Source organism: Amborella trichopoda, chromosome 12, assembly GCF_054954075.1.
Source record: "Amborella trichopoda isolate Santa Cruz 75 chromosome 12, AtrichopodaSantaCruz75HAP2 v2.0, whole genome shotgun sequence".
In the NCBI taxonomy this organism is placed as follows: Eukaryota; Viridiplantae; Streptophyta; class Magnoliopsida; order Amborellales; family Amborellaceae; genus Amborella; species Amborella trichopoda.
Genome location: NC_142347.1, coordinates 38,122,555 through 38,194,643, shown reverse-complemented (window position 1 = coordinate 38,194,643; position 72,089 = coordinate 38,122,555). Strand labels below are relative to the sequence as shown.

Below are 72,089 nucleotides of genomic sequence, written 5' to 3'. Positions count from 1 at the left end.
TTTTTTTTTCATATTTATTTGGGTGTTTTCCTATTTCTTGGGGAATTTGGTTCAAAATTCCTAATTATAAGGAGTGAATCCTAGGTTTTAGGGAATACTTTCAGATTTTTGTCAGTATGGGAATCCTAATCTTTAGGAATCATTATCTTACTAGTTTTGACTTATTAAAAAGAAGGATAATGATGGATTGTGTTTATCCTTGTTATAAAAAGATAAGGATGACCTTATGTGATTATCCTTTTGTATTTTATTCTTTTCTTTATAAATAGGGATAAAGAGAGATAAAGTGTTTAAGGTTGTGCAGACAATCCTTAGTTTGTGTAGAGAAAGAAAAATTGTAGAGAAAAAAAAAATTTGTTAGAGATTGAGTTTGTCTCTAGTTCTCTAAGGTAAGAGTCATCTTGTAATTTTCTTTCTATTAATTAATGAAAAGTCGTCGATTGTCTTTGCCCCTGGATGTCATTAGATTAGTGACGAACCACGTAAAATGTTGGTATTCTGTTTCAAATCTAGAACACGCCTCACATCAGCCAAGATTCTCATGACTCCATCACACATCTTGATATTTACTGTTCCAACACCAACAATCTCAAATGCTGCATCATTTCCCATCAACACTGAGCTACCATCAAGGCTCATGTGTGCAATCCCGATTAGGGTACATATTATAAGAACATCCTAAATCAAGAACCCACAGTCTTTAAAGTAATCAAAATTTGTCGAGACTAAAAATATTTATATGTTCCATTTTCCAAGTTTTCATCAATAATAATGGCTACATCCAAAATTGTTTTTTCCTTCTCTGTATTCTTGATAATCCTTCTTGACATGCCCCTTTTTCTTACAGTAAAAGCATCAAACATTACCTTTTCCTTATTAGGATTTGGATCTGGACCTACCTGGCTTTGACATTCCTTTTCATTTCTATCAACAAATCTCCTACGAGCCATTAAACCGTCTGCATGTAGCAGAGCATTATCTTTTCTCTTCGGAAAACCATTCAAGATAAGAGTCGAAGTCACATCGTGACATCATCCATCTCCATGCTATCTTTTCCATAAAGCAATGTCGTCAAAAGATGCTCATACGAATGAGGAGTGAGGAGAACAAGATTATAGTCTTATCCTCATCTTCCATCCCAACACCAATGCTCAACAATTGTTACATAATTTTATTAAGTTGATTCAGGTACTCATGGATATCTATACCTTCATTCATGCAGTGCATATAGTTGTTGCTTCAAATACGGCCAATTTGTGAGGGACTTATATAGACTCTCAAGCTTCGACTAAAGGCTTGATGCCAAATCCTCATTGAAGATGTTAGCACTTCACTTGATATGCACAATTGAATTGCACTCATAGCCCTCAATCTAAGTCTTCCCAATCCTCATCTGACATGGACTATGATTACTTTGTCAATCTGTTTAAAGCTTTATGTAGACCTTGTTGTGCTAGCAAATCCCGAACATTGATTTGCCAAATTCCAAAGATGTTTTTGTAATAAAATTTCTCCACCTCAAATTTGCATTGGAAACCTTCACCACAATCACAACAACCCCAAAACATGCTTCGATGCCACTTATTGTGTGCGGAAGCTCTAAATCGAACGGGTTGATTTTTGACAAATAAAAAGTAAGAAAAAATAAAAACTCGTAACAAGAAAAATACAACAAGAAAGAGATAATGCAAAACAAATACCAAGATTTTACATGGTTGGAGTTTCTATATGCAAGAAAGAGTAGCAAAAGGGGTATAGTGGACTTGATTTCAAGTAACCAGTTGTGACCACAGTTGCTAATGTGATTAGAGTCACAGAGCTTTTCGTGAAATTATTGAGGATAGCCGACAATGATACTAGGACTACCACGAATTTTATTTATGAGGCAAAGAATAGCACAAAGGAGGCTATTGCTGCAAGAGATCATTAGGAAATTACAGATAGAAGTACAAGGTGTCTAGTACAAGAAATATTTGGAGATTATTGATAGAAGATGGGATAAGCATTTGCATCACTCTAAAAATGTAGTTGCTCATCGGCCCGACCCAAAATCCTTATAAAAACAAGCAACATTTTTCACCCATCCAAAGATCTGAAAAGCTGCAAACCATGATTGAGATAGTGTATCCTGATAGGCATTTTCATCCAAGGATTGGGAAGTAGATGAGCTTGTATGAAAAGGGCCGTGAAGATTTTGGGCAAAAGATAGCAGTAAATACTGGTGAAGATATCCTCCCAGGTATTTCAATTTATCCTCTTCTAAGTTCAAACATCAAACTTACATTGTTTTATTTGTTTAACATTCATAGATTGGTTTTATAGTGTACGTACCTCTCATGTTGTTTTCACTATTATTCAAATAAAAAGTTCGTCATTCATATCCTCGCACAAACTTTCAGTGCAAGTGGTTGCAAGAGGAATTGGAGCATGTTCCAACTTATACAAATAGAAGATAAGAATATAAGAGGCTCAATGACTTGGCCTTTATGCAATATAACTTGAGGTTAGTTGATAACAAATTATAGTACCAGCATCTTAGATTATTTTTCTATTATGATAAAATTGTATAGTTCTTAAAGTTCTAAGCTAGTGAACTAATGTGAAATGCAGGACCATTCAAAGGACAACGTGCAGAAACCCCATTGACCTATAGACGATCAAAATCTTTGAAGGATAGTCGGCGACCAAGAGATACCAATCATCAAAGGCATGAAAGATCATCATCATCAGAGTCTTTTCCCAACAATGTGGGGTTGGCTATATGAATCTCGGTCCGCCATTTTGTCTATCGAGGACCATACCCTCAGTGAGGCCATAAGTCCCCATATATTTTCTCATTACTTCCAATCATGTTCTTTTGGGCCTATCCCTTGCCCTTTTTGAGCTTCCACTTGAACCAATTCATACCTCCTAACAGATGTTGAACTAGGTCAATGCTACACATGGCCAAACCACCTAAGTCCACTTTCTCACACCTTATCACCTATTGGAGCTACACTTAAGTTCTCCCTAATGTATCCATTTCGAATTCTATCCCTTCTTGTCTTGTCACTCATCCATCTCAACATCCCATCTCAGCTGCACTCATCTGATGGGTATGTTGTTTCTTGACCGCCCAACATTCCGCCCCATAAAGCAAAGCTGGTCTCACAATTGTTCTATAGAACTTCCCTTTCAGCTTCAATGGTATGCGGCGACCGTATAAAACTCTAGTTGCACATCTCCAATTCGTCTACCCAACTCTAAATCTATGTGCAACATCTTCCAATTTCTCCATTTTCCTGGATTGTCGACCCAAGATCTCGAAAGGGCATTCTTTTTGGTATTTCTTGGCTGTCAATCTTGACTATTTCCTCATCTCTACTCTTATTCTTACCAAACTTGCATGAAAGATATCCTAGATAATTGTATGGAGATGCAATCAGCACAAAGAAATAACTTTTAGGTTTTAATGTTGCATTTTAATTTTTAAGCTTTAAGTACTTGATTTGGAAATTTCAGGACTCATGAGCTCAACAATGTTTCAAAAAATGGCTCGGGATTACCAGTCAACTCGGGGCAAGCTAAGTGACTCGGGCAAGTCCATTCGACTCACCTGAGTGGTAAAGAGCCAAAAAATAAAAGAACATTGGGAAAAATAATAATAAAAAAAAGGGAAAAATAAGGGGGGGAAAAAAGGGAATGAAAACAATAAAAAAAGTATTTAAAAGATGTGGAAAAAGTTTCGAAGCATATAAAAAAAACACTGGCTAAATATCTCTCTCTCTGAGAAAACAAAATCGAAAATTTCATTGAAAACATAAAAAATATAAACCTCAACCCATCCTGGGGCACAATTATGACTGTGTAAGGAGACTCTCTGAACACCATCTCTTGGGCAAGAGACTTGTCCTCTCCACCATGGCAACTGTCTTCTATTTTTGATGAAATTACCCACATATGCTGGGGTATGAGCATCTCATGGAAGCATACGTGGAGGACGTCCAACGATCTCGCAGATCTTTTGGCGAAAGAGGGAGCTGGCTTCGGAATGGATAACCAGGTCAGGTCCAACTCCTTTTTTGTTCAGGACCACAGTCGCACCACTTAGCCCGCCTTCATACGAGTACGCCACAGCTCCGTTTTTCTTTTTTGTAAATCTAATTGTATACCTTGTTACTTCAGTGAATCTTATAAGCCTATCTGAACATGGACGACTAATGTTATTTTTTACTGAATGACACCCAATGAGGGTGCTTTCAGTACTACACTTCTTGTAAACTTTTACTACCTTAGTAATACAATGTTAACAGTTCTCAACAAAAAAACATAAAAAATATAAAAAGTTAAAAACTTATACAAAACAAATTAATTGATTTGGACAAAGATTGAATTAATTATAATTAATTACAAATAAAATATACATATACCCTTAGTTGGGGGTGTTGAATGACTCAAACTCCCGGTCGACTCGCCCAAGTTTTTCTTTTTTTCATAGGTGATGGAGATGAGAATTCAAAAGATTTCATTGGAGAAGAAATCAATGACATTGATGAGGAAGAGGAAGGTGGCAATGATGACAAATTAGAAGGATATGAAGATGAAGATTAGAATGACCTGGCATTTATCTGTTCTATAATTTATGCAATAGGTATCCACTCTTGTAACAATCAAATATTGGAATTTGAAATCTTAGATTGCTTTATGGTTTATGTCTCTGTGATTGTGAGAGGACATAATTGTGTCGTGCAATTGTGCAGATTTTTAATTCAAAGTCATGTGGATATGAGCACCACTTTACTAGTTTACTTGCTTAATGCCCTTCAAATTCAATGCTTAATTAGTTATTGCCTAATGAGTCAGTGCCATGGGGGAGTACTTCTCGTAAGTTGTGACATGAATTCTTAATTTGTAATTTTGGCTTCTGAATTATGATTTTATAATTACCTTATTGTTCCTAATACTTTTCTAAATATTTTAGAATTTTCAAGATTTTTCAAGTTTTTCTATTTTCTCAATTTGTTCCAACATTTTCTGAAATTTGTATTATTTTAATTTGACCAGTGAATAGATTCAGTTCGACCAGCCTAACAGAACCAGTGCCTCCATAACACATGTTTCCAACAGCCAATGATGTCGTAAAATTGACATACAATGAGAGAAAGTATAGCAATTTCAACAAAGCAGAAACTGTGCAAATTTATGGAAAAAATGTAGACAAAAGGAAAGTATATTATGAGACCATTTATGTTTGATACATGGAGGTCGCAATTATTCTTGACCATTGGATGTGAAATTGAGCAGTTGCATTTATTCCATTGACTAGACTCAAAATTCAAAAGAAATGTTTTCGAGCTTCGTGACACACCCAAGCCGTCAACTTTCACATCGGATGGTTGTAAGCAGTTGTGACCTACTTCTACCACAGGTAAATAGTCTCATACTATACAGACCCAAACAAAAAATGCAAGTGACAAAAGAACAGAAAATCACTCAACAAGTTTACAGTTCGAGTTGTTCTAATAGAGACCAAGGTATGAGGTGTAGACCATGCAATCAATGCACCACACCATAATCAGAACATAAGAGGAACGAAGCAAACCTGAAGAAAGATTTCTGAATTGAAGCACCCAAATCACCAGGTGAAGACGCCTCATTTTTAAGCACTTGAGTGTGAAGAAATTTGGCACAAAACTTTGCTACAACTTTACCTGCATATAATAAAGTATGATAAATCCCATGAGAAATGTAAAAAATGCAACAAGCACTTCCTTTTCCAGCAAAGGATCTCCGGGAAATATTCAAACAGTATAACCATCTTTTTTTTCCTTTTTTCGAAGTCAAGGGTATAATTATCACTTAGAAGGGGGAGCGCTCAGAATTGTTTGCAGGAGTTTCAAGTTAGAGCTGAAAGATGTTTTGAGTCATAGCTGCAAAACTTTAAGTATGTTTAGTTGCATAACTTGCATTTATGAAATTATTTCCGGATAAATGCAAGAGAAAAGATATACACAGATCGGTATATTTTTCTTCCAAGCACACATCATAACATGAGGTCGAGCCTTGGGGAAAGAAGAAGATGTCATTATGAAATGAACATAAAAATAAGATTGCTACAAGACAACAACAACGACTCATTAGTCAGGATGTAAGAAGTTAAAAGAAATAGTTTCCAACCTTGTCAGACATTCCCAAGAAAACTGTGAAAAAAATAAAACAGTAAACTAATACACATTTTCGTAAAGTTTTAATTTTGTAATTTTGAACGGTCCAAACAGCACGAAGCACAACCTTCTTCCAGTTTCCTATTATCGTTTTGGATGTGGGAACAAAGTGCCATACCGCAGAACACAAGAAATGCAAAAGAAAACGAAGTGACAAGAAATTATCAAAAGAAGTAAGAAGTGAAAAAGGAACCACAAAAAAAAAAGAAACAGCTAGAAACCTAATGTTTAAAGATTCATGATATATCTCAAACATATGAGCCATCTTCTACTTCTCTCACTGATAAAAACATGGACACATAAGGACGAGGACCTTGAGCAACACAGCCATGGATATGGACAGGCCTAAATCAAACTTCACCACTATGAAGAAGAAAACTAAAATAATATCTGCAACTAAGGCATATTTTGAAAGAGACAGTAATACGTTGTAATTTAGGAATGTACATAAAATAAGGCAAATGGAACTGAAGAAACAGTCTACAACTCAAAAGCTACTGAATGTCCCTTTGCAAATCATGCAGTCTCTTCCTCCATTCTTCTTTTGGCATGTTACTCATGACAGTATAATGAAGATAAGCAGACATCAAATCATTAGGTGGTCAGAAGACTGAGACCTTTATCATATGACATACTTGCCAACCTCTCTCATCTTATTTCAATATACATGTGAAAAGTACAACCTCCTCATGCTATAGTCCAAGTTTTTAATAAGTGAAATTCATGCCCTTAAGCCCTTAACTATTAATAATCGGAGACAATATGATCTATCTTAAATGAGAATACCGATACAAAATTCAACAATTCCTAGTAGAGTAAACCCACACGTATGTGGTCATTGAAGACTGCAGTTTTTCAAGAAAAAGAAAAGAAAAATTACACGGTCCCTCTCCTCCCAGTTTTACGGGCCATTTGGACCGTCGTGACCACCCAAAACACATGAACCCCTTTTGACCAAATATAGTTTGGCTTGAAGCCCTGCTCACCTCCTTTAATAGGATGAAAAAGGTCATTTTTGTCCCTATTGAATTCACAAAATCCATATTGGTATGTCCATTCTCTCTCTATTTTATTAGCACCCTCTCTCGCTCTCTCTCTCTCTCTCTCTCTCTCTGCAAAGCATTTCCCTCTTTTCCATCTCTCTTACCCATGTAAATTGTCTCTCACCCTACCATTCTCCCTCTTGCTCATTGTAGTCTCTCTCTCCCTCTACACACTCTCCCCCCCCCCCCCTTCCCCTCCCCTCCCCTCCCCTCATAGTGCAGCAGTCTCCCCGAACCAGTACTTATGAAAACCTATCTCTTTCTCTGTGGGAAATTACTACTCTTATCTATGGAAAAGTGCAACTCTTATCTCTGGAAAAGCTTTGCTGAAGTTGCAGTCATGAGAGTGTTTTAAACAGAGGTTATTTGGGTGAGCAAAGTTGATGGCCAACACAACAACAGAGGTGCCCTGCTGATAACTCATCAAACCAGCATCAATCGTTTCAAGAGATATCTACTGGCAAATTTGTAGAAGATAGGGCATGAGCTTTCTTGTCCAAGAAAGGTGGAGGGGAAAATCTTCTTGTCCTGTTTTTCGAGAAAGTAAGCTGTCCTGTTTTGCAAAGAGAATGAGGAGAAAGGGACAACAGTCTTTCTACCATGAATCAAAAATGTTATGGGTGTTGCCTTCGAGCATTGATCTTGGGCTGTGCATTCAGAAAACAGTTTCAGGTCCCTTGAGATGGTGCTGTTATTTGGGCAATTATCAATGGGGAAAGCCACTGAATCTGGATACACAAGCCTTGATTGGTTTCATGATACAGTAGCTTGGAAAACAGAAGGAATCCATAACTGAATATCCATCAATAGTCGTCCCTGTTGTTGACTAGTTAAATGAATCTCTTATGTTGAAGAAGACAATGAAGAAGCCTGTTTAACCCAATTCAAAAGATTTTCAAGTTGAGTGCACATGCTTCCAAACCAGTAAGAGTATTTGAGGAGTTTTGAGTCTTTAGCATAAGCAAAATCACCCTCTGATACTCTGCCTGGGTGCATGTCTAACAGCCCCAGCAAATGTGAAGCTGACCAAATGTGAGCACAGAATACTTTTAGAAACCACTCTACACTAACCAAGGTTGAAGCTTTTGCGAAAGACCTTTTCTGAGTAAGACAGAGGGAGATAGAGAATGCTAGAGAGAGAAAATTTTGCCATGTGTAAGAGAGAGAGAAGGGTTAAAGAAATTAGAGAGAGAGAAGGGGTGGACCAATATGGATTCTGAACACCATATATGGGTTGAAAAGACATTTTTTATGTACTAAACGAGAAGAAAAGTGTTCAGACCAAAACGTTTTGGTCAAAGGGGTTCATGGGTTTTGAGTGATTGCAAGGGTCTAAATATTCCAGAAAATTGGGAGGAGGGAGACCACATGACTAGCCCAAAAGTAAAAGATGGGAACAGGTCCTTTTTGTTGATTCATATTTTTCATAACAAACCACATAAGTACAAAAAACATAAAATCCTTGGATTAACAAACTCTAAAATAAAACCAAGTTCAGAATATTAAGCTGAACATGAATCATTACATTAGAAATATTTTTATATCCAAATAGATAAAAATACAATGAGAAAACTTTCATTAATCATTACAAACAGGCTCATCATGGTTTGAAACTTTAATCCTTCATCCAAAGTAATAGTTCTTTAATGCTTTTTTATCTTTTGCGTTTCCCTCCTTTAATTTTCCAGTAAAAATATCAGAGTAGTGGCATTGTCCAAAATGTGTCGCATATGGAAACGCTGCAGGTTTACAAATGAACAGCTAACATCCGTCTCTAACTTATTGGTCATAACAAGCAAGAATTTCCCTAAATCCCAAATGCAAGGGCCAGAGGAGTTCTGGCAGATTGTCGCACTCCTGAGTCCCGAGTACTTCAATACAATCATAACATAACTACCCACTGAAAACTCTTAAGCAAATCATGCATGATTAAAATACCATCAACCATAAGTACGGTAGATAAGGATATCTGGCAGCTATTTTCGTTTTAGTCAAATTTCATTTACAGTTAGGACTGCTACATAAATACAACTTTGAATACTCTTGCAAAGACCAGTTAAATATCTTTGACGAATCCATGGTTAAAGAAGTAAATGGAGAATGCATGTTCAAAAAGCTTAGTGAATCTGCAGGCCCTTTTGCACAAATACTAATTACACCAACTAACTAAAAAAAAAGAGGCAAAAAAGTCTTCATACACAAGTAAAGCATTTGTATATGAAGAATCCATCACATCTACAAAATCTACTATCAAGCCAAGAGCCACTCATCACAAACGTAAATCAATAAAGAAATGTCAAGGCCTAGCTATGACGTATCCAAGTTTCAAAAAAAAATTCATACTGATCGAGATGGTTCAGAATAAGAAGAATTACACACCTAATACAAAGTTAACAGATTCAAAAAAAAAAGGAAATACAGACCTCCATGGCCATCATAAACACCAAAGAATGATGTCCAGCTGTCAAGATCTGGAAATGCTGCATGCTATAGAACACAAGGATTTAAGGCTACAAGCAAAAGAAACCAACAACATAGTAAATCAATTAAGAAATTGAGTCACAGACTTCATTGAAATAAAAAAGCAATCAAGCTCAGGGTTTGCATGCAGAATATAAAAAAACACGTATGTAAGCCCATAATAGGTTATGATAGTACACATTCATTGCATGGTGAATGTATATAAAGTCCTTGCAATGGGTTTCTTAGAGATGATGTACTAACATTTACTAAAAAAAATACTTATATTTTAACCAAGCCTCCCATAGAAAAACAAGCCACTCCATGCATACGTATCTCATGAAGTCAGCTAGGATAAAATACTGAAACATATGATTCACATATTTGTCATACAAATATTTGAAGTTTTGTCATACAAATAATTAAAGTTTTGGATCAAGCTTAACATAGGCTTCTGATTACCGCGAACAAAAATTAACCATAGTCAACCTAGAAAAATGAAGAAAAAATAAAATAACTACCAAAGCTTAGTTGTAATTGACAATTACCTCAAACTATTCTTGCAGTGTAGGCAGCCAATCAAAATGCCTATTTAGGCAGGCCTTACAAATTTAGGTTGATGATTTTCAAAGAAAAAGAAAAAGAAAAATGGCAGCATAAACTACACTTTTTATTCTGGTTTAAACTGCTAAGATTCGAAAGCAAACTAAATAAAGAATAAAAAAATGGCTCGGAACCTTCAAACTACCAGTTTAGTTGAACTTAAGGCAGAAATATGGTGACTAAGTGACAAAAAAGGCACCAGTAGACAGTGACAAACCACATGGTTTCATCAAGCTTAATGAACATTGTGATATAGGAAGCATCGCAAGCTTAGAGACACATAAAATACTCACAGCATCTTCCATTGTTGCCCGCCACCCTTGCATTGAGGAAAGACCAAACTTAAGTCTATCATTTTCACCATCTTCAGAGAACTTTTCAGTCTTTGGGGTACTGAGATATATTCCCATTTTCAGTTAATAAGTCCAATCTGAAACACCAAATGCAAGAATCATCAAAATAGGAAAAAAGGCCATGAGAAATAGGTTATGAAGCAAATGCAAGTCCATTTCACTTCTAAGACTCAGCCAGACCAACAGTTGGATTCTTGAGAGTAGAATAGTAAACATGTCAGTGTACAACTAATGCATATGAAAAAACTGAACTAAGCTTAATCCTCACTCTGATTTTTTTTACACTTGTTTTCATAATTAAATCTAATTTGTATATTCTACTAAGAACCATAAGAAATCCCAGACCTTACATAGGTGAATTCAGCTCAAAAGAAACATTTGGCATATCCATTCTAGAAATAAGGGACTATAGTGGTCAAAAGTACTCTAGATTGCATAACATAAAAGACCCATTCAATCTACTTAAGTTTTTCCTGTGGATAACTCACTTAAAATATAGTCTATAAACTATTAAGCTTCTAACATATGACATTTACAGAGATGAAACCCACATTCATCTGAATTTTTCTAAAAAACTTTGAATTTTTCTTAAAAACTTTGTCAAAAATGAAAGAATGCACAGTTCAGAACACAGGATTTGAGCTAGTTTCAGGCCTTAATTCAATTGTCACTTTAGAATTTGAGCATAGGAAATGAATAAAATTCAATGACTAATGAAAACTATCACAAAAAACTCTCAAACAAATTGAAGCCAAATATCAACTAACTAAACTTCTAGATTGTACATATGTGGCATATACAAGAGAAATGAAAAAGTAACCACTTACCAATGTTATGCTATGGTTAGCACTTTCAAGTTTCAAATCGCATGCTCAATCTGCCTAGCGAAGAATACAAGAAATCTGCAGGGAGTTATCATTACGAAATAGAACAGTGAATAAACTAGTTTTCAAATGTTAAAAAGGAAAATGCAGAAAAGATTGAGGAGAATAAGGAGGCGGATGAAGCTGTTGAATTCAGTTCTAAATACTTATCAAGAAAAAAAAAAAGGGTAAAAACAATTCTAAAAATTTCAATAAATGGACCTGGAAGAGAGTAATTCAGAAATATAGAATCAGTCACATTAGGACATAATCAGCCCCATATGCTCTAACCCGAATGAGAAGCTATATCCATGAATAAACTCAATAAAGAAAATCATGAATCAATGCATTCAACAATATTCCTTCTTTTTCTTTTTCTTTTCCTTTTTTTTTTTTTTTTGCCCGATATGAATTCAAGAATCCATAATGCATTCGCGATCATTCATGCGTCGAGTAAGGAATGAAAAATTTAATTATCAAATGCACGAGACTAAACCTCCATCTCGACAAATGATGGTATGCTTGTTTTCTAAAATCAGTAATGCTATGCATTGGGCCTTGCTCAGAGTGGGCTGTTCACATTCATGAGTTCCATAAACAAAGGAGAAAAGGGAAAAAGGCAAAACACACACACATGCACACACACTGGTGAGATGAGAGATATCTGATGGATCAGACTAAAAGCTCTAAAGCCTAAAAATGTCATAATTCTCCAGCAACATCCATTAAGTGTGAATAAATATTGTCAAATAATAAGCGAAAGACACATCTCCCACCATTAAAATACTGCACTTAAATTTGTAAAATGACATTTAGTTTGTCTTATAACTAATCAGGAGCCGTCAAGACTTTGAGATCTAATTCATCCCCGAACACCAAATTCTTCAATGATTTAATGAAATCCCCAAAAATTCAAGACCATCTTCAACCAGCAGTTCATCAAGAACACCAGTATCTGGACCAGATCTAAAGTCCAACACTGATCGATAAGCAAAAATAAATAAAACTCCAACAAAATCAAGCAAATAGTATTGTACTCAGAGGAAAGAATATCTATATCCGATTGAGAAGAAGGAGATAAGATCAACATTAACAAGAGAGACCAGTAAAAATTTTAAAGATAGAGAAAGACAAGCACCCATCGGACAGATTACGCGCTGTACACTAAAATACCATACCTAATTAAAAGAAATATAATAAGAATCAGACTGGCCTATGAAACCAGTAAATTTTCACACAAGTAGAGAGAAAGAGACACGACAACAAACTCATGCAATCACGAAAATCAAGAAGAGAAAACCCCTCGTGATCAGAAGAAATGCATCAGAAAGGGGAAGAGAGAGAGAGAGTAGTAGAGAGGAAATAGAGAGAGTAGAGAGAGAGGAAATAGAGAGAGTAGAGAGAGAGGTGGCCTCTGAAAACTCACAGGATTATGATGCCTCGTGGGCTTCATTCCCAGGCCTGCACAAATGAGAGAGAAATATCTCCCGGATCAGAGACAGGGCCTGAATTGAAGAAACATCTCTGAATATATAGTGAGAGAGAGAGTTAAGAGAAAGAAAACAAGAGAGGGAGGAGAGTTAAGAGAGACAAACAAGAGAGAGTGAGTTAAGAGAGAAAAAACAAGTGAGAGAGAGAGAGAGGAAAGATAAAAGGAGTGAGGGGGTGGTATTAGAAGGGCCTAGAACCCTGAAAACAGGGGAACCCGGCTCCGATCACCATCGTCAGGCCCCCATCCGCTGCTACTCTGGGTCCGGCTTTTTTCATTCGAACAACTCTCTCTCTAAAACACCCTCTCTCTCTCTCTCTCTCTCTCTCTCTCTCTTGAATGCCACACTCACTTTTTCTCTCTTGTTTTTCTCGCTCTATTGCCGCCTGCCATCGAAAAAGTCCACTCTGGAGTCTGGAAATGGAGAGACCGAAGGGAAGGCAGCTTTCTCTCTCTAGATGTGATAATTTACCTTTATGGAAATTATTAAGGAAAATAGTTTGATATGGCTGCAGCTCTATTAAAATAACTGATAACTCATCGAAACAACCAATCAAAAACTTCTTCATCGATATCGTCATTACGGTTGGAAAGAAAACTAGGATTTCAAATTTTAAAAATACTGTATATAAATTATGTAGACATCTATACATTTTTTTTTTTTTTTTTTTGGTTTTAACTTTTATTTTTGGAGTTGAAAACTGATTTTAAAGCTATCGTAAATGTACTTTTCCGAATAAAATTTGAGGTAAAACTCGATTTTATTTTTATAAAACCTAGACCTTATAAGAACCTCATACAATTATTAACAAGGGGCCACATTTCAGGATATTTCAAATATCAACTCAAAGCACACAGGAGAGAGTGTAACATTTGGGAAGAGCGAGAAAGTTGAAGATGAGTGGTTATTGTCGTGAGGGGTAACTCAAATAAGATAAGAGAGATATAAACTATCGCGAAGAGAGAGAGGGGAGTGAAAGATCTAGAGAGAGAGGGGAGGAGAGTGTATATCTAGAGAGAGAAAGTGATTATCTAGAGAGTGGCGCGCACTTTAGGCAGGCGCGATCAGCGAGTGCCACGCTTCATCCCGAACCCGCAATAATTGGGTGGTGTTCGAACCAACGGTGCAGATCTTTACTCCATCTTAATGAGATGATCTGGTCGTTGGTTCAGGTGAATCACAATCATCCAGACCGGGAATCTTCCATCCACGATGTGAATCGGCCCGCATCGAATTGGTCTCTGAAAAGCATGGGCCCCTCACCGCTCTAAACCCACTTTCCATTTTTTAAAAAACTTATTTAAGTTTATCTAATGTGTTTTTAAGTCCCCTGCATCACCCCCTCTATAAATTCCTATTTTAAATTTTTTTATTGTTAACCTATTCAAACTGATCCGGATTGGTGATCCATGCGATGAACATAAATTTATAGGGTGGATGATCCACACCTCGGGTCATTGTTTCGAAATACTAGGTCAATCAAAGTCATTGGTTTGAAAACCAAATCTTCATTCATTTCTACAAATATATTAAAAAGACAATTGATTTGATTATTGTAATTTGTATCATAGTTAGAAAGTCTTAAAAACATGACTGTTTTGAAAGAAAAAAAAAAACAACCACGTATAATTGGTAAGTCTATTTGAAACACGTATTTATTGGTTGTTTAAAAAAAAAGCTTATGACAATTCGACCTTCATATTTTCAAGTTAATAAAAATTTTAATATACAAGAATTCATATCTTTAATTGACCTCAAAATATTTGATTTTTTGGTAATAAATTCCTAAATAGATCGGATTTGCTTACCTAAAATCAAAATCTTTGATTGTTTGGTAACAAATAAATTTCCTTATCTTAAGTTTGATTCATCACCGGTCCCAAGCTCGAAGAAATGAGGGAATTTGTGTTAGAAGGGTAGCCAGGCATATTCTTTCCTAAGAAGGTGAAGGCCCGACATGAATAAAAGTAGTGAGAAGAGATACAGTCCGACTTAGGGTATATCATTGATAGAGCAAAATGACATAATATAATTTGTATAATTGACCCTAAATAGTTAGAAACTTAGAATAAAGCTCAGATGGTGATGAATATAATTAGTGCCAACAATAAAAAATAAATAAATAAAAATTAAAAATATAATTATTTACTTGGCCCTCATTTAATTTGGGTTGAGAATTTAAATTAAGAGGGTGAAAGAAACAACCCTAGAAAATATATGAAACCATTGTGAATAAATGTTAAAAATAATTAGTTTTACCCTCAAAAAAAATTCCGTGTACATCTAGTTACTCTCAAAGTGAAAAGATTTCGTTACATGAAAAACATCTATTTTTACCCTAACTTTTCAAGATACCTTTTCTAGGTTAATAATGGAATAATGTAGAAAACTAGCAAGTATTCAAGGTCTTTCTTTGTTTCTTTTTTAGTATTAATTCAAGACAACTTTTCTTGGTCCAGAGCATAGATTTTGACCTTTCGTGCTAAAGTTAATTGCATTTATATGTGCTCTTTCATTTGATAGGACATTTTCCTGTTCTTGCTCATCGCATGCATCTTTTGATCCTATTTGTCAAAGAATTTAGGGTCCACTTTTGAATTGATTCTAGGAAGAATATTGGACTAATGAAGCTATGTGAATGAATTTAAATCACAAGCTCAAGTATATCCAAATGAAGGAAATTAGACCAATTTTTATTTTTTAAAGGATGGGATAGGCATTTTGGCTCTTATTTTTATGTTCATAGGAAGAGTGTATAATAAGATTATTTATATTTGGCACGAGAAAGTTATTACCTATTACATCCAAAGTCCAATGGTTATAGAGATTGGACTCAAAATCCAAAAATAAATAAAAAATTTCAAGTCTTATAACATCCTAAGTTGTCAAATTTTTACATAAGCCTAAATCTGTTTTTACAAAAGATATTTTCATCCTTTTTTTGGAAAGTTGTGAGAATGGATAAAGTGTTCAACTGTTTTTAACATGAAGGCTTGTACTGTACAAGTTCGTCTACTCCCATTTTTAGTACATGGTGTATTTTGTAGGGTTATTTTTGGGGATTCATAAGAGGAAAAAGTTTATATAAGATTACAGCCGTATACTATTGAAGTAAGGTGTACCTCAAAAATGATACAGAATAGTGTGACACGGCATTTGAGAACCTTCCAATTGATCATCTCAGCCTCGAGATATATAGACGTGAAGAAAAACAAGAATTCCAAGTTCAAAGAATAGTACATTTTGTAGCAAGTTATCTAAACCATCTATTTTCAAGATTCTTAAATGCTTCTTGTTCTGCTTGATCTGTATCATTTTTAAAATTTAAATTTATAGATAGGGATGAAAATAAATTTTCAAACCTTTCCAGCACCACAGTGACATTTCTAAGCAAATTTTTTAGAGGTGTGCCTTACTTCCATTGTATAAGGAAGGGACCTTAAACAAAACCGCACCCTTCTTAAAAAAATTAGGTGATCAATTTCATTAAAAAATGATTTTAATAATATTTAACCATAAATCCTATTTACCCAAAAATATCCATAAATCCAAAATGTACCAAAACAGTTGGCTAATAATCAACTTATATTCACTCTCTTCAAAATTCAATTTTTAGATTTTCTATTTTTATTTTTCTTCAAGGAGACAAGAGGATGCTTATGCCATAATTGACGCTAAAAGGAATACACTTTACACCAAAAGTAAGGGGTGGCAAAACTTGTGTAGTACCAAGCTAAAGCAATACTTTTCCACTCACACATACACATATATGTATGTTTTTGTGTGCATGTATGTGCCAAATGTTTCTATGCTCCCACAAGAGTATTTCAAATATTCATTCTTAAACCTTGTTTTGAAGAACTTCCTCTAGTATAATTTTAAGAAAAGAGCTTGGGTTTAATTGGTTAGCAATTGACAATAGGGGCCCTCTCCCGCTGACTCACCCAAAAAAAAAAAAATTTGTTTTGAAGCATTTTGAGGACCCCAAAAAACTAACTTCAAACAAAAACATAATATATAAATATATATATATATATATATATGTGTGTGTGTGTGTGTGTGTGTGTACTTATAAGTACCTACAAAAAAATAACATCCTCATATTGAATAATTACAGTCCAATTTTTTGATGTTCATATCTAAATACTTAATTGGTCAAAAATATATAATTTATTGTGTTTGGGAATACTTGTAGGTGATTCTAATATAAATCCCAAAATTTCACACCAAAAAGTCATCCTAAGGAGGTTTTTACACGAGGGAGTAAATTTAGTCATCATCATCATCCAAACCTTAACCCAATTATTTAAGGTCAGGTATATGAATCATGATCATCAATTCTTCTCTATCAATAGTCATGCCCTAAGTAAGATCAAAATTCACCATATATTTTCTCATTACTTCTGTTCATGTTCTTTTGGGCCTTCCCCTTGTCCTTTTACAACCTTCAACTCGAATCAAATTACACATCCTAGCCAGTATTGTATTAGGTCTATATTGAATATGGCTAGCTCATCTAAGTCTATATTCTCTCATCTTATTATCTATTGAAGCCACACTTGAGTTTTTTTTTATATGCATTCATTCCAAATTCTATCACTTATTGTTGTATAGAAATTTATAATAATAACACAATATCGCTCTTTGTTGTATGTGTGTGTGAGCGTGCGTGTCGAGGGAGGGAAGGGGATAATCTACAATTCACAACCTTTCAAACTATAAAAGTTGATCCTATAATAAGCTGTGAATGGTCGATTTACTATGTGGGTTTTTTTTTTTTTTTTTTTAAGTTATTTTTTATGACATCTTACTTAGGGTGTATGTATAAATATGACTAAAAGACAATAGGTATTTTGTTATTTTCATATAAATAAGTTGAAATTTTTATTAAATGACAAATGAATTTTATAAACAAAGTTCTATGACACTAAGTTTCAAAATACCATTGCACTTTTTTAAAAAATTTCAAATTTACTTATACTTAATGAGTTGATTACCTATTAAATACATACATCACAACTCATTCTAACATTAAGTTCTATATTGTAAGGGGTTATTAACTCTAAAAAATCATATATATATATAAGTTATGAAAGGTTATATATATTATTAGGGTATATATATTATGTTGGAGTGCTCACACTATAGAGCATTTTTTAATTGTACTCAACAAATTTTGGATACTTATATATTATTGTTTTGTACATAGAACATGTATTTAATATGAGTACTTTTGATCATTATGAGTGGTGTGACATGATCCACATGGAGCACACTATCCATATGGGTGATGTCATACCCCTCCTATTGAAAAAAAATACCATTATTAAAAAAGGTTGTATTATAAAATAAGAATATATAAGTGTCTAAAATTTGTTGAGTACAACTATAAAATGTTCTATGGTGTGAGCACCTTAACATATATGTATATATAAGAAAAAGTTTATATAAGTGGAGGCTCTAAACAATCAAAGTGCACCTCGAAAATTCATTAAGAAAGGTTATTTCAATGTTGAAAAACCTTCGATTCGATCATCTCATCCTCAAGGTGAAAAAAAAGCTTTCAAGTATTGAAAACAGTGCATCTTATAATAATATATTATCTAGACTGTCAATTTTTAAGATTTTCAAATGTTAATAGATCTGTTCGATTTATACTATGTTTGAACTTTAAATTTTATTATTAGAGATAAATAAATTTTAGGCCATCATAAAGATTTCTAATATTAAAACAATATATTTTGGCACTATTTAAAGGTACATCCTATTTTTTTTGTTTAGAGCCACAACCTTATCCTAACCACACCCATATATATACACACACACACACAATATTTTCTTAATGTACTCAACATTCATTCGACACTCATTACCATTGCTTTGTAATACAAATTGTTTCGAATAAAGGTATTTTTTGTCATTAGGAGCAACAAAAATATATGTCTATAACAAACAAGTGATATTCTTTTAATAGTTAAAAAATAATTTATTTATTTTTGGTGTTCCATGTGGGTGATAAACACTTCATGACAATGATATAATTCTCCGCTATAGTTAATAAATAGTTTTCTATCAAAAAATTGTATTGTACCTTTAGCCAATTACTTAAAGGGCGCGGTTTGTATAGAGTCGAGGCTCTAAACAATCAAAATAGATAGCACCTTCAAAAAGTGTCCAAAACTGTGGTTTCAATATTGTAAATCTTTGTGATAGCCTTAAAATATATGTTTATATGTAATTATAACATTTAAGCTTCGAAACTAGTATAGATCGAGTAGATCTATAAAAACTTGCAAATCTTGAAAATTGACGATTCAAAAATGCATGCAAGATGCACTATTTCTAAAACTTGAAATATATTGTTTTCTCATGTCCATGCATCTTGATGTCGAGATGATCAATTGGAAGATATTTGGGCACCAAAACAATATCTTCTAGTAAAATTTTTGAGGTGAGCTCTAGTTTGATTATTTAGAGCATCGCCTCTATATAAATTATTTTTTTACTTAAAATATTCTTAGATAAAAAAATTACTACATTGTGAAATAAATATATTAATTATTAAAAAATATTGAGTACATTAGAGAAATGCTTCATACATGCATATACCTTTAAAAAACCCCTATATAAACATACATAGGGACATGATACATGCACATATAGGAGTTAGAAAGAGAGGAGAAAAAGTACAAAGACGCGTTGAGGGACCACATAAGATGATGATGCCTGTTTCTCCAAGATAGAGAAAGTGATTTAGATAAAAAGTTAAAATAAAATAAAAGAACAGTAGAGAGAGGGAAAGATTTCACATTTTGGGGCTGCATGGAAATTTGGGAAACTATGGAAATTTGCAAAGCATGACAAAAGCCAAGAAAATGCAATTAATGCTATTCAAACTTGAAGAGTTTTCACTATTCACATGAAGACGACCTTGGCTTCATTGAAATTAGTATTAATGGACTTAAAGGGTCTTCCTAGATTCTTAAATCACATTTTCCGTTACTTTTTAAGTGTTTTTGCGTATTACATACACATCAATGTAATGAAACATTTAACCAAGGACAAAGTTTATATAAAGTTGAAATCTCAAATTATAAAATTAAGGGCAAAGTTTATATAAAGTTGAAATCTCAAATTACAAATTAAGGTACACCTGAAAAATCCATCTAAAAGAGCAAAAAGATCATGCGATTGATTATCTCGACATCGATATATATATGAACATGAAAGAAAAAACAAATTTTAAAGCTGAAAAATAGTACATCTTGCGACACATTATTTGGACCGTCAATTTTCAAGATTTTTATGTGCTTATAGATCTGCTTGATTTGAACTATTTTTAGAGTTTAAAATTTTATAATTAGAGATGAAAATAGATTGTCAGACCACTCTAAGAATTTTCGACATCAAAATTGTATTTTATGAAACCTTATGCAAAATCAATCCATTTAACCGAATCCAACATCCTCCATTTTTATTAAAAATCAAGTTTAGTCTTAATCCCCCTTTTTTTTTCTTTTAATTTTGTTTTATATTGCAATTTAAACTCTAATAAAATAGTTGAGTGCAAGTTGGGGGGCATTAGATATAGTCAAAATTTGAAACCTATTGCAAACTAAACTCTATAAAAAAAAATGATTTAGTACAAGTTAGAGGACTTTTAGTTTTGGTGATTATAGGATAATTTCAAGAAAGTTGATATTTTCAATGCTCCCATTTCGATACCCACCAAAATAAGCAAAATTCGTTGCTTGGAACGATGGGCTTTTAAATATAAAAGCATTTGTTGACTCTCCATAATAATTTGTTGGCCAAGGATCCGATTTGTTGAACAACCATTTGGGATTTGGTGGATCATATATTCTCAACTGTGGCATTATATTAGAGATGTTACCAAATGAAAAGATGCCCTTGAGTATCATTAAAGTCACTCAATCATTCTATCATATGAATAATTAATGATGTTTCCATAAGGCCTAGGTTTTATGAAAACAAAATAAAACCTCACCTCAAATCCTCGTTCGAAAAGCACTTTTGACAACAGAAATCTCCTTGATGACAATGAAATTCAAAACTAAAAAAATGATACAGATATTGCCGATCTATTAATACTTATTTTTTAGGGCGAAATGGAGTTTGGATAATTTGTTGCAATATATGCTATTTTTAGAGCTTAAAATCCTTTTTTTTTCACAATCATAATGTTCAAGCCAAGATGATCGATATAAATGTTTTATAATGCTTGATTTACAATTTTTAATGAGTTACAAAGTGAGGCTTTGCTTATTTTGATAGGGTTGCAACCCTATCAAACTATTTTTCATAATTAAATCAAGATCAAGATTTGTAGATCTCTCTCTCTCAACACTAGAATAACACAAGTTCTCTCTTGGATGGTGAGCGTAGATCCCCTCTCGCAGACAAATGAACATAAGCCACTTGATTTTTACCTTTATTTTCAATGGGAAAAAACTTCGGAGTACCAGCGAGCCGGTTCGGAAATATTGTGGGTGACCAGTTTAAACCACCAATCTAGTTTTTAATCGTGCTAAAAAAAAAAATGGTCTTCAGTTCTAGTTTTGGAACACACTAGGTGGGCAAATGCTGCAAATATCAAATGTTTTTAAGTTTGTATTGTTGGAAAAATACCTTAAATTACTGCTAAATCCATTTAAACTCTCTCCATCTCATCGTGCGAGTATCTTCTCTCACAAAGTACAAATCCTTTCTCATTGATTCCAATCAAAAGGATCATATTTTGTTTCTCTTAAAACATGGAGCGCATTTATAACCATTGCTTCTCTAGGGTTTCAAACATGATGAATATGGTTTAGGGTTGCACGCCTTAGGTTTATAAATACAGAAAAATTGGAAATATTAGAAGAAAAATAGTTTGATAGGGCTGTATCCCTAGAAAAAATAAGTAAAGCCTCATCCAATGTCTCATTCAAAAGTGAAATTCACGCTTTGGAAAATCTTTATACAATCATATGGACTTGAACATTATGATTGTGAAAAAAATTAGGATTTCAAACTCTAAAAAATAGTGTATATTTTAACAAATTATCTACACTGTCCATTTGCTCTAAAAATAAGTTTTCAGAGATCCACAAGATCTATATGATTTTTTGAGTTTCAAACTTTATTTACGATCTAGGAAATTAATTTTAAAGCCACGGAGATGTTAGTGGTCGAAAATGCTCAACGATTTTAAGGTGAGGTTTTATTTGTTTTTCATAGAGCCTACGCCTTATAGAAACATCATCCGAGAAACCACCTCACAAAATTAATAAGGTGGTGAGATTTATAATTTTAACTGATAAATAAATTTTTTTAGTCTAGTATCTCATAAAATCTGTTAAAAAAATGCCGAAATTGTTTTTGTTCTCAGTTTTTAACCCTAAACAAGTAATGACATTTTAGTAATTTGTCCCACTTAAGTAACTTGAGCTAGATAAGTTTCCAGGTTGCAAATATGGAATATGTTTCTCACTAAAAAAACTATTTTCCAGGTTTGAAACCCATAACAAGTGGGAAGGCTTCTGAAAATTGACTTCATTTTAGTCGATCGATTTTTTTTTTTTTTGTTTGACAAGAGCACAGAATTTTATTGAAGCATTACCAAATGTGTGCCTCTTAATAAATTTATTATTAAGATGGATTTTAAGACTTAATTTTTAAGGACATGTGAGCTCTAATATGAAGATCATGAATATGAATAAATAAATAAATTGTAAAAATTAAAAATATTAATTCTATTAATAAAACATTTGGACTATTAGTTTTTTTTTTTTAGATGAAACACCTACTTGCATTTATCTTTAAGATGGATGCTTTATACTTTCTAAAATGCCTATGTAGAAATACGGTCCAGCCCACGTGAAACAATTTTCCGCATGTGTAGAAATGAGGTTGGACTTTGGAGATATTATAACAAGTGTTGGAAAGAGTGACTCGGGGCGAGTACTCGGCCCAAGTCGAAGTGACTCGGTAAAATATAAAAATAAAAAAATAAAAAAAATATGTTTGAAATAAAATTAAGTTCTAAAAATATTAAAAATAAATTTTGAAAAAAGAAATTTATTTATTGCAAGCTGAACCGCATATCTACATATGCTAACCATAAATAGTAAAGCATCCATCATAAAAAATCGATACAAGTATGTGCTTCATCTAAAACCAAGGAAACGAACTATCTAAATATTTTTTTAATTAAAACAAATATTTTTTATTTTTAAAATTTTATTTATTTCTCATATTCATAACCACAAAAATTAAGTCTTAAAATCCATCAGAGTCCACACAATACGGATGGATACGCGTATAGAACACAGTTTCTATGGGACGTGTGCAGGTCAGACGTTTAGCATTATACACGTGTACACCCATGGGATACGCTTACGCAAGCATGGAATCTCCCTGTCACGCGTGTGTATAACACGCTTTGCCATGCACAAGTTCGGTCATTGATTTATCTTTGGAGCTTCTTCCTGTTTTCTTTTTTTAATATTTGTAAAATGGGGCCAGACAGAAAGGCGCTCTTTTTGGAGGTTTTGATCGCCATTTTGATCCCACCATTGGGAGTTTTTCTCAGGCATGGTTGCAGAGTAAGCTTCTCTTCGTTTCGAACCTGAAACCCTAGTCTCATTTTGAATCAATAAACCCTAATTCTGTATGTTTCAATCAGTAGCCCTAATGGTGTTCTTATTTGAATCCAAAGCTGTGTGGTTTGTTCCTTTTATTTATTCATGGTGTTTGCGTATGCTCGAAACGACAACATTCTAAAATTTGACCCTAAACCCTAATCTTGGTTTCATTTAGAAGAAAGAACGCTAATTTTTCATCAATCTCTATCCGTGGTTTTCGAACTGGAAAACCCTAATTTTGATTGATCCTGTTAATTTTGCAGGTTGAGTTCTGCATATGCTTGCTCCTCACTATTCTAGGTTATGTTCCGGGTATTATCTACGCCATTTATGCAATCATAGTGGTAGATCATGAGAGGTTCAGGCCCGAATATTGGCAACCCATCAATGCATAGTTAGTAATATTCTTTGAACGTATTGTAATTGTTCATGGCTTCTTACATGTATCAAAAGAACCTGGTCTTTCTATTGATTTAGGAAAAATATTTCTCTTTTCTATGATTATGTACATTAAAATTTGAAATACGCATAGATGCCTACATTTGCTACATTCGTGCATAAACTTTATAATTGGGCATGATTTGTTAATTGTGGTCGAAATTTGAGCTTTTCCCGGTGGGATTGTATGGGATCGTATACAATGAGATAGGTTGGTCACAATTCCGTGGAATTTGGTTGTGTCATAAAGTTCGAGAAGGTTTTTTTTTTTAAAAAAGATTGAGTGTGGTCAATGAAATAAACGAAAAGTTCATATAGAGTCGATGTTCTAAACAATCAAATTTGAGCCTACCTCATAAATTTCACTAGAAGTGGTTGTTCTGATGCCAAAATATCTTCAAATTGATCGTCTCGACATCAAGAAGCATGGACATGAGAAAAAAAAAATGGATTTCAAGTTTTGGAAATAGTGTATTTTGTAATGTATTTTTAGACCATCAATTTTCAAGATTTTCAAGTTTTTATAGATTTATCGTTCTACACTATTTTTTATGCTTTAAATTTTATAAATACATATTAAAATATATTTTAAGATTATCACAAAGATTTCCAATATTGAAACCACATTTCTTGACACTATTTGAAGATAGGCTCTAATTTGATTGTTTAGAGCTTAGGCTCTATACAAACCGCACCCATAAACTATGTAGCCATCAAATTTGTCAAGATAAATTGTGACCACCTTGTACCGCACTTATGAAATAAATGCAGCCATCAAATTTTACATCCAATGGTCAAGATAAATTGTGACCACTTTGTACCAAAGATATCCCTGTGTACTTTTTTTTTTCCGAATAACTTTTAATAATTTGAAAAAGAGAGTATTTAGGACTATACATCATTTTCTTTTCCGAGTAACTGTCAATAATTTGAAAAAGACAGTATTTAGGACTATACATCGTACACAGTCTATAATAGAATAGAATGCTCAGTCCATCTCTCTCTCGGGCCCTTCATTGATTTTGATTGATGTGCAATATACTTCTACTCCTGGGCCAGATGACCTATTTGGGAGGATTTTTTCAAAATGAAATATTGGTGACCACCTTAGAATTACTTGATGATTATTCTTAGGGGAAAAATAAAAAAGAAGTTTGAAGTTTTCAGTTTTATAACATTGGATCTCATTCTCTAAAAGTTGGACGATTTCTATTGAATTTTAAGAATTTTTTTTTTTTTTAAGGTGTTTGAGAGGGTTCGGTTAGGAATTTTTTATTAAGATTAATTTATATGTTAAAGAGATTATATCCCCGGTGTTGCATAGGAAGGTCGCAATCAGGCCTTGGTGGTCATATGTGAAATGGGCTCGGTTTTAGCTGTCAGAGCTGGGTCTTAGCGGTCGGATGTGAAATGGGCTTGTTTTAGATAATGAAAGGAGGTAGCAATTAGGTCTTAGATGTCAGATGTGAAATGGGCTTGTTTTAGATTTAGGGGTGCAGTTTTTATAGAGCCGAGGTTCTAAATAATCAAAGTAAAGCCCAATGTTGAGAAATATCGTTTCAATATTGGAAATTTTTGTGATAGCTTTAAAATATATTTTAATCTTTAATTAATAAATTTAAAGCTTTAAAAATAGTGTAGATCAAGAATATTTATGAAAACTTGAAAATGTTGAAAATTGACGGTAAAAAAATGTGTTATAAGATACATTATTTTCAAAGTTTGAAATCTGTTTTTTTTATGTCCATGTGTCTTGATGTCGAGATGATCAATTTGACGATATTTGGGCATCAAAACAACATTTTTTAGTGAATTTTTTGAGGTGAGCTTTAATTTGATTGTTTTTGTTCAGAGCCTAGGCTTTATATAAACTTTTTGATTGTTTTTGTTCAGAGCCTAGGCTTTATATAAACTTTTTGGACGGAGGATGTGTGATTACATTTGAAAAAAGTCTTCTTGCATGGTTAACCGCACATACCTGACTGCTCCAATTTAAATCTAATGCTAACGAGTGACGTCCCCTCTATTCCGTTGATGTCGGAAAAGAAAAAATGATAACGATATATGATTTTGACTGTATACAATTCTTATACAAATGGTTTTTAAAATGATGAAAAAGTCAGAACTCAATCTTTTAAAAATTCAAAAATAAAAATGAACTCATCTGGTGATCCTGTAGTAGATCCCTAAATTTCAAAGAAAAAATATCCTCTAAGTAGGTTTATCAAGGTGTAAGATAGTGCACACGTTCTTTGTATACTTTTATAAAAAAAAACTGTGCAGGAAATAGAAGAGCAAGTCTCGAAGAACCAAGAGACAGGGATGGAGAGAGTTGACATTGAAAACAAAGTGCCAAAGTCACTTCAAAAGTAAATGGTCTCTTCGTATATTTTTTCAAAAAACTGTACAGGAAATAGAAAAGAAAGTAAATGGTCTCTTCGTATATTTTTTCAAAATACTGTGCAGGAAATAGAAAAGAAAGTATCGAAGTAGGGATGGAGAGTGTTGACATTGAAAACAAAGTGCGAAAATCACTTCAAAAGCAAATGGTTGACATCGAAAACTAAGTGCCAAAATTACGTGAAAAGTAAATGGTCTCTAAAAAAAACTCTGCAGAAAATTTGCAATGAGATGCCCATTTCAGACCAAACCATTAAAAGTTATAGTTTTGGGTTAATTACCTTTGCTCTTTCATGTTTTTTTTTTTTTTTTTTAAAGGTAATTCAGTAGGGAAGATAGGTCCTTACTCTTTTTTTCAAATAGATTAGGAAATTAGTTTTTTGAAACTATTAGTAGGAAGTCAAAGATTATTTTCAAATAGAAAAAAAAGGAGGGGGGGGGACTTCCTATCAGAAGACTACTTATGTTGGGGAAGTCAAAGATTATTTTCAAATAGAAAAAAAAGAGGGGGGGGGGCACTTCCTATCATAAGACTACTTATGTTGGGGAAGTCAAAGATTATTTTCAAATAAAAAAAAAAGAAAAATATCATACGTGATACCCATCAAAACGGAAGAGTCGATAGACCATATCAAGGAATACCGATTTGAGAGTTTTGGGAGTCCACCAAACATTCCTAAGTGGGAGTTTGACCAGCAGGTCTAGATAAACAATTTGTACCTACAAGACAACTTGTTATTTATTATAGTGAAGGGTTGTGATTTCCCCAAGTCAACCTTACTTATATAGTGAAGGGTTGTGATTTCCCCAAGAGAGAGTGGATCTAAGTGTATCCAGCTTGCATATAACAACCCCTTTACTTAGTTGTCGAGCCAAGACTTCAGTCCACGAATCAAATAAAGAATTCCAAGGAATCCAACTGCCATGCATGTAGGGGAATGAGTATTGCAACTCCTATTAAAAATCAACTGCTGAGGAATGTGGTGGAAGGATTCATTGAATAGCGTGGTCTTGTGCATAGTTTCTAGACAAGATTCTTGTATCCTGGTCTCATCACACCTTCAAATTTATTTGAATGTTTGATTCTTTGGTGGCCCCTCTTTTATTGATTTATATGGTTCTTTGATGGTTTTTTATTTATTTATTTATTTTTGATAATCCCCTAGGTTTTTTTTTTTTTTTTCCGATAGTAAGTGGATGGTGTCAGCAGGATTGAAAACCACAACGTCATAACTAAAGATCGGATGCTACCCTTACAACCCTGACCCTTTCCTACCTCCTTGTGTTTAATAAAAACCGTGACCTCACAAAGAGGGGTGCGTGGATATCCAGCAGGCAAAGGCCTCATTCTTTGACGCCCTCTTGATCTCCTTGAATATGCAGGCGGCATAATCTCCATGTTACTCCCCTTGATTCCGTCCATTTCCTTGCCTTCTCTCCGCAACTGAAATCCTAGCCGTTGAATCTCTCCTCACATATATCATTGGTGCTAGTATCTGACCGCCTGCAAAACCCCTTGCTCCATCTCTTGCTTCAGGCATTTTAATCTCCTCTCTCTGAAGAAACCGACGAGTCTTTTATCTACTGGTGTTTTGTCTGCAACTTTAGTGGCTTCGCTGGACATATTTAGATCTATAAGACCCCTCTTTCTCTTTCTTTTTCTTTCTCTCTCCAGATTTATCTTTATATATTTCTTTGGTGGTTTTTCCCGGTCATCTATCAGTTTGTCTGTCTGACGTTGGAAAGTTTGCAAGACATCTTTTCCTACAAAAGTTACCTCTCACATGGTGCGGTTAGCGGTCCATTGTATTACTTCGGTCTTGCAGCTATGAAGTGTTTCTCTCTTTAAAATCCTGGCCTAGTCGTGCCTCTCAACTTGAACCTACTTAAATCGGTAGTTACTTTCCTTCAGTTCTCTTGTTTTTCTTTATTTTCTTCGTCGCGCGCCTATAAGTGTGATGTAGGAAAGGAAAAATTGAAGGAAACAATAAATCAACCATAACCATCTTGACATAAGCAATTTTGGGGAAACTCTAAAGCTTTTTCCAACCTAGGGCACAAGCTTTAGGCTTCTTTTATAAGACAAAGTTTTTTTTTTCTAAAAAAAGAAAAATACATCAATTACTCTCCAGTCCATCCATGCTCATATTTATATTGAAAATTTATTGTTTTGGACAATATTTGTCCAAACAATTTAATTTTTGATCAAAAAGTCTTAACTTAAGTATAAATTTCATAATGACAACTTTACCCATGAAATAAATAAAAAAATATAAATACTCTAGAATTTCTAAAAACTTAAAAACCATAGAATTAAACTCTAAAATTAAAATTAAAATATACATCTTCAAAAATTGAATAGAAATTAAAAGTATATAATTTTACTTTTATCATTCTCTTCTTTTTGGAGAAAACTCGTCCTCAAGTTTTGAATTGTGTCAAGATGACTTCAGCATGAAAAACACATTCTTCAACCTTCTTTTGCTTGGTTGGCTCAAATATTATTCGTGGTAAATATAATTCCTCGAGAAACATATCCTAATATGTATATTGAGGAATTAGGGCCACAATTTGCAAATTTTGAATCGACCATGCTTCCACTGCACTACTCTGATTTCAATACCCTAAATTTCTTGAATGCTCTATCTCTTCAATATTAATGATATATTCAAAGGCCACAATTTGGATCAGTCCTCGTATTGCTTTCTTTACATATTCTTCACCCTATTCTAAGATATCTTTACCGTCATCTTGATCCTTATCACATATCGGATCTCCTAATAAATCGTGTTCTTCATCTGAGCATATATCAAAGATTGGCGGCAAATCTCAATCTATAATTTGCTGACTTTCCATGCAATCTGTATCAAAATAAAAAAGCTTATCCTTCAAATTGAAATCCTTAGAGTGATGTTCCCCACATCTAAGTTTTATATCGCTATCCTCATCACTCGACTATACACTCGCGAACTGCTGCGTCAATTGTTGTACTTACCTTCAAGTTCCTCAATTCTATCATCTATAGGATAATGAAATGGATCTACGAAAACACCCCTTATATGGCTCATTCTGGTTGCCATGGGTTCGCCGAAATCACAAAACCTAGACAAATAATCAACAAAAAATTGTTGAAATCACCAAAATTTAGTTGTGTTGGCAAAACTTTAGCCAAAATCGGCAAACCCTATACCTCGTTGTAATTTCCCCTCTTTGTTGTTGACTTAGGACACCAAAAAAAGTTGTGCTATAATAACTCCGTACTTGCTACAGTAACTTCCGTGTTAGCTACAGTAACTATTGCACTATAGTAACTTCTGTAGATCGCGGGCTCTGATACCACTTGATGCTGGAAAATTGAAGGAAACAATAGAAGTAGTAATAAGCATCTTGATACGATCAATTTTGGGGAAATCCTAAGGCTTTCTTCCACCTAGGGCTCAAGCCTTAAGTTTCTTTTAAAAGATAAAGTCTTTTTTTTCTTAAAGATGAATACATGAATCACTCTCCACCCCATCCATACCGTTATTTATATTGAAAAATTATTGTTTGAACAATATTTATCTATACAATTTATCTTTTGACTAAAAAAATTCTAACTTGAATATAAATTTTAAAATAACAGTTTTACCCTTGTGAATAGCAATACAAGTGAATCATACTCATGAAATAAATAAAAAAACTAAAAAAATTCACTTGGACTTTTCTGATTATTATTCCTACTTCTATATATCCAAACCATAAGGATTGTTTCCAAGCATGAGTTCCCATATGACATAGGCACTTTTGGGTGGGGTGGGCCATCATTCGTTAGGTCTTTGAGTGCCCATGGTACCATTTGGTTGGTGCATTAGACTGAACGATACTCTACTTTTCGGATCTGGCACCTGCGCCCCGCTTGGTCTAGCACCCAACTCTTAGTGGCTTGGCTCTACATTTGGTTGTGCATGGTATGTTCATGATTCGTACAAATGAGCTCCTACGGGAAGAATTCATAGAAACTAAAAATCCTTAGAATTAAATCTTCAAATTAAAATCAAAATATACATCATTGAAAATGGAATAGAAATTAAAAATAACTATCATTTTCCCTCCTTCAAAGTATCTATCTCTTTTTGATCCAAATGGAAAAATCTGAGTCTTATCAGTTTGTACCTATTAAGCTCAATGGAAATAACTACTCTTTTTGGGCCACATTTATATGTAATGTAAGTAATGGAAAATGCCTACTTGGATGCATAGATGGAACCCAAAAGAAACCTGATGAACTGAAAAAAGAAAAAGATTAGGGAGTAAATAATGCTAGAATTATAGCACAACTGATGGGTCATCATAAAAACAACATAGGGATTAATTTGAGCAACTTCAAAACTGCCCGAGAAGCATGGATCTTTCTTGAGAAAATTTATCATTAGACTAACTGAATACGAAAGTATTAGCTAGTACAAGAACTCTGCTCACTTAGACAGGGAGAACAATCTATTCAGGACTTCTATTCATCCATAAAGATGCATTGGGATGCTCTAACACGCATGGAACTTGCAATTGAAGATGGTTCTAGTGCTGAAATAGTTGCAAAATCGCAAAATGAATTTCAAATTATTGAATTTTTCATGGCAATTCATCTAGAATTTGAAAGTGCTAGAAATGCCTTGTTACATAGAATCTCACTCCTTGCTCTGAATTAAGCTCTTTATGAGCTAATTGTAAAAGAAACTAAGATTAAATCATTTAGTTCAATCTTCAAGGGAGAACAAATTTTGTTGTAACTCATCCTCAGAGATCAAATGAGACTAAACAACATCAACAAAATCCCTCATATGTCCCTCAAAAGAACGTGTCACCTGTTAGATGCAATTATTGCAAAGAGCTTGGACACATGAAGTACATATACCCAAAGAAGAAGAAACCCATATTAGTTGCAATTGATGATATAAGTCAATTGTTGAACAATTGCACTCCAACTCAAGCTGCACATCACACCCCTACTACTCCATCCACTGTGGCACTTACACTTGAAAAAACACAGTCTATGCTTTATCAGTCTCGCTTGATCTCTGAACCCATGCCATCCTTCTCATGTAACTCTACTTCCACTTTTTGTCTGATCGACTTAGGAGCCTCTCGTCATATAACATCTAATGAGTTAATTATGGTAAAATGTAAGTCTTTTTCTGATACTATTTATACTGCTAATGTAGCCACTATGAAAGTTTCAAAATTTGGCTCTATATCTTTTATTTATGATCCTTCTTGTAAATTAAGGGGTTTTTGATGTTTACCATATTTATTCAATTTTCATGAATTTACTGTCTATTAGTAAGATTACTCGCTCAAATTTTAATCTTGTTTTTTTGCTAAATCTTGTTAATACATACAAGATCGACAATCAGAGCAATTGATTGGGACTTGGCATAACGTTGGGAATTTGTACTACCAGTATGTCTATATCTTTTCTACCGTTGATGATACATCACATCAACGCCTTTATCACATCTCTAGTTCTCAGTTACAGTTTTTATTCTCTCATAATGTTCTTGGTACTATTGAAAATAATTTTTTTACTGATGTCCAATACTGTGAAACTTGCAAGCTTGATAAATTTCATGTTTTACCCTCGAACTCATTCCATTTCATCTTCTATAGTTGATCTTGTTCATATTGATGTATGGGGCCCTGCACCTATTGTATCTAAAGTGAATCACGATATTTTGTAATCTTTATTGACTATCACACTCGTTATATGTGAGTTTTCTTTATGAATAATCGCACTGAATTTTATAGAATTTTTATTCAATTTTATTCATAAGTAGAAACTCAATTTTCCATCAAAATTAAGGCCCTACGCTCAAATTCTAGAGGCAAATACACCAATGGGTTGCTTCAACAAAAATTTCTGAGAAAAATATTCAACACCGAAAAATATGCCCTTATATTCCAGAATAAAATGATGTTGCAGAGCGTAAAAATTACCATATATTAGAAATCACGAGCACTTCTTTTGTCTACATTTGTCCTAAAAGAATATTGGGCAAACATTATTCGTACATTAGTCTATTTCATCAACATTATGCCATCCTCCATTTTATCTTGAGAGTCACCCTTTGAAAAATTGTTCACTCGATCACCTAACTATTCCCATCTGCTTGTGTTTGGTTGAAGTTGTTTTATATTGTTACCATCAATTGAGAGAGACAAGTTATCTCCCAAGGCTATCAAATGTTGTTTTATAGGATATCCTGATCACTCAAAAAGATATAAATGCTATGACCCAGTGGCCAAAAGACTTTGGATATACCGACAATTGTGTTTTCTAAGCATACTATTTTTTTTAAAAAATAACTATGATAGTCCATCCTCTGACCTTTCTTTTCTTGTCCCCTTTTCTGATTCTGTTCCAACCCATTCTGAACATTCCACTTTTGACCCTCACCTTGAAGACTAGGAAGAAGTTCAATCAACTCATGTGAACGGTCTTGATCAGAACCTTACACTTGCTAATCCTTTGTCGCTTCCTACTATTAGACAAAGCACTCGTGTCTTTGTCCCACTTGCCCAACTTGCTGACTATGAAACTTTTTTACTTCAATACCATGCATTTCTTGCTTCTGTTGATTTTTAATTTGAACCCCGGACTTACAAAGAAGTTGTAAGCTAGCTTGAGTGGCAACAAGCGATGGTAGATGAGTTAAATACTCTTTATTGCATGCATGCTTGGGACCTCGTACCTCTTCCAAAAGGTAATATTGTTGTTGGATGTCTATGGGTATATAAAATCAAAACAAAAGCAGATGGTAGCATTAAATGATACAAAGCTTGCCTTGTGGTAAAATGTTACAACAAACAATATGGAATCGACTTTGTAGATACTTTTGCCCCAGTGGCCCATTTGACTACTGTTCAGACACTGATTTCAATGGCATCCATTCAACCATGGCCCCTCTATCAATTAGATGTTAAAAATATTTTTCTACATGGTGATCATGTTGATGAAGTGTATATGTAGTTACCTCATGGGGTTATGGATTCTAAAAAGAGGGTGTGTGAACTTCGGCGAGCCCTATATGGACTTAAACAAGCACCTTGTGCTTGTTTTGACAAATTCCACAATGAAGTCCTCTCTGTTGGATTTCAAAAGAGTCATCACGATCCAGCCCTATTAGTGTCAAAAACTTTTGAAGGATGAGCCCTCTTGTTACTATACGTGGATGACATGATCATTTCTGGTAATGATATGGGCACAATTCATAAAATCAAACAGATACTCAATCAAAAATTAGAAATCAAAGTTTTGGGGTTCTTGTATTATTTCTTTGGATTAAAGGTTGCTTATTCCCCTCGTGACTATCTGCTTTTAGAGAAAAAATATGCCTTCGAGATTGTTTTCTAAGCTCGATTAAAAGATGATACAACGAGAGTTGATACCCCTATTGACTTGAATGCTAAATTTCGGGCTACAGCTAGTGAACCTCTTCCTGATCTAACCTTTTTTGGACAATTGATTGGAAAATTGATATATCTAATAATTTCACGACCAGATATTTGCTTATACAATTCATACGGATAGTCAATTTTTGAGTACTCATCGTTATGTTCATCTCACTGCCGTCTTGCACATTATCCGTTATATCAGGGATACCCTTCACCAAGCTTTATTTTTCTCATCTCCTTCCTCACTTCAGCTCCGGGCCAACATAGACTCAAATTTTGCAGGGAATCCAATTGACCGCAAATCTACTACAGAGTTTTGCATTTTTCTACGTTACTCTTTTATACCTTGGAAAAACAAGAAACAAATATGTATTGCTTTGTTTATGATGAAAATATGACAGATCTTTCGATGAATATCGATCGAATTTTAACACCTTAAACTAATTAAAAATATGCAAATAAAATGGGGTTAGGACTAGGTTTTCTCAGTTTTTGGGGTTAGGACTTTAAGTGGCTAGGGTTTCTATCTTCTCTAGGGTTTCAATCTAGAGATTTTTTTAAAGCTATCAGTCTTTCTCTTGAGGGTTAGGACTTCAGGAGGCCAGGGTTTCTATCTTCTCTAGAGTTTTTAATCTAGAGATTTTTCTAAAGCTGTCAGTCTTTCTTGGGGTCTGGAGGAGAATTTCCTTAGTTTTCTAAGGTTTTTGTGATCTCCAGATGTTGAATATGAATTCTGAGATTTTCTCTAATTTTTTGGGATTTTTTTTATAAATTTTTAGAAATTTTCTAAGGGTTTTTTCTATTTTTGTTATTTTAGGGAAATTTTCCTAATTTCGGGAATTTTTTAGTTTTTTGGTCTCTTTTTCTCTATCTCCTTTTGGGTAGAGAGAATGGATATTTATAAGATTCAATTGATGATTTTTTCTAAATTTTTTGGAGTTTTTGTGGAATTTTTTGAATTTATCTTGAAGTTTTAGCCTTATCTAATTAAAGAAAATGCGGTTTCTGTGTCATAAGATGTGTTGACTGCATCATCAGCCCGAGTCTGGGCCTGTCGAGCCTGTTACATCCCGGCCCAAGGCCCGAAAGTTGGATCTCACAGGGACTAAATTATTATTTGTTATATCTTTTTATCCGTAGATCCGATTCAAGTGATTCTTAGACCGTTGGAAAGCTCTTGGGTTTTACTTCAAATTGAGATAGGATTTGGGTAGTTTTGAGGTAATTAAATTGGGTCTACTACGATAATGTGGTCCTAATATTTGATGTGCACAATTTCTTTGCCCTATGTCCCTTCAGGTGCTCAACTCACAGATTTCTCCGCATCACTTCTCACAGTTTATTTCCAAACTCTCCATGATTCCTTTTATATCATCTCAAGTTTGAGGGAGAGTATAAACAAATATAGCAACCTGCAAAGGCAAGCACAACCAGTAAAGGCAAGTATAACCGAATACTGCATGGGCACAATATACACAATTGTATATTAAAATTGTATAGAAACTGTATCTTACAGATTTAACAATTATTAACTATATATTGCATTTACATACAATTCTTTTTATTTAAATCCACCATTGTAACATCAATTTTATTAATGAAGAGACACAATATTCTCACAAAATTATCGGAGCCTGCTAGATTTTAAGCCAAAGTTAAGGGGCAGATACATGTCATAGCGTAAAACTAGGAAGTAACCCTAGTTTTATAGACATTATAGGATAATAACTCGATCATGTAAGTCACATTCCCTAACTTTAGGGGAGGAGAGAGAAGGAGAGAGATTTTGTATTTATCTTTTATAGAGAGATAAATACATGTAAGTACATATATTACTTTGTTGGATTTGAATTGTCTTGTTGTATTTTAAGCAAAACAAATAAAAAAAATAGATAGAGAAAATTAAGGGGATATCAGATAATATGGAAATTGAGATATTTTAGGAGAAAGATATGAAAGAGACTCATGTATGAAATAGTAGGAGAGACTCACAAAAGTATCTAACATATTGCAAGAATAGGAAGGGACCCTAATGCTATAGAGATTATAAGATAGACAATTGTATTGTATAAGTCACAATCCCCATCTTTATAGGAGAAGAGAGAAAGAGAAAGAGATTTTGTACTCATGAGAGAGAGAGAGAGAGAGGTGTAAATATATATATTCCTTTAGTGGATTTGAATTGTTTTGTCGTTTTTAAGCAAAGCAAATTGCATAATAGATAGGGAAAATTAAGGAGATTTTAGATAATATGGAAATTGAGATATTTTAGGAGAAAGATGAGAGGGAGACTCACGAATGAAATAGTAAAAATGACTCACAAAAATATCTAACATTTATCTTAGAGAAAATTAAAAGCATTTGAATGTTGATCGAGTTAGAGAATTTTAGAAGTAAACCCTATTTCTCTCACTTATCTCTCTCCACTAGTTCCTCTCTCGCTCTTTCTCTCTTTCTCCACAATATCATTTCTCTCTCTATCTCTTCTCCACTACTCTCTCTCTCTCTTTCTCTCTCTCTCTCTTCCCCCCCTCCCCTTCCCAAAAAAAAATTCTTTTCTTTCTTTTTATCTTGAACTTCCTTATTTGTTTCTTTCTATGTGATTTTGTATTTTTGATTTGTGAATTTTTGGTTGATGGAATGATATTCAGTTTATTGTACATATTTGAACATATGTGGTAAAGTAAGCAAGAAGCCAATAACAAGGTATACACCAAAAAAAAAAAAAAAAGTATATTCCAATTCCATGCGTATACTTTATACTATTGTTAATTGGTTTTCTTTTTCAATTTTGAGTTTCTAAGAATATTAAAAATTATTAATAATTGGTAATTATAAGTACAATTATAAGATTATTACCATAATAATTTGTTCTTTGTAAGGATATTATGGATTCTTTAGAGTTGGTGATGTAGAATTAAAAGACAATAGTGCTTAATGCACACTTTTTTCTTTTTCTTTTTTTGTTAGAGGATATCAATGGTAGTTATTGAGTTCTATTTTGTAAGGTTTCAATAATATGGGCAATTAAAATAGGGAAAGGTTTTTATGCTTTCCCTATAGCATAGAAGTTCTATCCTCCCCCAACCATCCAACATTCAATTTTGATCAAGAGAGTCACTCACCGTTTTATCTTAGATCCGATGTCTCAAAGTATTTTATTTTTAGTTTTTTTATAAAAATTGTATGAATATGAAATTTGGTACGTGCCATCTTCTCATTGGGGCGCACCTATAAAAAATATTAAAAATAATTTTCGACAAAATATAATGATCAAAATACTCCTTAAACTTTCAGGGGTATTTTGGTTATTTTATTTTATTGAAATTTTTTTTTTATATTTTTCCTAGTGCGAGTTTAATATAGGAATGGACATCCAAAATTTGGCGTCAAAATAGTTTATAGAAAAAATTAAAAATAAAATAACATAGAGACGGGACATTGTGATTAAGGCAAATCTTAGCCCTCAATTCAGAATGGACGGTTGGATAAGGGGAAGGATAGAACTTCTATGCCGTAGGAGAAGCATAAAAAGCTTGCCCATCAAAACATTCCCATAAAAGATAGTTTTTTATGCGAGAGTAGGTTTCCCAAAGAACATTCTCGTCCTATATGCTCCCTCGATTTTGAACTGCAAGCTTATTGTCTTTGACTAATAATTTATTATCACGATCTAATGTTTGAAAAATTATGTTGTCATAACCAAAATAAATAAGAAACTAGCTTTGTTTTTTTCGTTTTCAAAAATTTATAAATCTAAGTATAAAGATTTACACTTCAAAAAATTGGTTTATGAGTAAATTTTTTATTCCCTAAATTATGAATTTTTAATATTTCAATTTATGGCATTTATATTTTTCAGTATTTTAAAAGCAATTTTGATTATAATTTTAAAATATAAATTAATTTTAAAACCTTTTATGTTTTAAATTATGGATTTTAATATTGTTTTAATTGCATTAGTGACTCACTAATCCATTTTCTTATGACCTTAAAAATATAAAAAGTGCCTTCTTTTGCATACTTACCAAGAAGTAATAAGGTAAGAATCCAAAGCATTGAGGAATGGAGGGGGTTATGGTTGTATAATTTTTTGATATGACATGTTAGAATTATACTTTTTTTAGGTTTTGCGATTCATAATTTTGTACTTTTCTGGGTTTTGAGATTTCTAATTTGAAGATATGCATACTCTTTAAGAATTCCCAAATTCTAGAACAACACTAATTGTACCGTCGGAATTATACTTTTCTAGAATCATACCATGACCCGCTCCATATCTCTCCAGGACACTGGATGTTTATGTATTATATTTTGTATCTAAAAAGGTTTGTGTTTGTTCATTCAATATTCAATGTTTTTCAATTATGTGCGAAGCACGTCCTTCTTACTAGTGTGTAAAATATTGGAAAAGAGATTGTCACTTAGCCTACGAAGGCATAGCTACGATTGAATCTTCACTAAAAGTAAATATAATCTGCCTTGGCCGACCCCAAGCCTGGTAAGGGATGAGGGTTGTGCTAGGTAAGCAGTCAGTAGTTGCCAAATCTTTTCATGAATCCTGAAGTTAATGGCAAAACAAGATTTGTATACCCAATTCCAAATAGTTGGGATAAGACTTGGATGATGATGACGACATTATATATATATATATATATATATATATCTATATGTGTGTGTGTGTGTTTCATGCTATTGTTGTATAGTAATATGATGCAACAACCTTCAAAAATCATGTTAGGGCTATTTGTTTGATCCAAATTTTGAAATATACACTATTTTTATTGTAATGAACAATACAAAAAAAAAAAAAAAAAATTGAAAACCTAACTTAGAAAGTATTTTTTTAGCCCAATTAAATAGGCTGTCTATTTTGGCGAGATGCTTAGATCTAGGCCTTACGAGGATTGTTTTCTTTATCAATTTTTTTAGATGGTTTTATTATGATTAGATGAACAATGTTAAAACAGATAAAAATGATTTTGACTTTGTAAAAGCTAAGATCTTAAAATTCACCAAATGAATGGTCTAGATTCGTTGTTAGAAGGGACACATTTTGACCATATCTAGGGTTTTTTTGGAATCGATTATTGAGATAAAGAGAGTGTGTGTGCAAAATTTTGGGTCATACAAATACCACAAACACGATTTTTAGAAGTGTTGTTGCATTGTACTATGATACAACCGTTACATGAAATCATTGCCATATATATATATATATATATATATATATATATATATATATATATATATATATATATATATATATATATATATATATATATATAGATAGAGAGAGAGAGAGAGAGAGAGAGAGAGAGAGAGAGAGAGAGAGAGCACATAATAAATAGATACTATGTAAATAAAATAAGTGGCAACAAAATCTTTGAGAATAGGCGTATCATAGCACATCTCCATACATCCCCTTCACCATGAAAATACTTCTTTCATAAAAAGTTTAAAATAAATAAATAAAATAAAAGAAAAGAAAAGAATGGTGTAGTTTGCATAAGGTGGCAACATTAAACAATCAAATTAAGGCGCACCTCCAAATTTTATTAGAAGATATAATTTAGGTATATAGAATCCATTTTCATCTCTAATTATAAAATTTGAAACTTCAAAAAAGATTCAAATCAAGTAGATCTATAAACACATGAAAATTTTGAAAATAGTCAGTTCATATAATGTGTTGCAAGATGCACTATTTTTTAAATTCAAAATCTTTTTTTTTTTATATTAATGGATCTCGATGTTGAGATAATCAATTAAAAAAAAATTCAACATCAAAATAGCTTTTTCCGATATATTTTTAGGTGCACCCAAGGTTGCAACCTTATATAAATGTTGTCCGTTAAAAAAAAAAGTATAATACGAGACTATTTATTTTTAGTATAAGGAGGTCATAATCACTTTTAGCCATTGGATGTGAAATCCAATAGATGAAAATGTGTCACAATATGCAAGAAATTTTATTTTGAAATTTGTGCCTAAATAAATATCCTCAACCACCTAATTTCAAATATAACATTCAATGATGATTATGACATCCTTGTACAAAAAATAAATCACCGTTAACATTTTAAGAAATAAATAAGGGTGTCAAATTAAGGTGTACATTCAAACTTTGTCATGAAATGTAATTTTTATGTAAAAAATTCTTAGGGTGGTGCGATAATCTCTTTATATCTCTAATTATAAAATTTTAAATTCCAAAATTGGGTCAAATCAACGTTTAAAAATTCAATGTTCTGATCTAGAAAATCTCGATATAGGTCGGGGATCGTCCTGCCCATACTGGATCCTATCATATATCAGGATTCGTACGGTCCACCCTTGAATCGGTCGGTACGAACAGGTTCGTACATTTCTGACATCACGAAACCGGTTCTTACATCATCAAACCGGTTATGATGTCACAGAAACATCACAATTCACTTTTAATTTTTGAAACATCACATTGTTTTATTGTGTCTAGAACATTTTAAATAAAAGGGTCTCACAAGCATTAATTGGCCTCAATTGCACATTGACCATGCACATGCGTCCTACTCAACCAAGAGTAAGTAAATGCACATGCCTTAAGCCTTATAGATAACTCTATTCTCTCTAGAATTGTCGATGTGTGAGACAATTATCCAACTGCTTTATGCATGCAAAGGGATGAAGTTGAAGCAATTGCCCATAAAAATACATAATTATTCAGGTGGCCACACAAAATATATTTGCAAGAGTCATCTTTTTGTTTAAAAAATATATTAGCAATTTAAAATATTTTTAAACTAATTCCATTATAAAAACATACTAGCACTTCAAAAAATATATATGCAATAACCATCTTGTTTTCTGAATCATGTTTATTATAATAATATAATTACTAATTACACTAATTACGTTGATAACCAAATCTTATATATTATTTATTAATAATACTTTTATTACAAATTATATTATTTATTAATTTTTGTTGTAGTTTGTAAATTAGATTTTTTAAATTAGATGATATTATAAGAAAAACTTCAAATTAATTCTTATTTGTATAGTAAAATGATTATAAAATATAAATCAACATTCAATTTCAATGTATAATATTAAAGTTAGTTAGATTGTGATAGTTTTGGACGAGTTAAGTAAATTAATAAATGTTTGATGTGATACTAATTTCACTATATATGTGAATAATTTTTTTAATCGTATAATATGGAAGTGTTTTCTAATATTTTTAAATTATTGTGAGGTAATATTATAATATTATATTACAATTAATAATTATAGAAATATCTAGATAGGAAAACATCATCTCAGTATTCACCTATTTTTATAAAATAATGAAAGTACATAATGCATCACTCCTAATTTATTTTAGAAACTAAAATAACATCATTTTAGAGATTTATAGTAATTTTTTGCAACAAAACTTGTTGATTTGGCCGATTCTCCAATTCGATACGCCGATCTACCGATCTGACTCGTTTTTTTGGGAGGACAATCTGGGTCGTCGATCCGTTTTTTAAACCTTGAATCAAATCAATCAGATCTATAAATATATGAAAATATTGGAAATGGACGGCCAAAATAATGTTTTGCAAAATATACTATTTGAAAGAGTTGAAATATCTTTTTTTTCTCCATATCTATACATCCCATGAAATGATAAATTAATATGTTTCCAACATCACAACAACATTTTCATAAGAACTTTAGAGGTGGACCTTAATTCTACATTTTAAACTTTCTATCTTATATAAACTTTTCCCAATAATGAGTAAGGAGGGAGAAAAGAAAGTGATATGTTAAACGAGAAAGGAAATGTTATGTATCCAGTCATTTAATATCGATTGCTACGTTCCGCTTCCCTGTTCTTTCACCATGTCCAAATAAATGTCATGACCTGGCCCTCCAGATAAAGTGGACCCACACAAATGCGGTACCGACACGTGGCAATTCCAAGCAATCTTTTAACCAGAGCACTGGTGGGCCAACCAGCATAAAACACGTATGATGACGGGTTCCATGCGACGTCATCGCCAACGTCCAATACAATCCTCCACGTGTCCCACACTGACGCTGTGGGCCCCGGCGAATGGTTGCGTGCCAAGATATCACTTGTGGAAGCATTAGGCAATGGGTTGGCTGCCAATTTTAACGGCGACGGTAACCGTTAGTGTTCGGTGGAAATACCAAAACTCCAAAAGCATGGGTTAAAAACCGATTCAATCGAAAAAGGAGACCGTTATTTGAGAATCTGAGTTGGATCCTATATCCCGACTCCCCATGTAGATCAGGATATATTTAAAAAGAAAATTGAAATGACCTAATTGATCTAATTAATTGTAGGGAGCTTCTAACCTCCTGATTTTGATCCAATTCACACAATTTCATATCGCAAAACCTAATTTCCAATTTCCTAATATCAGAATTGCTCACCTCTTGATTTCCATCCATCCCATGCGATTCCGAATCAAATAGGCCACATTTTCTTTAAATTTCTAGCATAAATATTTTTTTAAATCACACTCGATAATCTAGATATGGGTGCAAAACAACAAATTATTTGAAAAGACCAAGAGTCAACCCTCAATTTCTTGTATTCACACCCAAACGGGTCGCTATCGCCGGAAGAGGCTCACTCTCCACACACAAAAAAAAGAAGGAAAAAAGAAAAAAAAGAAAAAAGGTTCCACTTATTTTATGGGTGGAAATGTAGAATTAAAGTTCACCTTAAAAATCCATCATAAAAGGTTGTCTTGATGTTGGAAAGCCGTTTAGTTGATCATCTTGATGTCGAGATGTATGAATATCAAAAGAAAAAAAGATTTCGAATACCAAAAATAATGTATCTAATAATAGATTATCTAAACTGTCTATTTTCAAACTTTACAAGTATTATTTTTAGAGTTTTAAAATTTTATAACTAGAGATTAAAATGGATTTTAAAACCTTTTTTTTTTTTTTTTTTTTTTTGAAAATTAACACAACGTTTCCATTAAATAAAAAAAAGAGTCACAAAATACAAGATATATAAGAAGTAAAGATGAGTAAGCATTAGAAAATTTGAAAGGCAGAGAAATGGAGTTTGCTAAAGCATCTATCACCTTATTCGCCTCACAAAAGGAATGACGCAAATTGGGATTGATAGAAGAAACGATGTTCCTAATCTCATGAAACAATACTCTAAAGCTATATAGAGCATTAAATTCTTCACGGCTCCAAACTATGACATTTATCGAATTTCCTTCAATAATCTTTTGCCCTTCCTACCGTGAAAGAAGTTTCAAACATTCCAAAAGATTTATGGCCTCCGCTTCATTTACAATAGAAATACTCCACACATCTGAATATCTAATCAACCCAAATAATTTCTAATCAACCCACCATAGCCTCCAGAATTGTCAAGGATGTTGTCATCAAAGGTCAAATTCATCGAGTATAAAAGAGAAAGGGACCAAACAACAGTTCTTCGAGCAGATCTCATGTTGCACAAAGCTGCGAATGATAAGAATTTTTGACATCCTATGAACCTCATGGTGGGATCCTAGAAAATTTGATACCGAAATTACATTAATAATAAAATTTGGAAGTACGCCTTAATTTGACTGTTTAAAGGTTAACCTCATGCAAACCACACCCGAATAAGAAAAAGGTTGGTAAAAATATCGTGATTTTCAAGAGGTCGTGGAAAAAAGACGTGCCGTGAATAAACAACAATATCTCTTGAAGGTTCCCTGCTGGACTGTATACACGCGCATGGGCGTGACTCATCACAAAAATGACTACATTGCCCTTTAAATCAATAAGCAATCACTTCCCTATTCTTTATTTTCTTCGTGCGGATACTCACGGTAAATTCGTCATAGCACTAGACGTGGATATAGATATGTGTATACTATGTATGTTCTCGCGAGATCATACTACTTGTATACTCCCTCTCGCAAAAATGAGAAAGATTGTTCCCGTCTAAAATTTTGGAAACCACTAAATATTATTTTCAAAAGAAAAAAATTGAATTTCTAATTTCGTGATGCTTAGATCTAGCTCTTCAAAACTTAGACAGGTCTATGTTCGATATTAAGATATTAATTTTTTCTAATACATAAAAATTTTATTTCCGAAATTATTTTTGTTGCTATTAGTGCATGGGTTATAAAGATTACATCCAAAAAGTATTTCCGGTCATATTAGAGAAAATAAATAAATAGTATACTCTCGCAGGAGTAGGAAATCTTTTAGCTTTTACTGTTATTTTATCGACCGGATAATCCCTGACTCCGACTTGGTGGTGATGTACGGTGATTGGAGGAAGCCGGTAAAACCGGTAAATCGCTGAATTTAAATATCGACAGGGGTGACGAGTGCAATTTTTTTGGCATTTTTAGAGAGAGAAAGTGAGTAATAGTTTCTAGAGAGAGAGAGAGAGAGGGAGGGAAGGAAAGAGTGCACGCCTTAGAGCATCAGAGGAGGCAGTTAATATCTTTTGGTATAATTTTAATGGAGCTCTCTTCTGCTGTGCCCTAACGCTCTCTGAAAGGTCGATTTTTCTCTCTCTTCTTGTTATAGAAGCGAAGCTTTCTCTCTCTTCTGAATTCTTTGCAAATGAATGGTATAATAGATTCTGTGTACCTTATGATTTGAGCTTCAAGATTTGAGCTGCTTGTTTGTAACACTCGGAGATGAAAACCTAGGTTTATTTGGTCTCTGGAATGAATGGTTTTGGCGTGAAACTCTTGATGATGAATCACTATTTGTTTGGAGTCTGGTTATGATGGGGAAAATCAGGGTTGATAATCGTTCATAGACCTTAACCTAACTCTTGGCTGTAAATTTCCTTGATAAAACGGTAATTTTATTTGGGCTTCCATTTGATTGTGAGATGAACCTAATTTTGCTTTGTGATGATATTGTTCATTGGACTCCCCTGTTACTGCAACAAGAACCCTGTTTTCATTGGTAATCCTTATCGCTTCTATCGTTTCTATCGAAATTTAATTTTGTCAAGAAAATGACCTCTTTCTTTCGTGCTCTACACCTCTAATTTTCATAGGATTTGGTTACTCCTGCAATAAAACGTGGCTCTTTTCGTCAATCCTTATTGTTGTTTCCATTGAAACCTAAATATGGTTGAGAACCAGTTCACTCTGGGTCCTAGAAATAATGTTTCCTGGTCTTTAGCTGCTAATTTTCATTGGATTCGACTATATCAGCAATAAAGTGTCTGCTTTTTGCTGTTTCAATCAGAACGTGAACTTGGACAAGAATCCGGGCATTTCCTACTGATACAGATTGTACGATTTCCTATATTTGAACAAGTCCCTATTTTTGAATAAGGATTAGGCTCATCTATCAATTGACGCCGCTCCCCCCTTCCCAAAATGAGATATAAAAGCCCATCTATCATGAAAGGAAAGATGCTATCTAGGTCTTGCACCAACTTCTTGAACCTAGCCTCAGGTGACGAGCTCCCCAATCTCGACCGAGCACTTAGGAAATTACCTCGAGTCATGACAGATCCAGGTATACTTTCTGACTTTGATTGTGTGTATGATGAAAGTCAAAACAATAGAGCACCTTCAGATATGGTATATTCCATGGTTCAAGAGCGAAGGATTATAGTTGCTAACCAACTTCCCCTTCGCTCCCAAAAGAATGCCTTAACTGGAAAGTGGGAGTTCGAATTGGACGAGGACTCTCTCCTCCTCCAACTCCAAGATGGGTTCCCGAAACAAATAGAAGTCATATATGTGGGCTGTCTCAGGGTTGAGATCAGCCCAAATGAACAGGACGATATTGCCCAGTTCTTGCTCAAGGAATTTCGTTGTGTCCCCACATTTCTAACCGCTGAAACTCATTCCAAATTTTATCATGGTTTCTGCAAGCATTATCTTTGGCCTCTTTTCCACTCCCTGCTTCCGATTACTCGAAATCATGGGGTTCGATTTGATCGATCCCATTGGCAAGCTTATGTTTGTGCAAATAAGACTTTTGCTGATAAAGTAATGGAGGTTATTAACCCAGACGAGGACTATGTTTGGGTTCATGATTATCACCTAATGGTCTTGCCCTCTTACTTAAGAAAAAGGTTCCCTCGTGTGAAACTTGGGTTTTTCTTGCATAGTCCATTTCCTTCATCTGAGATCTACCGAACCTTACCTGTTCGAGATGAGATTCTTAGGACAATTCTTAATTGTGATCTGATTGGATTCCATACTTTCGATTATGCTCGCCATTTTCTTTCTTGTTGTAGTAGATTGCTTGGCCTCGATTACGAGTCCAAACGTGGGTACATTGGGCTCGAGTATTATGGCCGGACTGTGAGCATCAAGATACTCCCTGTTGGAATTCACATGGGTCAGATTGAATCGGTTCTAAGTCGAACCGAGATGGCAACCAAGGCCAAAGAGCTCAAAGAGCAATACAAGGGAAAGGTGGTGCTTTTGGGTGTGGATGATATGGATTTGTTTAAGGGTATTAGCTTCAAGTTTCTTGCTTTGGAGCTACTCTTGAGGGATCACCCAAATTTACGAGGCAAAGTGGTGCTTGTTCAGATTGCTAACCCAGCAAGAAGCAGGGGCAGAGATATACAGGAGGTCCAAAATGAGACCCGTGTCATTGCTGAAAAGATTAATGAGGCTTATGGTTCTCCAGGTTATGAGCCTGTGGTCCTCATCGATCGCCTAGTTCCAACCCATGAGAAAGCTGCCTTTTACTCCATTGCCGAGTGCTGTGTGGTGAATGCAGTTAGAGACGGTATGAACCTAATTCCCTATAAATACGTGGTTTGTCGACAAGGAAGCGCTAGTTTGGATGAAGCCTTTGGTTTGGCTCATGATACTCCAAGAAAGAGTATGCTTGTTGTCTCTGAATTTATTGGGTGTTCACCCTCCCTTAGTGGAGCTATCAGGGTCAATCCATGGAACATTGAGGCAGTAGCAGAAGCCATGAATTCAGCCATTACAATGGCCGATACAGAGAAGCAAATGCGGCATGAGAAGCACTACAAGTACGTGATTTCCCATGATGTTGCTTATTGGGCTCGAAGTTTCGACCAAGACTTGAAGAGAGGATGTCAAGATCATTTCCTTAAGAGGTGTTGCGCAATGGGGTTTGGCTTGAGTTTTAGGGTTGTGGCTCTTGGCCCCAACTTCAGAAAACTTTCAGTTGAGAGGATTGTGTCGGCTTATAGCAATACAAGAAGCAGGGTGATCCTGTTGGATTACGATGGCACCATGATGCCACAAACTTCCATTAGCAAAACACCCAGTTCTGATGTTATATTTGTATTGAATGGCTTATGTAGTGATCCTAGAAACATCGTCTTTATTGTTAGTGGAAGAGGGAAGGATTCTCTAAGTGACTGGTTTTCACCTTGCGAGAAGCTGGGGATTGCAGCTGAGCATGGGTACTTTGTAAGGTAAGCGCTTTTTTTGGCTTTTTGGTAATTGAGATTTTTGGCATGGTGGTGTTTGTTCTTTTTGGGATTATCTGCTGAGGTTAGAGCAAGTAGTGGTTTGTTTATTGGGAAGTATAGTTTAGTCCAATGACTATGGAGACCCATTAGATAGAGAGATGTATCCACCTTTGGGGTGGTCTCCAGGCAGCACCATCTCATTTCATTGGATGGTGATACCCCAATGGATTATGAATCTATAATAGTCCATGGGATTCTGGGTACTGTTGGATTATAATGGATTTTACCTTTGGGTTTATGCCCTGTTCTGGTGACTTTCCCTCTCTCTTCATCACAATCCATCATTTCATTCAATGGTGATGTCCCCAATGGACAATGAGAATACCATAGTCCTTTAGATTATAGTAAAATTCCCTTGATTTGTACGCTAGTACTTCATTGTGTTGTGCTGTTTGGATGAGTTGTTGAGTTTTACACGTTGTAGGTGGAGTAAGGATTCTTCTTGGGAGTGCTGTTTATTAGGTGCTGACTTTGACTGGAAAAAGATAGTTGGACCTGTGATGAAACTATATACTGAAACCACTGATGGCTCTTACATTGAGCACAAAGAAAGTGCATTGGTTTGGCATCATCAAGAAGCTGATCCAGACTTTGGATCATCCCAGGCAAAGGAGCTTCTAGATCACCTGGAAAATGTTCTAGCCAATGTACCAGCGGTTGTTAAGAGGGGTCAACATATTGTGGAAGTCAAGCCACAGGTAAGCAATCTATCCGTATATAGGTTAAATGTGATATTTGCTTGCTGTTTGTTTGATGTTCATGTACCTGGTTGGATTGAGATGTACTATTTTGGCTCCCTATCAGCTTTCTCTGACATGATGTTTTGGTGTTTGAATTATTTCATTTTGAATTCATTCATCACTCAAGACACATCTTCTGGGCCTTTGGGTTTCACTAATTTAGTTTAAGACTTGGCTGCTGATGTGTGGCTGTGTTGTTTGTGACGTATCCTTATTTTGTATTTTGTATTCTCTTTGATAATTTAATCAAAAAAATAAAAGGGCTTTCATATGCTAATTATTCTTACCAAAGACAGGAATTTCTCCAAGGGTATTTGGCTTATTTAAAAAAATATAACTTCATAAAGAAGTTTAGAAAAGTTTGGACAAAAAATTAATTAGCTATAAAAGTAACATAAATGACTTACGGATGAGATGAAAATAAAAAAAATAAAATTTGAATTGTATTAAATATGTTAAAAATTATTTTTTGTCTCTCAGCAGGAGTATTGTGCTATGCATGTGCCATAAGTCATATATCTGCAACATATGGGAGGTAAACTGTGTGGCTTATCGATTTAGGATCATATTAGATTTTCTCTGTTCTTGCCAGGTTTTGTGAGATGGGAGGTGGATCGTAATCCACTGGGTTATCTCTTTCCTTTGAAATGGTAAATGGTGATGGAGAGAGAAGGTGGAACCCACTTTTGGGGTCTTGTTCTGTTCATGTGGATCATCCTTTCACCATCATCATCCATGATTTCAGTGTATGGTGATGGCTCGATGGACTATGATTTTCTCATTATCCATTAGATTATGGTACACTGACCCTTATGAGATATCATGACTGATTGAGAGTTCACATACTTTGGAGGTAACTGGTAAATTGCTTCTAATTTGAATTGGTATATCTTTTGCTGCCTTACATTCTATTATTCTTGTGGATATTATACAGGGAGTAAGCAAGGGTGTTGTAGCTGAAAAGCTTCTCTCAGCCATGGCATCAAGGGGAAAGCCAGCTGATTTTGTGCTTTGTATTGGAGATGACAGGTCTGATGAGGACATGTTTCATAGCATCGCAACTGCCACAAAGGACCCAACTGTGCCTGCAATAGCTGAAGTTTTTGCTTGCACAGTGGGGCAAAAACCAAGTAAAGCCAAATACTACCTTGAGGACACTGTGGATGTCATAAAATTGCTTCAGGCCCTGGCTTCTTCGTCTAACAACCAGGTGCCAACGCATGCACAATTTCAGTCATCATTTGGGTGCTTTGTTTGAACCAGATGGGAAAGTGTTTCAGCTCCCTTTGGCTTTCTACACAGTTCTTTAATTTATAGAGTGAATCAAAGGGATAAGATTTTGGTGGGATAGGTTGAAATTAGGTGTTTTTGGGGGCTTAGAAACTTGCATACTGAGTTGGGTCTATACTATGATATTCCCTTATCTGAACAGTGGAAGATATACTAGGGTTCACTATAGAAGATATGGCATAAAAAAGATCAGAATAACTCCATACATGTTACGGGTGACATTGATTTGGATTATCTGGTCAGTTATAATCAAAGAGTTGTTCTTCTTTTCTTCTTTTTCTTTTAGTTTGTCACTTTTTCTTTTTCTTTTTACTGTTTATTCGAACATTTATGAGTGAAGTTTTATGGTACTTCACAGTTCACACATGGCTCAACATCGTCCAGTGTCCATCAAATAGTCACGATTGTCTGATACTATTTAAATTTTAATATATTTTTTTACAATTCTGATTAACCTCAATTTTTGCGCCTTAGTGAGATGCGCCTGAACAAAATGTAGAAAAACAATTCAAATAGTAAAAATGATCAAATCTCCCTAATGAATATTTTAGGGGTGTTTTGTCACTTTATTTTTTGATAATTATTTTTTTAATATTTATTTAGGTGTGAGTTATTAGGTGTACACAAACTTTCATATGATTTTAACTTGTAAAAAAATTATTAAAATTTAAAAACAATTAGACAACTGTAATCTTAAGATGTAGTTTGGATGGAGGTGAGTTTAGAAATTTACAGTATTTCAGTAATGACTCATCATCATCTTTAGATGGCCATGATTGTCTAGTGGTATTTGAAATTTTTTTTTTTTTTTAAAATTCGATTTATCTAAAAATTGGGTGTGAGTACATTTAAACAACTCCAACAAAAATAAAATGATAAAAATACCCATTAAATATTCGTAGGGGTAATTTGATCAATTTTATGGTTAGAGTTATATTTTTTGTATTTTAATTAGATGTACTTTACTGAGGTACAGGCACCCACCAAATTTGAGGTTAATCTGATACAAAAAATGATTATTAAAATTGGAATACAATTGGCAATTGTGATTGTGTGGTAGGCTTGAATGGTGATGAGCTATGAGTGATGTACTGTAGACGTTCACTCAAGAATATTTTTAAGCATTTTTTCTCCCTCTCTCTCTGTTTATATATATATATATATATATATATATATATATATATATATATATATATATATATATATATATATATATATATATATATATATATGTGTGTGTGTGTGTGTGTGTGTGTGTGTATGTGTGTGTGTGTGTGTGTGGAAAAGTCTTCCCAACGCTTATAGGCGAAAATGAATAGTGATTTCACCTACCCTTATCACCGTCAGAATTTCATTGCACGGTCACTATTGTCTGGAAGTGTTTTATTTTTTATTTTTTATTTTCAAAAAATTAGAATGATCTGAAATTTGGAGTGTATGTACATCTTACTGATGCACATATAATAAAAATATAAAAAAAGAAAACAAATTGACCAAAATACCCCCGAAATTTTTCGGGGGTATTTAGTCAATTTTTTCTTGTAAAATATTTTTATTTTTTATTTTTCGAAAATTCTCCAATTTTTGATGAATGCACGCTCCAAATTTCAGGTCGTTCTGCTTTATATAAAAAAAAATTAAAAATGAAACACTACTGAACAATCGTGACCGAACAATGAACTTTAGAAGGTGATGGGAGTAGGCGAAATCACTGTTCATTTTCGCCTATAGGTGTTGCGTAGTGTTTTCCTATATATATATATATATATATATATATATATATATACAAAACACACACCTATAGGCAAAAATGAACAATATTTTGGCCTATAGGCTCAGAGCCGTCTGTTTTTTTCGGACAGCGTGGATCAAAGACCATCACAGACATAGCAAGTCTTTGAAATGATTTTTTTCATACAAAATTCACGCAAAAATTGTAGGGGGACCGCCATGGCTCCCATAGGTCCGTGACGGTAGCATGTCTGTGACGAGGGTGAAACACTATAGCAGTTCGCCTATAGGCATTTTTAAGACTTTTTCTATCTATATATATATATATATATATATATATATATATAGGGAAACTCTTCCCAATGCCTATAGGCGAAAATGAACAACGATTTTGCCTACCCTCATCACCATCCAAATTTCATCGCACGGTCACAGCTGTCTGTTAGTGTTTTTTTTTTTTTTTTTTCTACAACTAGTACATCTTGGTGAGGTGCATCTAATAAAAATATGAAAAACATAATTCGCGAAATGAACTAGGAGATTTTTGTGAGCAATTTGGCTATAATATTGTACCTTCATCTGATAAACCTTATAAAAGAAAAAATAAAAATAAAAGGTATAAATCTAGTCAGAAGAAAGATATTAAGGACAAATTTACTAGAAAGTTTGTCCCAAAAAATAATTTTAAAAAAGGAAAAAGAAAGATTCTAGTATGTTATAATTATGGAAAAGTAGGACATTACATAAATAAGTGTAGGATTAAAAAGAAACTCAATGCCCTACAACTTGAAGAAGAGATCAGAACCCAGATATATGATATACTTCAAATAGAAGAAGAATCAGATAATGATACTTCAAGCTCTGATACTGAGCATCTTGTTGGTAGAATAGAAGATGAAAATTTAATATTAAGTAGCTCAGATTCTGATGAAAAAATGGAAGATTGTTTCTGCAAAACTCTTAATACCCTCACAGATGAAGAAAATTTTATCATCGATTTAATAGATAAGATAGTTGACCCAGAAGCCAAAAAGGAAGCGCTAACACAATATATACAAGTAGCTAAAACAAAAAAGAAGCCAGTCCCTCTGGTTAAAAACAAGAAGAATATAGTCTAGCAGAGATACCTAAAAGAATTAATAAAAAAAATATTGTCCCGAAAGAACCATCCATTTCTGAATTAAAACAAAAAATAAATGAGGTAAAATCTGAATTACAGCATCTTAATAATCGAATAAGAATATTAGAGATAAGTGCTGACTTTTCTGATAATGATACAAACGAAGAATTAGAATTTGATAGTCTTTTAAGAAACCATAAAAACACCGTACCCCAAATTATTGAAACCTCGGAATCATCTAATACGACTGATAAACCTATACAAGATAATAATTATGTAAATCTATTAGATAAAGTTATTACTCAGAAGTGGTTTACTTTAATAAGAATAATAGTACATAAAGAATACAGCTTTAGCATTAATAGATTCAGGAGCAGACCTTAATTGTATAAATGAAGGACTAGTTTCTACTAAATATTTCAGCAAAACAACGCAAATACTCAATACAGTGGATGGTAGTAGATTAATAATTAAATATAAGTTGTCTAATGCTGCAATATGTAACAATGGTAATTGCTTTGAAATGCCCTTCATTATGGTAAAGCGTTTAAACCAAGCTGTTATACTAGGTACTCCTTTCTTAAATCTATTATATCCTTTGAAAATAGATAGTACAGGAATTGAATCAACCATAGAAGGTCATAGTGTAAAATTCGAATTTATAGATAAACCAAAAGTCAGAGAAGTTAATAACATCAAACAGATTATAGAAAATAAAAAGAAATTTTTATGTCATCTCAAAAAAGAAGTAAAATACAAAGTAATAGATGAGAAGCTTTCATTACCAGAAAACAATAAGAACGTTGAAAATATCACAAGAAAAATAGAAGAAGAAATTTGTGCAAACCTACCAAACTCCTTTTGGAACAGGAAAAGGCACATAGTAAGTTTGCCTTATGAAGAAGGATTTAATGAAAATAAAATACCTACTAAGGCAAGGCCCATCCAAATGAATCCAAGACTTCTTGAAATATGTAAAAAAGAAATTGATGAATTAATCCAGAAAAGGTTAATTAGGAAGAGCTCATCCACGTGGAGTTGTTCAGCCTTCTATGTCGAGAAAGCTTCAGAAAAAGAGCGAGGAGCACCAGGATTGGTAATAAACTATAAGCCTCTAAACTAGGTACTCAAGTGGATTAGATATCCAATACTTAATAAAAAAAGATCTACTTGATAGACTTGTAAATGCTTGCATATTCTCTAAATTTGATTTGAAATAAGGCTTTTGGCAAATACAGATAGCTGAAAAAGACAGATATAAGACTACTTTTAATGTTCCCTTCGGACAATATGAATGGAACGTAATGCCTTTTGGGCTAAAAACTGCCCCTTCAAAATTCCAAAATATAATGAATAATATTTTCAATCCTCATATGAAATTTATGATTGTTTATATAGATGACGTATTGATTTTCTCAAATAGCATTGAGCAATATTTAAAACACATAAATGTATTTATAAATGCAGTCAAAGCTTCGGGTTTGGTAGTCTCAGCTAAGAAATTAGTCTTAGCCAAACAAAAATTAGATTCGTAGGTCACAATATTTTCCAACGGAGTATTATCCCAATTGATAGAGAAATAGACTTTGCAAGCAAATTTCCCAATATTATTTTGAATAAAATAAAACTCCAAAGATTTCTAGGTTGTCTAAACTGTATTTCGGATTTCTATGAAAATCTTGCCATTGATGCTAAACCTTTCTTTGAAAGGTTAAAAAAGAATCCACCCAACTGGACTGATGAGCATATTATGACAGTAAGAAAAATAAAAATTAAAGCTAAGAAACTACCTTGACTGACACTGTCTAATCCTAATGCCTTTAAAATAATTGAATGTGATGCCTCTGAGATAGGTTTGGGAGGAATTTTAAAACAAAAAATTCAAAAAACAGAACAACTAGTCCGCTTTACATCAAAAGCCTGGAATAAAACTCAGCAAAATTATTCAACAGTTAAAAAAGAAATCTTAGCCATTGTCCAATGTGTAACAAAGTTTCAGAGTGATATTCTTAATCAATTTTTTTTTATAAGAACTGATTGTAAAGCAGCAAAAGACACCCTTCTAAAAGATGTAAAAAATTTAGTTTCAAAATAAAATTTTGCCCGATGGCAAGCAATCCTGTAACCCTTTGCTTTTGATATCAAACCACTAAAGGGAAATACTAACTTCCTTCCTGATTTCTTAACTCGTGAATTTTTGCAGGGGGGACCGAGATAGGGCCAGCAAGAAAGACAGGTAATAATGAATATTAATATTAATAAAAGAAAGAACAAGATCGACATTATTCCATCACCATCTTCAGGAAGACCTATAATAAATTACTCAGGAACTCCAAACCAGCTCATAAAAACACAAGCTCAAGAACTTGTCTCCTCCCCTAGCCCGATAAGAATTCCTACATCAAAAAAATCATTGTTTATAGAAACTACTTTTTTAACCGATATAATAACAGAGGACGAATATTGGAATTTGGATCCAGTAATCATTGCCAATCAATATTTGATCAATAATCTGAATCCCTCCAATGGTAATAAGATAAGGGAGTGGTACGAAGCAATTCTTCTGGAAACAGGATCTATCACTTTGGTACATTTTTACCAAAGAAATACAAATATAGTTGCTTATTCAAAATTCCAAATAAGAAAGATAATATCATATAAAGAATGGGGCCTAGATCCCTTGAGAAGTAGAAAATTACAGGCACCAGAGTTTAATAATAAGTACTACAGATATTCTGAACATATAGATGCCTGGCATAAGGTTTTCGCCTTCCAAAATAGTAATAATTCGCACACCTGGTTCATACAGATGAAATTGCCAATCGTTGAAAAATTTCCTAATTGGTTTAGGAACTGGTTCCAGATCTGGGGATCCGGAACATAGATTCTTCCTCCTAAGATACAAACTTCTCAAGCCAAGTTTGCGGAATTTAATAATAATGACCCCCAAACAGATCACCATCTATATTTTATGGCATTACACCAAATTCCTTGGATTATGAAATGGACTTTCGCAATATCCGATAATTTCACCAATGATTGGGAATATAACCCAAAACTAGGAAAGAAATATATATTAAATGGTGGGACGTTTATGAGAACAAGCTTATTGATCCAAAAAATATTAAATTGAAAAAGGTCCCAATTCAGACACCAGAAGATGGTCCGAATAGTTTTGCGGAATATATTAGTAAAATGAAGAAGCAGAACCCTAAAGCAAAAAAAGAAGAATTAAAAAAGTAGTTGCTTCAGATGTTTGAAGAAGAAGGAGAAGCGATGTCAACTTCGTCAAAAAATGATGAAGATTATGCTGTTGAGAATGAAGATTGTGAATTAATGCAACCAATAATTGATTTTCCCCAATAAGAGCCTGAAGAAAAGCCTAATAATACTCTAATATCCAGCCCGACAAATAATGATGACCAAATACCAATTGTTGTCTGCCTCCATCAGAATTATTAAAGTTACCTGCCACCAGATGCCAGTTGTCCCTAGTTGGACGGCACTTTGAAGCCACCTATCAAAAAGATATTCGCCAGTACTGTTTCCAGATATCCACTAGCTAATACGACAAAGCCACCGACGATTATGGTTCGACTTTTACTATTTGAAGATTCTGCCGACAAGACACTGTTCAAGCCTTTAGCCAAATCAGGATATTGTGCCACCACCTTTTGATAAATCAAAATACTGTTTCAGCTTTTAGGTGTCACCGACCTATAAAGGAGAATTGATAACTCTTTGAAATCCGAGGCCAATAAAAGGAGGAGGCCTGAGATAAGCTCAAGGCATCCGAAGCAGGAGTCCTCTCTCTGCTTTCTTCCGTCTACTCCCTTCTACTGCTCTCTTCCATCTACTCCCTTCTACTGCTCTCTTTCATCTACTCTCTTCTATTTTCTTCTTCAACTCTTATCTCTCTCTAAAAACTCTGGTCAAGAGCCTAAGTTCAAAATTCTAGAGCATTTCTTTCTCAGCTTTGGTACTCCACTCCAATTTCGGGTAATATTCTAAACATTCTAATAGATTGCATATCTTTGTTTAAAACCCTTGCAGTTGTCTTTAAATAAGTCTGAGCCCTCTAGTTCTTCTCTTCATGTTCCCTGATACAGTCCAGTAATCATCCTCTGCTCTCCTGTTCCTGTGAAAAACAATCTGTCTTTTATTATTATTCTTCCTTTGTTATACATACTATATATCCGGTGGTGTATCTTTAACCACTAGGAAAATTGAGTGAATGAGAGTCTATGTGTGATTGTAATATTAATAGTCTGCCAATATATTGTCCTGAGGAATTGAAGCTCTTCACAAGTTTCTGTATATGTAATATGTAAGTTCTTTCCAGCTTCTGTAAAGTTTTTGTAAGTTTTTTCCTGAAATTGACTAGTATCTCTTTGATATGGAAATAAAATTTTTATTCAGTATTAAGATTAGGGATATTACTTAGACGAATTGGATTGTGCTTGATATCTCTCCTTTTTCCTTATTTATCTTGATAACTGTTCTGATTTACCTTGGATATGTTAGACTTTTCATATAATAGTTATTGTTAACCTAAAATTGTTAAATCAAACAAAATTCTAGATCTTGGTGTGTTTAGGCATCAGAGCCATTGAATTTTATCAGTAGTAAACTGAAAGATGATAATAATATCTTAAGGGTTAATAACTTAATAAAATTCATCATTTATAGGTAAGTTCGAGAGTTGAGACCAAAGTCGTAGTAGTCCAACACCGAGACAGGCCAAGCGAGCCGTGAAAAGGCTTCGTGACATAAATCTATTGACTCGTGTACTCATCCGTTATCTTAAATGGAAAGTTTTATTAGGAGCTATCCAATAGGACATTATCATCATCTAACAGTACATCCAATAGGACATTATCATCATCTAACAGTACACTAAGGATAAAAAATAAAGAGGAAATAATAATAGAAAACATAGAAAAACAGATACATAATTGGAACATCCCAAGAGTTTCTATTACAGATATTTATAAAAAGGGAACTTTTGAGTTTAGAATCAGCTATGCAATAAAAACCGTAGAGCAAAGCTTATCTGTAAATAGTGAACAAGAAAGTTTTCAACTCTTATCCAATAAGATGATTCAAAATCATAAAATTAAAGACTATAAGTACCAACACATAGGTCTTATACAAGTAGCAGTAAAGCCTCTTACTAGGCTAGGATTAAATAATTCTATATTATTATGCCTTAGAGATAGCAGACATAATAAGTTTTCATATTCTTTATTAGGAGTTGTAGAGTCTAGCTTATGTAGTGGTCCCATTTATTTTAACTGTTTTCCCAATTACTCAGTCTCATTAACGGATCCCAATCTCCTTAAAGTCCCTACCCTAAATCTAAAAACTCAAGGATTCGATATGAATCCGGGTTCTCAAAATATAGCTCTAATCTATAGAATATGTTATAAAGCTATGAACACATTAAGTCCAAATGTCCTTCAAATGAATACCAAGGGACATACAGTACTCTTTCAAACAAATATGGAAACGTCAAACGCTATCATCCCTAAATCAATAAATTGGTCCCAAGTGGTACTCCCAGATAATTGGTCTGTCCATAATGAGAACCAACAGTATAAAAACCCTATTAATGATGAGCCAGATCAAATAATTGAACATCCGGATGGAAATATTGAAATTCAGTTAAGTTCTAACCGAAGGGCAAGACTGAATTTTTCTGATGATATAATAAGGACTACTAGAAGAATGTCTGCACGATCCAGACGTTCTACCTCATCAATACAAGATAAGCCTTTGATACAAGGGCTAACAAGAACAAACAGTAACATTAATATACCCGTATACAAGGCTTATGATCCCAGTCCGTCAGGAAGTGAGCCAACATTCTCTGACCTTGATTTTAACATCCTAGCTCTTGAAAAAGAAAAAGTAGACATATAATTATTAAAAAATGATTACCTTTCTGAAGCTAATAAAGAAATAAGAGAATGGTATCTAGCAGAATTCTCACAAGAATTATTAGATGCCTTTCATAAAAGATACAATAAGTTTATACGAAAAAATAATCAAAACTTAGGATTCTTTGACTGGTTGAAATCGACTCTTAAAGAAAAAGATATTCCTATTCCCAGTTTTGAGTTAAATACACTAGAAAATTAATATCAAACCTTCCATACGACAAACGGATAAGAAATACAAAGTATACATCCCCCAGAAAGAAGTCTCAAATTAAAAGGGATGTTAACAGATAAACCTGAAACAAAAGCCTCTCCATATAAGTTGGCTTTTAATGAGCATGGCCATAAATTAGAAATGATCCCACATATACTAGAACAAAACAATTATACTAACCTCTGTTTACAGTTTATTGAAAAACAAACCACTAGAATTGAAAACATAATAGGAAAATCTCAAGGAGAGGTACAAGATAAAAAGAAGGCAGTACTATTCAAATCTCCTCCAGAGATAAATGAGGAAAGATTCAGCCTGAAAGGAATAAAGAAAAAGGAACAAAACAAAGAATTAGTTGATGAACTGGTTAAAAAACTATTCCTTTTAAGTATAGAAGATAAAAAAGGGAAAGGAATAGTGGTTGCATCATAAGCCATGGTGCTTTAAGAAGATTCAATAAATAATGATGAAATATTCAATATAGAGGAAGCCTTCAAAGAAGATAATTCAAATATCAATAGGATAGATTTTGGAAAAAAATGGCGGCCTACTGCCCAATCAAGGATGTACCATACTAGGCCAACCCCAGTTGATATACAATTTGAAGAGGATTTAATTTCAAGTACTGCATCCTACTCAGGAAGAACGATTGTTAATTGGAATATCGATGATATGTTTGACCATCAAATACTCGATACCATGAAGCATATGACCATGTATGCTACTGCTTGTAAAGTAGTAGGAAATCATGACCAAGAAGTAGCCAAAGCTATTCTCTGTGGATTTACAGGATGGTTAAGAGGTTGGTGGGATTTCCCCATGAGTGAAGCCACTAAAAACCAAATTTTAAATGCTGCAAGGCAGTGGACCGTAAAAAATGAATATAATCAAGAAATACCGCATAGTGAAAGTGATGCAATTAATACACTTATCTATACAATAACCCTCAATGTTGTAGGAAGTACTTCCTTACTAGATGCTAAATCAGAAGATCTATTATCTAATCTAAGATGTCAAACATTATCTCACTACAAATGGTATAAAGATGTATTATTTTCTGGCCTTCTGTCCCGGGAAGACAGTAGTGTGGACCATTGGAAGGAAAAATTTATAGCAGGATTACCTTACCTGTTTGCTGAAAAGGTGAAAAATAGATTAAAGAATAAAAATGGCAGAATAATCTCATATTCCCTTTATACTCTAGGACAACTATCTATAGAAATCTGTGCAGAAGGTCTTGCCCTGTGTATTGATTTAAAGTTAAAAAGGCAACTCGATAAGCAGAGAATGACGGACAAGAAAGAACTAGGAGATTTTTGTGAGCAATTTGGCTATAATGCTACCAAACTGGAAGCTTTGACTGCATTTATTAATACATTTATGTGTTTAAAATATTGCGCAATGCTATCCGAGAAAATCAATACGTCATCTATATAAACAATCATAAATTTCATATAAGGATTGAAAATATCATTCATTATATTTTTGAATTCTGGAGGGGCGTTTTTTAGCCCAAAAGGCATTACGTTCCATTCATATTGTCTGAAGGGGACATTAAAAGCAGTTTTATATCTGTCTTTTTCAGCTATCTGTATTTGCCAAAAACCTGATTTCAAATCAAATTTAGAGAATATGCAAGCATTTATAAGTCTATCAAGTAGATCTTTTTTATTAGGTATTGGATATCTAATCCACTTGAGTACTTGGTTTAGAGGCTTATAGTTTATTACCAATCTTGGTGCTCCTCACTCCTTTTCTAAAGCTTTCTTGACATAGAAGGCTGAACAACTCCACGGGGATGAGCTCTTCCTAATTAACCTTTTCTAAAGTAATTCATCAATATCTTTTTTACATATTTCAAGAAGTCTTGGATTCATTTGGATGGGCCTTGCCTTAGTAGGTATTTTATTTTCATTAAATCCTTCTTCATAAGGCAAACTTACTAGGTGCCTTTTCCTGTTCCAAAAGGCGTTTGGTAGGTCTGCACAAATTTCTTCTTCTATTTTTTTTCTGATAGTTTCAACATTCTTATTATTTTCTAGTAATGAAAGCTTCTCATCTATTACTTTATATTTTACTTCTTTTTTGAGATGACATAAAAATTTCTTTTTACTTTCTATAATCTGTTTGATGTTATTAACTTCTCTGACTTTTGGTTTATCTATAAATTTGAATTTTACACTATGACCTTCTATGTTTGATTCAATTCCTGTACTATCTATTTTCAAAGGATATAATAGGTTTAAGAAAGGAGTACCTAGCTTAACCCCTTTACCATAATGAGCGGCATTTCAAAGCAATTACCATTGTTATATATTGCAGCATTAGACAACTTATATTTAATTATTAATCTACTACCATCCGCTGTATTGAGTATTTGAGTTGTTTTGCTGAATATTTAGTAGGAACTAGTCCTTCATTTATACAATTAAGGTCTGCTCCTGAGGCTATTAATGCTAAGGACTGAAAGCTGGATTCTTATTAAAGTAAACCACTTCAGAGTAATAACTTTAACCACTTCAGAGTAATAACTTTATCTAATAGATTTACATAATTATTGTCTTGTATAGGTTTATCAGTCGTATTAGATGATTCTGGGGTTTCAATAATTTGGGGTATTGTGTTTTTATGGTTTCTTAAAAGACTACCAAATTCTAATTCTTCGTTTGTATCATTATCAGAAAAGTCAGCTGTCATCTCTAATATTCTTATTCGATTCTTAAGATGTTGTACTTCATATTTTACCTCATTTATTTCTTGTTTAAATTCAGAAATGGATGGTTCCTTCTGGACAATATTTTTTTTTATTAATTCTTTTAAGTATCTCTGCTAGACTATATTCTTCTTGTGTTTTAACCAGAGGGACAGGCTTCTTTTTGTTTTAGCTACTTGTATATATTGTGTTAGGGCTTCTGTTTTGGTTTCTGGGTCAACTATCTTATCTATTAAATCTATGATTAAATTTTCTTCATCTGTGAGGGTATTAAGAGTTTTGCAGAAACAATCTTCCATTTCTTCATCAGAATCTGAGCTACTTAATAATAAATTTCATCTTCTATTCTTCCAACAAGATGCTCAGCATCAGAGCTTGAAGTATCATTATATGATTCTTCTTCTATTTGAAGTATATCATAAATCTGACTTCTGATCTCTTCTTCAAGCTGTAGGGCATTGATTTTCTTTTTAATCTTACATTTATTTTTGTAATGTCTTACTTTTCCACAATTATAACATACTGGAATCTTTCTTTTTCCTTTTTTGAAATTAGTTTTTGGGACAAACTTTCTAGTAAATTTGTCCTTAATATCTTTCTTCTAACGAGAATTATACTTTTTATTTTTATTTTTTCTTTTATAAGGTTTATCAGATGAAGGTACAATATTATAGCCAAATTGCTCGTAAAAATCTCGTGGTTCTTTCTTGCCCGTCATTCTATGCTTATTGAGTTGCCTTTTTAACTTCAAGTCAATACACAAGGCAAGTCCTTCTGCACAGATTTCTGCAGATAGTTTTCCTAGAGTATAAAGGGAATATGGGATTATTCCTCCATTCTTATTCTTTAATCTATTTTTCACCTTTTCAGCAAATAGGTAAGGAAATCCTGCTATAAATTTTTCCTTTCAATAGTCCGCACTACTGTCTTCTGGGGACAGAAGGCGAGAAGAGAATACATCTTTATACCATTTGTAGTGAGATAATGTTTGACATCTTAGATTAGATAATAGATATTCTGATTTAGCATCTAGTAAGGAAGTACTTCCTACAAAATGGAGGGTCATCGTATAGATAAGTGTATTAACTGCATCACTTTCACTATGCGGTATTTCTTGATTATATTCATTTTTTACGGTCCACTACCTTGCAGCGTTTAAAATTTGGTTTTTAGTGGCTTCACTCATGTGGAAATCCCACCAACCTCTTAACCATCCTGTAAACCCACAGACAATAGCTTTGGCTACTTCTTGGTCATGATTTCCGGCTACCTTACAAGCAGTAGCATACATGGTCATATGCTTCATGGTATTGAGTATTTGATGGTCAGACATACTATCGATATTCCAATTAACAATCATTCTTCCCGAGTAGGATACAGTATTTGAAATTAAATCGTCTTCAAATTGTATATCTACTGGGGTTGGCCTAGTATGGTACATCCTTGATTGGGCAGTAGGCCTCCATTTTTTTCCAAAATCTATCCCTATTAATATTTGAATTATCTTCTTTGAAGGCTTCCTCTATTTTGAATATTTCATCATTATTTATTAAATCTTCTTGAAGCACCATGGCTTCTGATTCAACTACTGTTCCTTTCCCTTTTTTATCTTTTATACTTAAAAGGGATAGTTTTTTAATCAGTTCATCAACTAATTCTTTGTTTTCTTCGCTTTTCTTTATTCCTTTCAGGCGGAATCTTTCCTCATCTATCTCTGGAGAAGGTTTGAGTAGTACTGCTTTCTTTTTATCTTGTACCTCTCCTTGAGATTTTCCTATTATGTTTTCAGTTCTAGTGGTTTGTTTTCCAATAGACAATAAACAGAGGTTAGTATGAATGTTTTGTTCTATTATATGTGGGATGATTTCTATTTTATGGCCATGCTCATTAAAAGCCAACTTATATGGAGAGGCTTTTGTTTCAGGTTTATCTTTTAACATCCCTTTTAATTTGAGACTTCTTTCTGGGGGGATGTATACTTTGTATTTCTTCTCCGTCTGTCGTATGGAAGGTTTGATATTGATTTTCTAGTGTATGTAACTCAAAACTGAGAATAGGAATATCTTTTTCTTTAAGAGTCGATTTCAACCAGTCAAAGAATCCTAAGTTTTGATTATTTTTTCGTATAAACTTATTGTATCTTTTATGAAAGGCATCTAATAATTCTTGTGAGAATTCTGCTAGATGCCATTCTCTTATTTCTTTATTAGCTTCAGAAAGGTAATCATTTTTTAATAATTCTATGTCTACTTTTTCTTTTTCAAGAGTCAGGATGTTAAAATCAAGGTCAGAGAATGTTGGCTCACTTCCTGACGGACTGGGATCATAAGCCTTGTATAAGGGTATATTAATGTTACTGTTTGTTCTTGTTAGCCCTTGTATCAAAGGCTTATCTTGTATTGATGAGGTAGAACGTCTGGACCGTGCAGACATTCTTCTGGTAGGCCTTATTATATCATCAGAAAAATTCAGTCTTGCCCTTCGGTTAGAACTTAACTGAATTTCAATATTTCCATCCGGATGTTCAATTATTTGATCTGGCTCATCATTAATAGGGTTTTTATACCGTTGGTTCTCATTATGGATAGACCAATTATCTGGGAGTACCACTTGGGACCAATTTATTGATTTAAGGATGATAGTGTTTGACTTTTCCATATTTGTTTGAAAAAATATTGTCTGTCCCTTGGTATCCATTTGAAGGACATTTGGACTTAATGTGTTAATAACTTTATAACATATTCTATAGATTAGAGCTATATTTTGAGAACCCAGCTTCATATCGAATCCTTGAGTTTTTAGATTTAGGGTAAGGACTTTAAGGAGATTGGGATCCGTTAATGAAACTGAGTAATTGGGAAAACAGTTAAAATAAACAGGACCACTACATAAGCTAGACTCTACAACTTCTAATAGATAATCTGAAAACTTATTATGTCTGCTATCTCTAAGGCATAATAATATAGAATTATTTAATCCTACCCTAGTAAGAGGCTTTACTGCTATTTGTATTAGACCTATGTGTAGGTACTTATAGTCTTTACTTTTATGATTTTGAATCATCTTATTGGATAACAGTTGAAAACTTTCTTGTTCACCATTTACGGATAAGCTTTGCTCTACGGTTTTTATTGCATAGCTGGTTTTAAACTCAAAAGTTCCTTTTTTATAAATATATGTAATAGGAACTCTTGGGATGTTCCAATTATGTATTTGTTTTTCTAAGTTATCTATTATTATTTGCTCTTTATTTTTTATCCTTAGTGTACTGTTAGATGATGATAATGTCCTATTGGATAGCGTTTTAATAAAACTTTCCGTTTAAGATAATGGATGAGTACACGAGTCAATCGATTTATGTCACGATTCCTTTTCACGGCTCTCTTGGCCTATCTCGGCGTTGGACTACTACGACTTTGGTCTCAACTCTCGGACTTACCTCTAAATGGTAAATTTTATTAAGTTATTAACCTTTAGGAAATTATTATCATCTTTCAGTTTACTACTAATAAAATTCAATGGCTCTGATACCAAAAATAACCAAGATCTAGAATTTTGTTTGATTTAACAATTTTAGGCTAACAGTCTAACGTATCCAAGGCAAATCAGAACATTTATCAAGATAACTAAGGAAAAAGGAGAGATACCAAGTACAATCCAATTCGTATAAGTAATATCCCTAATCTGAATACTGAATACAAACTTTATTTGCTTATCAAAGAGATACTAGTCAATTTCAGGAAAGAACTTTCAGAAACTTTAAAGAAACTGGAAAGAACTTACATATTAGATATACAAAAGCTTGTGAAGACCTTCCACTCCTCAAGACAGTATGTTGGCAAACTACTAATATTACAGTCACACATAGGCTCTCATTCACTCAATTTTCCTAGTGGTTAATGATACACCACCGGATATACAGTATGTATAGAAAAGGAAGAATAAGAATAAAAGACAGAGTTTTTTACAAAAACATGAGAGCAGAGGATGATTACTGGACTGTATTAGGGAACACGAAGAGAAGAACTAGAGGGCTCATAATTATTTAAAGAGAACTGGAAGGGTTTTAGACAAAGATATGCAATCTATTAGAATGTCTAGAATATTACCCAAAATTAGAGTGCAGTACCAAAGCTAAGAAAGAAGTGCTCTAGAATTTTGAACTTAGGCACTTAAGCAAGGTTTTTAGAGAGGGATAAGAGTTGAAGAAGAAAATAGAAGAGAGCAGATGGAAGAGAGTAGTAGAAGGGAGTAGATGGAAGTGAGCAGTAGAAGGGAGTAAATGGAAGAAAGCAGAGAGAGGACTCCTTCTTCGGATGCCTTGAGCTTATCCTAGGCCTCCACCTTTTATAGGCCTCAGGTTTCAAAGAGTTACCAATTCTCCTTCATAGGTCGGTGCCACCTAAAAGCTGAAACAATATTTTGATTTATCAAAAGGTGGCGGCACAATATCCTGTTTGGCTAAAGGCTTGAACAATGTATTGTCAACAGAATCTTTAAAAAGTAAAAGTCGAACCATAATCGTCGGTGGCTTTGTCGTATTAGCTAGTGGGTATCTGGAAACAGTACTGGCGAATATCTTTTTGATAGGTGGCTTCAAAGTGTCAGCCAACTAGGGACAACTGGCATCTGGTGGCCGGTAACTTTAATAATTCTGATGGTGGCATACAACAACTGGTATTTGGTCATCTTTATTTGTCGGGCTGGATATTAGAGTATTATTGGGCTTTTCTTCAAGCTCTTATTAGAGAAAATCAATTACTGGTTGCATTAATTCACAATCTTCATTCTCAACAGCATAATCTTCATCATTTTGTGACGAGGTTGACATCGCTTCTCCTTCTTCTTCAAACATCTGAAGCAACTGCTTTTTTAATTCTTCTTTTGTTGCTTTAGGGTTCTACTTCTTCATTTTACTAATATATTCGGCAAAACTATTCGGGCCATCTTCTGGTGTCTGAATTGGGACCTTTTTCAATGTAATATTTTCTGGATCAATAAGCTTGTTCTCATAAACGTTCCACCATTTAATATATATTTTCTTTCCTAGATTTGGGATATTCCCAATCATTGGTGAAATTATCGGATATTGAGAAAGTCCATGTCATAATCCAGGGAATTTGGTGTAATGCCATAAAATATAGATGGCGATCTATTTGGGGGTCATTATTATTAAATTCTGCAAACTTGGCTTGAGAAGTTTGTATCTTAGGAGGAAGAATCTCTATCCCGGATCCCCAGATCTAGAACCAGTTCCTAAACCAATTAGGAAATTTTTCAACGATTGGCAATTTCATCTGCATGAACCAGGTGTGCGAATTATTACTATTTTAGAGGGTGAAAACCTTATGCCAGGCATCTATATGTTCAGAATATCTGTAGGACTTATTATGAAACTCTGGTGCCTGTAATTTTCTACTTCTCATGGGATCTAGGCCCCATTCTTTATATGATATTATCTTTCTTATTTGGAATTTTGAATACGCAACTATATTTGTATTTCTTTGGTAAAAATGTACCAAAGTGATAGATCATGTTTCCAGGAGAATTGCTTCGTACCACTTCCTTGTCTTATTACCATTGGAGGGATTCAGATTATTGATCAAATATTGATTGGCAATGATTACTGGATGCAAATTCCACTGTTCGTCCTCTATTATTATATCGGTTAAAAAAGTAGTTTCTATAAACAGTGATTTTTCTGATGTTGGAATTCTTATCGGGCTAGGGGAGGAGACAAGTTCTTGAGCTTGTCGTTATATGATTTGGTTTGGAGTTCCTGGGTAATTTATTATAGGTCTTCTTGAAGATGGTTATGGAACAATGTCCATCTTGTTCTTTCCTTTATTAATATTAATATTCATTATTACTTGTCTTTCTCTGCTGGCCCTTTCCCGGTCCCCCTGCAAAAATTCACGAGTTAAGAAATCAGAAAGGGAGTTAGTATTTCCCTTTTAATGTTCGATATCAAATTCAAATGACAGGATTGTTTGCCATCGGGCAAAAATTTGTTTTGAAACTAAATTTTTTACATCATTTAGAAGGATGTCTTTTGTTGCTTTACAATTAGTTCTTATTAAAAAATTTTGATTAAGAATATCACTCTGAAACTTTGTTACATAATGGACAATGGCTAAGATTTCTTTCTTAACTGTTGAATAAGTTTGCTGAGTTTTATTGTTGGCTTTTGATGTAAAGCGGACTAGTTGTTCTTTTTCTTGAATTTTTTGTTTTAAAATTCTCCTAAGCCTATCTCGGAGGCATCACATTCAATTATTTTAAAGGCATTAGGATTAGATTGTGTCAGACAAGGTAGTTCCTTAGCCTTAATTTTTATTTTTCTTATTGCCAAAGTATGCTCATCAATCCACTTGGGTGGATTCTTTTTTAACCTTTCAAATAAAGGTTTAGCATCAATAGCAAGATTTTCATAGAAATCCGAAATATAGTTTAGACAACCTAGAAATCTTTGGAGTTCTGTTTTATTCAGAATAATATCGGTAAATTTGCTTGCAAAGTCTATTGCTCTATCAATTGGGATAATACTCCCTTAGAATTTTGTTTGATTTAACAATTTTAGGCTAACAGTAACTATTATATGAAAAGTCTAACATATCCAAGGTAAATCAGAACAATTGTCAAGATAAATAAGGAAAAAGGAGAGATATCAAGCACAATCCAATTCGTATAAATAATATCCCTAATCTTAATACTGAATACAAATTTTATTTGCATATCATAGAGACACTAGTCAATTTCAGGAAAGAACTTACAGAAACTTTACAGAAGCTGGAAAGTAATTACATATTGCATATACAGAAACTTGTGAAGAGCTTCAATTCCTCAAGACAATATGTTGGAAGACTATTAATATTACAATCAAACATAAACTCTCATTCACTCAATTTTCCTAGAGGTTAAGAATACACCACCGGATATACAGTATGTATAACAAAGGAAGAAAAAGAATAAAAGACAGAGAGTTTTTCACCGAAACAGAAGAGTAGGGGATGATTACTGGACTGTTTCAAGGAACATGAAGAGAAGAACTAGAGGGCTCAAAATTATTTAAAGGGAACTGGAAGGGTTTTAAACAAAGATATGCAATCTATTAGAATGTTCAGAATATTATCCGAAATTGGAGTGGAGTACCAAAGCTGAGAAAGAAGTGCTCTAGAATTTTGAACTTAGGCTCTTGAGCAGGGATTTTAGAGAGAGATAAGAGTTGAAGAAGAAAATGGAAGAGAGTAGATGGAAGAGAGCAGTAGAAGGTAGAAGATGGAAGAGAGCAGTAGAAGGGAGTAGATGGAAGAGAGCAGAGAGAGGACTCCTTCTTCGGATGCCTTGAGCTTATCCCAGGCCTCCTCCTTTTATAGGCCTCGGATTTCAAAGAGTTATCAATTCTCCTTCATAGGTTGGTGCCACCTAAAAGCTGAAATTTTATTTTGATTTATCAAAAGGTGGTGGCACAGTATCTTGATTTGGCCAAAGGCTTGAACAGTGTCTTGTAGGCAGAATCTTCAAATAGTAAAAGTCGGACCATAATCGTCGGGGGCTTTGTCGTATTAGCTAGTGGGTATCTGGAAACAGTACTGGCGAATATCTTTTTGATAGGTGGCTTCAAAGTGTCGGCCAACTAGGGACAACTGGCATCTGGTGGCAGGTAACTTTAATAATTCTGATGGTGGCAGATAGCAACTGGTATTTGGTCATCTTTATTTGTCGTGCTGGATACTAGAGTATTATTGGGCTTTTCTTCAGGCTCTTATTGGGGAAAATTAATTACTGGTTGCATTAATTCACAATCTTCATTCTCAACAACATAATCTTCATCATTTTTTGACGAGGTTGACATCGCTTCTCCTTCTTCTTCAAACATCTGAAGCAACTGCTTTTTTAATTCTTCTTTTGTTGCTTTAGGGTTTTGCTTCTTCGTTTTACTAATATATTCGGCAAAACTATTCGGGCCATCTTCTGGTGTCTGAATTGGGACCTTTTTCAATTTAATATTTTCTGGATTAATAAGCTTGTTCTCATAAACGTCCCACCATTTAATTTATATTTTCTTTCTTAGTTTTGGGATATATTCCCAATCATTGGTGAAATTATCGGATATTGCGAAAGTCCATTTCATAATCCAGGGAATTTGGTATAATGCCATAAAATATAGATGGTGATCTAAGGTCATTATTATTAAATTCTGCAAACTTGGCTTGAGAAGTTTGTATCTTAGGAGGATGAATCTCTGTCTTGGATCCCCAGATCTGGAATCAGTTCCTAAACCAATTAGGAAATTTTTCAACGATCGGTAATTTCATCTGTATGAACCAGGTGTGCGAATTATTACTATTTTGGAGGGCGAAAACTTTATGCCAGGCATCTATATATTCAGAATATCTGTAGGACTTATTATTAAACTCTGGTGCCTGTAATTTTCTACTTCTCATGGGATCTAGGCCTCATTCTTTATATGATATTATCTTTCTTATTTGAAATTTTGAAAAAACAACTATATTTGTATTTCTTTGGTAAAAATGTACCAAAGTGATAGATCTTGTTTCCAGGAGAATTGCTTCGTACCACTCCCTTGTCTTATTAACATTGGAGGGATTCATATTATTGATCAAATATTGATTGGCAATGATTACATGATCCAAATTCCACTGTCCGTCCTCTTTTATTATATTGGTTAAAAAAGTAGTTTCTATAAACAACGAGTTTTTTTGATGTAGGAATTCTTATCGGGTTAGGGGAGGAGACAAGTTCTTGAGCTTGCCTTTTTATGAGTTAGTTTGGAGTTCCTGGGTAATTTATTATAGGTCTTCTTGAAGATGGTTATAGAACAATGTCCATCTTGTTCTTCCTTTGTTAATATTAATATTCATTATTTCATGTGTTTCTCTGCTGGCCCTATCTCGGCCCCCCTGCAAAAATTCACGAGTTAAGAAATCAGGAAGGAAGTTAGTATTTCCCTTTAGGTGTTCGATATCAAAATCAAAGGATGACATGATTGCTTGCCATCGGGCAAAAATTTGTTTTGAAACTAAATTTTTTCCATCTTCTAGAAGGATGTCTTTTGTTGCTTTACAATCAGTTGTTATTAAAAACTTTTGATAAAGAATATCACTCTGAAACTTTGTTACACAATGGACAATGGCTAAGATTTCTTTCTTAACTGTTGAATAATTTTACTGAGTTTTATTCCTAGCTTTTGTTGTAAAGCGGACTAGTTGTTCTGTTTCTTGAATTTTTTGTTTTAAAATTTCTCCCAAGCCTATCTCAGAGGCATCACATTCAATTATTTTAAAGGCATTAGGATTAGACAGTGTCAGTCAAGGTAGTTTCTTAGCTTTAATTTTTATTTTTCTTACTGTCATAATATGCTCATCAGTCCAGTTGGGTGGATTCTTTTTTAACCTTTCAAATAAAGGTTTAGCATCAATGGCAAGATTTTCATAGAAATCCGAAATACAGTTTAGACAACCTAGAAATCTTTGGAGTTTTATTTTATTCAAAATAATATCGGGAAATTTGCTTGCAAAGTCTATTTCTCTATCAATTGGGATAATACTCCGTTGGAAAATATTGTGACCTACGAATCTAATTTTTGTTTGGCTAAGACTAATTTTCTTAGCTGAGACTACCAAACCGGAAGCTTTGACTGCATTTATAAATACATTTATGTGTTTTAAATATTGCTCAATGCTATTTGAGAAAATCAATACGTCATCTATATAAACAATTATAAATTTCATATGAGGATTGAAAATATTATTCATTATATTTTGGAATTTTGAAGGGGCAGTTTTTAGCCCAAAAGGCATTACGTTCCATTCATATTGTCCGAAGGGGACATTAAAAGTAGTCTTATATCTGTCTTTTTCAGCTATCTGTATTTGCCAAAAGCCTTATTTCAAATCAAATTTAGAGAATATGCAAGCATTTACGAGTCTATCAAGTAGATATTTTTTATTAGGTATTGGATATCTAATCCACTTGAGTACCTGGTTTAGAGGCTTATAGTTTATTACCGATCTTGGTGCTCCTCGATCCTTTTCTGAAGCTTTCTCGCCAAAGAAGGCTGAACAACTCCACGAGGATGAGCTCTTCCTAATTAACCTTTTCTGGAGTAATTCATCAATCTCTTTTTTACATATTTCAAGTAGTCTTGGATTCATTTGGATGGGCCTTGCCTTAGAAGGTATTTTATTTTCATTAAGTCCTTCTTCATAAGGCAAACTTACTATGTGCATTTTCCTGTTCCAAAAGGCGTTTGGTAGGTCTGCACAAATTTCTTCTTCTATTTTTCTTCTGATATTTTCAACAATCTTATTGTTTTCTGGTCATGAAAGATTTTCATCTATTACTTTATATTTTACTTCTTTTTTGAGATGACATAAAACTTTCTTTTTATTGTCTATAATCTGTTTGATGTTATTAACTTCTTTGACTTTTGGTTTATCTATAAATTCGAATTTTACACTATGACCTTCTATGTTTGATTCAATTCATGTACTGTCTATTTTCAAAGGATATAATAGATTTAAGAAAGGAGTACCTAGTATAACAACTTGGCTTAACCCCTTAACGATAATGAAGGGCATTTCAAAGCAATTACCATTGTTACATATTGCAGCATTCGACAACTTATATTTAATTGTTAATCTACTACCATCCGCTGTATTGAGTATTTGAGTTGTTTTGCTGAAATATTTAGTAGGAACTAGTCCTTCATTTATACAATTAAGGCCTGCTCCTGAGTCTATTAATGCTAAGGACTGAAAGCTGTATTCTTTATATACTATTATTCTTATTAAAGTAAACCACTTATTTTGGTCGATTTATATTTTACGACTTTTTTTTTTTGATATTTTTATTAGATACACCTCACTAAGATGTACACACCTAAAATTTCTGATCATTTCGATTAGCAAAAAAAATGAAAAATGA

The 72,089-nt window shown here is 33.6% G+C and overlaps 3 protein-coding genes, 1 long non-coding RNA gene and 1 pseudogene across 12 annotated transcripts in view; 3 read left to right on the top strand and 2 right to left on the bottom strand.

Moving 5' to 3' along the window:
• The window catches only part of LOC18421791 (putative protein phosphatase 2C 11), a 22,650-nt gene extending 9,378 nt beyond the window's left edge, over positions 1-13,272 (bottom strand). For 2 of the 4 annotated variants that reach the window (XM_088853676.1, XM_088853677.1), the window contains exons 1-5: positions 12,952-13,272; positions 11,490-11,564; positions 10,603-10,739; positions 9,670-9,733; positions 5,582-5,690 (exon numbers count right to left, since the gene is read on the bottom strand). In XM_088853676.1, the coding sequence (XP_088709802.1) occupies positions 5,582-5,690; positions 9,670-9,733; positions 10,603-10,719 (290 nt within the window). In that variant the 5' untranslated portion in view covers positions 10,720-10,739; positions 11,490-11,564; positions 12,952-13,272. The remainder of the gene's footprint in view (positions 1-5,581; positions 5,691-9,669; positions 9,734-10,602; positions 10,740-11,489; positions 11,565-12,951) is intronic. The other 2 variants (XM_011622222.3, XM_011622231.3) reach the window with 2 other exon arrangements.
• Positions 13,273-23,471: 10,199 nt separating this feature from the next.
• Positions 23,472-24,157, top strand: LOC18421792 (low temperature-induced protein lt101.2). Its single transcript, XM_006826593.3, has 2 exons — positions 23,472-23,622; positions 23,925-24,157. The coding sequence occupies exons 1-2, from the start codon at positions 23,533-23,535 to the stop codon at positions 24,054-24,056; spliced, it is 222 nt and encodes a 73-aa protein (XP_006826656.2). The 5' UTR covers positions 23,472-23,532; the 3' UTR covers positions 24,057-24,157.
• A 17,436-nt stretch (positions 24,158-41,593) lies between these two features.
• Positions 41,594-43,619, bottom strand: LOC110006652 (uncharacterized). 2 transcript variants are annotated; one of them, XR_016045782.1, is made up of 2 exons: positions 43,023-43,619; positions 41,594-42,060 (listed from the first exon to the last, which is right to left on the bottom strand). It is a non-coding gene; the product is annotated as an uncharacterized LOC110006652 (long non-coding RNA). The 2 variants fall into 2 exon arrangements; XR_016045781.1 differs by having other exon boundaries at positions 43,303-43,619.
• Positions 43,620-44,262: 643 nt separating this feature from the next.
• Positions 44,263-49,693, top strand: LOC18421793 (putative alpha,alpha-trehalose-phosphate synthase [UDP-forming] 8). Of its 4 annotated transcripts, XM_088853673.1 has the most exons (4): positions 44,293-44,455; positions 47,817-48,090; positions 48,613-48,667; positions 49,067-49,693. In XM_088853673.1, exons 2-4 carry the CDS (start codon positions 48,038-48,040, stop codon positions 49,388-49,390), a joined length of 432 nt encoding a protein of 143 aa, XP_088709799.1. In that variant the 5' UTR covers positions 44,293-44,455; positions 47,817-48,037; the 3' UTR covers positions 49,391-49,693. The 4 variants fall into 4 exon arrangements, with proteins under 4 accessions (XP_088709798.1, XP_088709801.1, XP_088709799.1 ...); XM_088853672.1 differs by lacking the exon at positions 48,613-48,667 and having other exon boundaries at positions 44,263-44,455; XM_088853675.1 differs by lacking the exon at positions 47,817-48,090 and having other exon boundaries at positions 44,266-44,455; positions 48,616-48,667.
• LOC148779571 (putative alpha,alpha-trehalose-phosphate synthase [UDP-forming] 9 pseudogene) lies at positions 44,468-47,339 on the top strand (annotated as a pseudogene). The gene has a single exon (XR_016045780.1). The product of XR_016045780.1 is annotated as a putative alpha,alpha-trehalose-phosphate synthase [UDP-forming] 9 pseudogene (transcript).
• Positions 49,694-72,089: the final 22,396 nt, after the last annotated feature.

Excerpts from the sequence above, each read along its gene's own strand:
- LOC18421793 (XM_088853672.1), top strand. The coding sequence starts at position 47,893 with ATGAAACTATATACTGAAACCACTGATGGCTCTTACATTGAGCACAAA. Across the intron at positions 48,091-49,066 it reads TTGTGGAAGTCAAGCCACAG|GGAGTAAGCAAGGGTGTTGT; the intron begins GTAAGCAATCTA and ends GATATTATACAG.
- LOC18421792 (XM_006826593.3), top strand. The coding sequence starts at position 23,533 with ATGGGGCCAGACAGAAAGGCGCTCTTTTTGGAGGTTTTGATCGCCATT. Across the intron at positions 23,623-23,924 it reads TTCTCAGGCATGGTTGCAGA|GTTGAGTTCTGCATATGCTT; the intron begins GTAAGCTTCTCT and ends TTAATTTTGCAG.